The sequence below is a fragment of the Bufo bufo genome, chromosome 1 (genome assembly GCF_905171765.1).
Source record: "Bufo bufo chromosome 1, aBufBuf1.1, whole genome shotgun sequence".
NCBI classification, from domain to species: Eukaryota; Metazoa; Chordata; class Amphibia; order Anura; family Bufonidae; genus Bufo; species Bufo bufo.
The window spans coordinates 545,999,603-546,071,691 of record NC_053389.1 but is presented as its reverse complement, the minus strand read 5'-3'; the positions used below and the strand labels follow the sequence as shown (position 1 = coordinate 546,071,691).

Here is a 72,089-nt window from a genome sequence, read left to right as displayed (position 1 = left end):
TCGTTGCTGTAGTACTGGCTCAGCATCATGGAAAATGAAAGGTATGTTTAGGTTTGCTGACAACACAACAGAGCATGGAACATTTCATGAAATGTATTGGCACGGTGCTTGACACTATTTTGGTAGCCTGCAGTAACGTGCTTCAGCAGGTATGTTTTATACACATCCTTTTTTGAACATACTAACAAATTGTCTCTTTCGTTATATAAACAATTCGTATTAGTCAGGAAAATGTAATGCTTAAAAAGTGACACCCTATGTGTGAATGCATAGCATTGGCTCCCTCTCCTGAACTTTACTGCAGTGTGTAATGTTGTATTCAGTGATTTCACTAGTAAACTAGGAGAACTAATACTACATTTATCTTATAAGAAAAGTGATGGGGTGACAAGTGATTGATTTCTATATAATTCATTTCATTGCTTCAGCTGAGTGATGCGATTAGCAGGTCCAGCGGTCCTTGTGTCTCACATCTCAGCAGTACACTATGGTTTCTTTATTCACTTCACTTCCATCAACCGTGGGATTCCAAAAGAGCATTGATTATTGCATAGCTTTGTATGTGCAATAATACACCTGTAAGTGCTGGGGTCATTTCATTATAATACATTATATGCACCAGTGTCATGTGAATAATGATTCAAGGTTATACCCAACATTTTATTGTTCAGTAGGTAGAATTTTCACTGTTAGAAATCAAAATATCTCTTGCCTTCATGGCAGTGTAATTTTCTTTATACACCCAAGAAGAAGTTTTTGGACTTAAAACTTTATGTATGTGAATGTAAAAATGGTATGTTCCTCAAGATTGAAGGAAAAGGCATGGTATTATGGAAACCACAGGATCAATAGACATGTTAATGATATGCAAATGAAACAAAGGGAAACAAAATATTCAAAATGTCAATTTATTCGTCCAGTTTAAATTGCAGTACAGAATGGATCACTATGTGACATTCTTCTAATACTTGCTGTCATTCCAGTTTGTTCTCCCGACCACCGGGACATTCAATTTTGAACAGTGTGGACATCTCGGCCTAGTCATGTGGCATTCTGCCAAAGTGATAAACCAAGGTCTCTCAAAGTGATAAACCAAGTTCAAGCATTCTGTCCCTCTGTGACAAGTGGTGATAAGTAGTACATCAATGAACAGGAGGCATTGTACAATCATCCTACATGACTTGATTTTTGAGGTTTCATATAACTAAAAAAAACTTTGCTTTCAATCTGGCTTTTATACCCCTCCTATATTCCACAAACTGGAGTTAGGTGCTTGAAATTTGATAAACAGATCTTAGCGACTCCTGCTACTTCCATATTTTGCATAACCTTATGGCTTGTTCTGCTTGGTGTTGCATTTTCAATGTTGAGGACTGTTTTAAATAAAATATTTGAGAATAAATAAGCTTACAAATATATTTACTAAATGTGATAAAAGATATAAAACAAACAAATCACATACAGAGTAGTAAAGGTAAATGACAATCACTGACCAGCAACACAATGGGTGGAACTCCTGTCGCCATATTGTAGCAAATGGCTGATGCCCATTGTGATAGAAGAGAGAGATAGTGACCTACAACATCCTGCCTGGATGAAGTTCTCAGCGGAGCGCCGATCTTTTTCTCTGTGCACACAGGTTTATACCTTTCAGCCCCTTCACCTAAAGATGGCCAGTGTGCAGTACACATGTCTCTGAGATCACTTGGGAATGCAGCCTTCTCAGCACAATGGTGGTGGTGGTGGTTTGTACATGTTATCTAACTATGCCTAAGGACGGTGTGTGATATATAGGAAGGTGATATAATAATTAAAGGGGAATTAACAAATCGGTACATAATTATGTAAAATACCCTTACGACACAAGAACTGTATGTAAGTGATTACAATATTAGAATGAAAAGATACATTTCTTGGGGAAAACTGTAAAACTGAAAGGAGGCTCTAGTACCCTGTTGGGCCGCCTCTAGCTTGGATGTAAGATGAGATACAATTGGACATGGAGACATACAGGTTCCGTATGATATCCTGTGGCACATTTTCCTACAGATGTTGCAGCCGGGCCTACAGATCCTCATAGGTTACCAAAGCTGGTGTCCCAGCTGGTGCCATAAATGGTCGTTTAGCAATAAATCTAGTGACAAGTCAGGCCAAGAAAGTGTTACAATCCGACAGAGACATTCCTGGGAAACTTTTTCTGTGTGTGGGCAAGCCTTATCCTGTTGAAAAGTGCCAGTTGGAAGCCCTACCATGACAGGCAACATATATGGCTGCAGAATGTCCTGCACACATAACTGAGCTGTTAAAGAGGACCTTTCATCAGAAAAAAATGTGTGGAATTCTTATACTACCTTATCGGGCTGCTGCCACTGATGTCCGGACACTTTATTTTTTTTCAAAATGACCCCCCGTACTCCCGCTGTGCTCCCCGTTTGTTTCGTTGCCTCATATGCAAATGAGGCGAGTTGGTTATAATAGGCGTTGACATTTTAGTTCTGCTGGGCGCGGTTATCTTCTCCCTGGCAGCGAGCGCATCCAATCGCAGCGCCCCTCTCTTAGCCAGGGAGAAGGAGCTCAAGTTCTCGCGAGAATCGCAAGAACTTGAGCTTGTAGCCATCCGGACCGAGCGCGAGAACTTGAGCTCCTTCTCCCTGGCCAAGAGCGGGGCGCTGCGATTGGATGCGCTCGCTGCCAGGGAGAAGATAACCGCGCCCGATAAGGTAGTATAAGAATTGCACACACTTTTTTCTGATGAAAGGTCCTCTTTAAGTGTCCTTTGTATCACTACTAGGAGTGACCAACTGTTGTATGCAATGGCTCCCCAGATCATCACACTTGCAGTTGTGTCACTCCACAACGAAGGCGGGATTGAAGTGCTCACCACAAGGCCTCTATACTTGAACCCAACCGTTGTTGGATACCAAACAGAACCTGGATTCATTACTAAAGACGATACGGTTACAGTCATTAGCAGTCCAGGTTTCTCATTCACAACAACACTGCAAATAAAGGCAATAGTCGGCTACCTGTTAATGGCAGGACATATGATGGGCTTTATGACACCAAATTCCCTTCTGCTAAGCACCTGGAAATGGTCCAGGGTGGAGACATATGTCTGGATAGAGGACAAAGAAACAGTGCTTTCTTGTGCTTTCTGGCAGAACAAACGATCCTCTCTACTAGTGGTCTGTGTGGACCTAACCACTGCTCCCAACACCTCAGAACAGCTTCTGTCAGTCCACTGATGCTCCCCCTCTAAAAGTCTGTCAACTAGGCAAAACGCCTTTCAATGTGTTGTAGTGACTTGTCTGACAGTCACCGATCTTTCACCAAGAGACACACTACCTAAAAATAGCCTTTGGAAGACTTTTTATAAGGCATCTGGGGAAGCATTTTTATGCCTTTTTGTGGCAAGACCCACTGTTTTGTCAGACCACACCTGCAATCATTTGCATATCTGTCTAATACATAACTGCATGCTGAGTTTTGCAGCAATCTGACATTTCTATCTGGGTGCATTATTTTTTTCAGAGTATATTTATAGTTGGGTTGAGTGAACCGACCTTCTGATCCGAGGTTGATTCGTTAAAAAACTTTTTAATGCTGTTTCCGCACAGCATGAAAATTAGGGTTGAGCGAATAGAGTTTCGGATTCTGAAGTTGATTTTTTCGTTTGGAATGCGGTATCCATGTACAGCATTAAAATGTATGTGTTCTGTGTCGGAAAACTTCATCTCGGTCGAAATTGCGCGAGACTTCGGTAAATGACCTCGGTATTCCTATCTGCGTATTTAAAAACAATTTAAAATAGGAATCCAAAGTCGGCTCCGGTACCAAGGTACCAGCCAGTACCAAAGCTGACTTGGAATTCCTATTTTAAAATGTTTTTAAATGCACAGTTAGGAATACCAAAGTCAGTTACCGAAGTCTCGTGCAACTTTTCCCACATGGAACACATACATTTTAATGCTGTAGATGGAAACCGCATTACAAACAAAGTTTTTTATCTATGATCCGAAGCTTGATTTGCTCAACCCTAATTTATAGGCTAGGTCAAAAATACATTAAAAAAAAAATATGTTTTTACTGCAAATTATGGTTTAGTTATGCAGTTTTTACAGGTAAAATTTATTTTATTCTACATGTTCCACCTGTAAAAGCCACATGGCCGCAAACTGCATTGCAATACAGTGGCAATTTGGGTGACAACTGCGTGGTCAAAAAAGTCTCATGCAAACACACCTCAATTGTGGATGTTAGATTGTTGTATCATGAACTGTGCTAGCTGGGCTTAATAAGAAAATACGGTACTTTTCTAAAGATGATGTCCCATGTGAAAAAAGGTTATGCTCTGCTCACCTCGTTTGTGGTAGCAATGTAGTTTTTTCTCAACTGTGGCAACTTTTGCCCCAGTTTCAGAAATCCATGGCAAGAAAGTGCACCAGAACTTACAGACCCAGCATTCATTGAGCAAAAACATCCGAATAAGATGACAAACAAAAACCTAGGTGGTCAAAGTATTTATTATAAACTGGTCAGTGCAGCAAACCATATTTCAGCAAATATTGTCAAAATTAACAGCCATCCAAAACAGATGAAGTAGTAATTGAAAAATTAGGTAAAATTTTTGAAAGTGAAGCTTCTCCGCTAAAAACACTGGCTCTATACAATAGTCAGCAAATGAAAATGTAGAATTGTAATACAGTACATTTGTATTATCTATGCTTTTGTCACAGTTCATTTTTTCAATGCAGTGTAAGAAAAGTGTGTTTTCTATTTTATTGTTATTCGACTAAGGCCCCATTCATTTGACTGTATTTTTCCTCTGCTTCCGATCCGCATTTTTTGTGGATCAGGCTACTTTCACACTTGCGTTGTTAATTACGGTATTGAGATCCGGCAGAGGATCTAAATACCGGAATTAAACGGATCCATTTTGATTTTACAATTCAGGATGTATCTGTTCCATTAGGAAAGGCCATCAATATCTTAATGGCAGGGTCCGACACCCACAACCCCCCAATGATCAGCTGTTCTGCAGTAGCATTGATGCTGGAAGTTGGTGCCAAAACTACACAGCTCTGTCCATTGTGTAGTAAACAGAGATGGTAACTGCAGCACTGCTCTTATTCACTTCAATAGGAGCAGCACTGCAGTTACCAGCTCTGCCTACTGCACAATGCACAGAGCTACTCGTAAACAGCTGAATGGCTGGCGTGCTGGACACCCGCTGATTAGATTTTGATGGCATATTCTGAGGATACGTCATTACAATTAAAATCCTGGAAAACCCCCTTAAAGAGGACCTGTCACCACTCCTGACATGCCTGTTTTAATAGCCTAATGCATTCCCCATGTAATAACTGTCACGAACCAGCGGGGGTGAACCCACTGTGCCATGTGTCCTACCTCCTCTAAGGGCGTTGTCTAAGTGAACCCCTCGATCTTCACAGTACCCCTTATGGTGGGTATAGACTTTCCCGAGGGGAACACCAGGTCGCTATCTCTTGAGGAGGATAGGCACATGAGGCAGCTGGTCCAGGCGGACCAGGAGGTACCTGAGAAAGGTACCAGAAGTACAGGCATTGTCAGCAGGCTGTGTCGTAACCAGGAGCAACAGTGCAGGACCGAAGGATGAGGCAGAGGCGAAGTCAAACAGGTAATAGGTCAGGGCAAGTGGCACAGGTACAGGTCAGGCAATCCGGTTCTGCAACAGGAGAGTCAAGGCAAGCAGGCAGGGATCAAACAGGTAGCAGAGTCAGGAACACAGGAACACAGGAACACAAGCGGATATCAGGAACCTTAGCAGGACACAAGGACCTTGACACTGATGCATTTGGGAAGGGGGCTGAGCCACTTATATATGTGCAGGAGGGCTAGGATTGGTTGGCGATGTCATGATCCAACCCATAAAACACAGGAAGTGGGCGGGCTTGGGCAGATAAGTGGCAGATGAGGTTTAACACTGACAAATGTAAGGTTATGCACATGGGAAGGAATAATGCAAGTCACCCGTACATACTAAATGGTAGACTGACATGGAAAAGGACCTAGGAGTTTTGGTGAACAGCAAGCTAAGCTGTAGAAACCAGTGTCAGACAGCTGCTGTCAAGGCCAATAAGATAATGGGTTGCATCAAAAGGGGCATAGATGCCCGTGATGAGAACATAGTCCTACCACTTTACAAATCACTAGTCAGACCACACATGGAGTACTGTGTACAGTTCTGGGCTCCGGTGAACAAGGCAGACATAGCAGAGCTGGAGAGGGTTCAGAGGAGGGCAACTAAAGTAATAACTGGAATGGATGGACTACAGTACCCTGAAAGATTATCAAAATTAGGGTTATTCACTTTAGAAAAAAGACGACTGAGGGGAGATCTAATTACTATGTATAAATATATCAGGGGTCAGTACAAAGATCTCTCCCATCATCTATTTATCCCCAGGACTGTAACTGTGACGAGGGGACATCCTCTGCGTCTGGAGGAAAGAAGGTTTGTACACAAACATAGAAAAGGATTCTTTACGGTAAGAGCAGTGAGACTATGGAACTCTCTGCCTGAGGAGGTGGTGATGGTGAGTTGGATGTATTTCTGGAGTGTAATAATATTACAGGCTATAGCTACTAGAGAGGGATCGTTGATCCAGGGAGTTAGTCTGATTGCCTGATTGGAGTCGGGAAGGAAATTTTTTTCCCCTTAAGTGGGGAAAATTGGCTTCTACTTCACAGTTTTTTGTTTTTTTTTGCCTTCCTCTGGATCAACTTGCAGGATAACAGGCCGAACTGGATGGACAGATGTATTTTTTCGGCCTTATAAACGTTGTTACTATGTTACTAAGTGACGCGCGCTGGCCCTTAAGGAAATGCTGCAAGAAACAAGCAGCAAGCATGCTGTGGCCAGGGCTGAAAGGAAACACTGAAAGTAGATCACTGCTGAACACGGCGCCCGGGCCCGTGGCGGTAAGCAGGGGAACATCGGCACAGAGCAGCTGCTGTTACAATAAAAATTCTGGAGCCTCTATTCTTATGGCTCTATGTTGTGCCATTCTTTTATTATTTCTACTTGAAGTTATGGATGAGGTAACCAGTTGGGGGGGTGTAACTGCACAGTCTGAAAATGGCAGCACTGATTGGATAGAGTCAGACTGTGCAGGTACACCCCTCCAACTGGTTACCACCTCTCTGTACCCTTACTACAGACTGCTAGCAATTCATTCATAACTTCTAGTAGAAATAATAAAGGAACGGCACAACATACAGACATAAGAATAGATGTTGCAGTATTGTTATTACATGAAGAATGCATGTAGCTATTAAAACAGGCATGTCAGGAGTGGTGAAAGGTCCTCTTTAAAGCTTTTTTGACTATACATTATGGTTTAGGCTGGTGTTGCACTTAGACTTTTTGTAGCATCTTTGATTTTAACTGTTGAGTGAGTGCACAAGACTGCATCCTGGGCAAATTACTGCTTTGGTTCAGCTCTAGCGCAATACTAATAAATTAGTAGTGCTACAAAAAGTCTTTGGCAAATTTACCATGTGGGCAGTATTTGAAGTCAGTTTTGCTTGAGTCTGTGTTGGAGTCCTTTGCTCCAGATTTATGAAATTTGTCTCATCTTTAAACCTTACACTTTTGTTTAGAAATGCTGTTTATTTTACACTGCCCATCTACTGGAGTGCGTTTGTAACTTTCTTTGCAACTTAAAAAAAAAAAGTCTCAGTGATAAATCTGGAGTGCGGCTAATTTACATAGCTAAATGCACCCACTTTTTAACACTGGAGTGGAGCAAAAATTTAGATTTTTTTGCCCAAAAAACTTTAAAGCCCTATTTTGCTACGTCTTGAAGGCAGAATTCTGGTGGGCAGGGCATGAAAAATTCTCCACTTCATGTATCCCCATCTTTATAAGGAAATGTTCACACAAGGCAGATTAATAAAATCAGTTCCATTCATCTGAATTTGGTTGTTTCTGCAGCAAGTAGGTGGATTTCTGCAAGCTCCATTCAGATGGACAGTCACAGAAGGTTCTGAAACAAATCTTGTGTGAACAAACCCTTAAAGGAGTTATTTCGCCAGTAAAATTAAAATAAAGGTCAGAATGGCTTAAAAGATAAAAGAAGTCATCCTCTTCACTGATGCCCCCAACCCCCCCCTCTCATTCCAACAATTCCTCTGTTTTTGCTGGTCTCTACTACCTGGTCCCTCCTAAAATGGACATGTCTGCTGCAGTAGGTTACCAATGTGGCCAGCAACTGGCTGAACGGTCATATTTGATATGTAGAGGGGGATGAGGAAGTAGAGCCCAGCATTGACCCAGGAAGAGTGGGAGCAGCAGGCCATCAGTGATGTAAGTATGGCTATTTTTATTTTTTTAAGCCATCTTATTAAGAAAATAGCCATCAGACAACCCCTTTCATATGAATATGCTGCCCTATTATAAGTGCAGTGTATTCATTAGGGAGCATCTCACCTGCCTCAGTGACTGGTAATTGCCCTGTAGAACTGATCATTATACATAAGTACTATAACCTAGCAACTATAATTTACATTGAATCACTGGAACTGCAATTGTGGAAGTGATAATTGTCATATTTATATCCAGCTCAACTCATTTGCACATAAACCTCCTATCATGTGACTTCCAGTCTTAAGAACATCTTCTCATGAGTGCAGACTTAGACTTCATGCTCATGACTGTATTTGGGATCCATATGAAACAGATCCTGAGTATGGTGGTACAGTGCATTTCCATAGGACCGAACATAAAAAATCTGGAACCAAAAAAAAAAAAAAGACAGCATGCTCCATCAGATGTCCATTGGATTGAGCTTTCCCCTTAAAATGCTGCATTTAGTGCATTGACTTATTCCAGTTTTGTGATTTAAAAAAGAAGGTGCAAATTATGGCACATACTATATTTGTACTATAATTTGCAACTTTTCACTCCTTTGGGTGGGGATTATCAAGGGCATGACCAAAGATAGCCTGACATATTTATTACTTTTAAAGCCAGAAAATGGCACAAAAAGCGGCACAAATCTACACCTTCTCATAACCAGAATAGATTTCATTTTCTGGTTTTAAGACAGTCCAATACGCACAACCCTTAATAAATATGATGCATTTCAATACAACGATTTTCAAATACAGAAGTACTAGTATAATATGCCTTCTTCCTGTTAACAATAAGAAAACGCTGTTGTTGTTGAATATCATATAAAGTAATTATGGGCAGCCATAAATAAACCAATATCTCATCTACACCCAGCCTTTTATTGCCACCAATGAGCTGATGCCAAAATCCCAGACACCTTACTGGTGGTACACGAGCAGTGATTTCCTTTTTTATCAGCATGTTGGCTACATGGGACAATGGCTTGGAATTACTGGAACTGGGGAGTGGACAGTCGGTATAAGAGAAATTGCAAATATTGATGAAAGAGCAATAAAACACCTTCACACAAGTGTAATATGGGCACACATGTGCCTATGATGGTGTCAGTGCACCCCTGGTCAGGTCGGAACTTGCGGCCAAAGTATAAGCAAATAAATGGCACATGTGAACCTGGCCTAAGTGTGAAAAACAATTACTGTAACTAACTTTTCATGAATGAGCATGGAATGAAAATGTCACACAAGCACAAGAAATAAGTACTCGCTATTTTGCTATGTGCTCATTGCTAATCATATGTTCAGGTATTTCTGATAAAAGTGTTCTACAGATATTCCTTACCACACAAGTCATTGTACAAAAGCAGTTCAGAACAAATCCCCGCTGATAATCAAAGGGAACATTGTAAACATTCATTCATCTGTATCCAGCAAAATTGTCTCCGTGTAATAAATATCTTTCAAATAAAACTTTGAAGTTAACATGATTTCTTCTTCTCCCCAAAAAAGTCAAGCAGTCTGATGATTTCAGAAACGCTCCTTGTAGGATGAAGGTGTTCAGTGTCATGCCCGGGACTTCTACACATACACATCCTTTCTTGCCCAAGCTCCCAATAGTGCAATTATAATTATCATGATAATTAATAGATATGTGGCTAGTTCATCGATGCACCATTGATCTGTGCAGCTGCAGGACTGATTCTGCCAGGTGTCCACATATGGAATCCTTTGTCTGTGAGCCCGGAGGGAGTGTATTCTAAGGAAAGGAACAAACAACCTTTTTTTATTGCTGATTAAAAGATTCTGTTTCATTACCAAATATCTATGATTGTATGAACGCTTTTAGGCTGCCTGTGCACTTTCAGGTTTTTGGTCATGTTTTCTGATGTCGTTTTTTAAGCCAGTATATTGGGCAGACTAGATGGGCCAAATGGTTCTTATCTGCCGACACATTCTATGTTTCTATGTTTCAAAACCAGGTGTGGTTCATAAAAGAATAGTATGTATACGAGGCAGATTCTACTTCTTCTCTTCTGTGAATCCTCACCTAGTTTTAGTTTCAAAAATGCACCTGAAAACCAGATCAAAACCTGACCATGTACAAGCAGCCTAAGGGTACTGCTACATGGTGGTGCTGCATTTTGGTGGCAGCAGTTCAGAACGCATTAATCCAAGAAACTGGTAACATCACTCCATAATGACAGATTGGACCTTACAGTATTATATTTCTTCTGTGTGCCTCAAATGTTCTTGATAAAACACTAATGTCTTCCCTACAGTTCTGCTCCTTTTTAAGGGGTTTTCCAACCTGGAGATATTGATGACCCATCCTCAGCCAAAAACAGCTGATCGGTTGGGGTACCAGATGCTGATCTGATAAAGATGACTTATCCTGAGAACAGATCATCAATATTCCCAGGTTGGAAAACTCTTTCATTTCCATTGTATTACATGTACATTTTGACTACATAAATTTTACATTTGACATGATGGCGTAGAATAATTGTAAGGATGTAGATGTTCATTCAGTTTTCTTGCAGATTATGCAGTCGTGCACTTATGCTCATGCAATTTTTCTAATTAGTATCTGATAAACTGCGGTGTGGGAATGAAGTCTTAAGCTATCATCTCACACGTCTCCTGGATTTCTCCCACGTAACTCCCACTCTCTGGAATTCTATCTATCTATGTCTGTCTATCATCAGTCATCTATCTCTCTAATATCTATCTATCTATCTCATATCTATCTATCTAATCTCTCTATATATCTATCAACAGTAATGTTCAAAAAATAGCAGTCCAAGATCATTAACCTAATAAATCACTGTTTTTGGCAGAAGTGATATTTCTACATAGAAAATAATTTACTTGTAAATGTAGTAGAGTAATAGAAAAAAACAGACCCAACAAATTGGACATGCTGTTCATTATGAATGATTAATTGCTCAAAATAATAGCAGTGAGAAGGTAAATTAAAGTCATTTATTCTGCAGAATAACAGGCGTTATTTTGGCCTTAATTTAAGGTAGGTGGTAAATATTGCACATGTTGGTTATAGTGCATTTCCTTCTGAAATACTGGGGAAAATGGGATGTTGTAGACATTGTTCTGATGAATAATGCACTTTGATTACAAAGTTGATTAGCGATGGAAAACATACAGAGAAGTGCAGCAAATTATAAGCTCCTCAGCTAAAATGATCTCAAATGCCTCGAAGTTGCAGCCAAAATCTGAAAGATGTGGAAGGAATCTGGGAACTACTGTTTGAATGCCAACTAGCCAAAATGGCAAAGGCTCAGCCAATCATCACCTCCAGAAAGATCAAAGATCTTAAGTTACCAGTGAGTACTGCTACAGAGGATGATTAAGTGAATGAAGTTCCCAACAAGAAGTTCCGTTGCTGAAAAAAGATATGTCCTGAATAGTTTAAAAACATTTTGTGGACAGAAGAAAGCAAAATTGTTATTTTTTTGTTCTAGTGGCTGCAAATAGTATAGTATGTCAGATGACCCCCACCCCCCACGAGGACTGAATTCAAGCCGCAGTATACCAAAAATCATGATATGGGGATGTTTCTCCTACCATGGTGTTGGGCTTATTTATCATCAGTTTAAATCAGTTTCAACAGTTTCAAGATGACAATGACATAAAACACACCAGTAAGGGAACTTCTTGGTTACAGAAAACAGGATTGAGGTAATGGAGTGATCAGCCCTATCCCCAGACCTCAATCCCATAGCAAACTTGTGGGGTGACATAAAAAATACAGTTTATGAGGCAAAACCCAAAAATGCAGAAGAATTGAATGTAGCACAATCGTCCTTCCTGGACTGTTCAGAGGTGCCAGAAGTTGGTCATCTCCATGCAAAACAGTTCTCAGAAACAATGGTTATGGCACTAAACATTAGTTCAGTAATTGAAAGTAAGGTGCAATCTCATGCTATTTCAGTTGATAGTGATTAGCACTGGTGCCTTGCAGCTCTGGAGTCCTGGGTTTGACTCCGACCATGGACAACATCTTTGTATGTTCTCCCTGTGTGAATTTCCTCTGGGTTTCCTCTCATACTCCAAAGACATACTGAATTACTGATTGGGATCTTAGATTGTGAGCCCCATTGTGGACAGCGTGATGCTAATTTCTGTAAATCACTGCGGAATATGTGTGAGCGCAATAAATAAATACATGAAATTTGTTACTTTGTAAAGAAAAATGATGGTCAAAATGCTGCTATTTTTTGACCAGCCTAATATTCCTTTTTCTTTACCTTCAGTAAAGGATTAACACAAACTGGATAAAGGTCTATTATTTTGATTTGGAATTGTATGTGCATTTGAATTTATGGAAATATAAGTTATTATAATGATTTTGCGCTTTATTTGCTTTTTTAAAACTATTACTACTACTCTATCTATCTATCTTCTAATATATTTTTCTTTCTGGATAAAAGTTGATTCTATTATTAATAAATAAACATTATTTGTACCCACACATTTTAATAAAAGAAAGGAATGGACAAAAACAGAGGATGTCCAGAGCCTAGAAACAAAATTTTGCTAGTTGTAATAAATAATCCAGTAATCCAGGTAGGTATACCCCAGTACTTTGAACAGGGTATCCCCTAAAATTACTTGAGCAGATACTTTCCTACATGGCTAATATGGATGTCATACTTTCTTTCAACTGGGATAAATAATTAAAATACTGTAATGTGTTGAAAGATCAGGAACCATTCCCTGCTATGAATATACAATAATGAGGAACATCTACGTTGGGATATTATACTAGCTGCAACCACATCTCTCTAAATCTACAAAGTATGAAGGTCCCATCGGATTAAAATGTCACTGTGTAGCCATCTCCCATATGTAGCGTATAATATGTAACCGTATCTAAATGCGTATTGCCCATTTTATATATACAGTGACAGCAGGTATATAACCATAATCAAGGATCCATAAACAGTATATATAATGCTACACTAACACTGTATATGATCTAACTTGCAGTAAGGATATGTCTTCTTACCGTCTTGAGGAATTCATCTCGACTCTGTCCAGGATGCGATAGTTTATTTTACTTCTCAAAGTTTTACGTGAAGAGACTCTTCCTGTGACGAGGATATGCCTTTGAGTTCACATATACATGATTTAGCATCTCTCTGTGTCCTTGCTGGTGTTGTGCTAAGCCATGGTTTATTTCCAGAGTAGTCTTTTGTCTTTTCCCTTGCTCCACCAGCTTTCACTTCGTCTGGTCCTGAGTTCTCACTAAACACAGCGTCCAGTTACTTAGGACACTCCCTGCGACAACTGCTGGCTGGATGTGGTGCCCATTAGGACGTGACTGATGTTGTCAACTGTTGTAATCGCAGCTGTTAGGAAAAGATGTTTCCTGAATAAGCGAAGAATGATCTCACCTCAGTTCCCAGTCGCCTTTTATTGCTACAAACAGGGCAATCAACATTTTTCTACCATATTAAGAACCGTTGTCAATACTGAAACTATACAACACCAGTGGTATTGCGATTTGATGACAGTAAATGCCACTAAATTAAATAATGGCACTAATAATATGGTCATTTGTACATGGATTGAACCATGGATTCTCCTCTCTGCACTTTCCACAGTTGTTTCATTGGCTGGAAAAGAATGCAAAAGAGCTAGAGTGCACTAAAGGGTGCACCCCTAGCCTCGGTGCACTGAATCGCTAATTTAGATAGAGAATAAAGAGCATTTTCTCACAGATGGAGAAACAGATAGATAAGTTAAAAGTATGATTATAACGCCTGGAAGGAGCTCTAGAAGGCATTACGTTTAAATTAAAAGAGTGATTTTTCAGACAACAGAGTCCCTTAAAGGGGTTGTCCGAGTTATTTAAAACTTCTCCTACACCATTCTCAGATACATGTCTCCCATCCTCCTTTTTTGCATACAAGGCTGCAGAGGTGGCCACCAGGTGTATAGCATGTGACCAGTGGAGTGGAGTGGGTTGCCAGCTCCTGGGGCAAGCCAAGTATTGTGTCCCCCCGAACCTGTGCACACGCCCAAAGACCTTACAGGGAAAATTCCAGATGGGCCGTTGCCCAGGGGCCTGTCGAAGCCCTCCTCTCTGCCGCTGGCTGGGTATATAATGAGTGGTAATTGACGCTATGAGAATCAGGTACTCATGTACCCGGCCAGCGACTGCACATGCCCTCCTGAATTCAACTGCTGTGGCCTGAATCTCGCCTCCTAAGCCCCATAAGCTCCATATCTTAATCAGAGACAACGAGAGAAGGAGGACCGAAAATGGCATTTTTTTAATGGCCACAACAGACGGGCAGCTTTTTGCTGCTCTGTGGTATACGGTTCTAAGGGGCAGTATTTTGTGCCATGGTATTACTGACCCCGCCTGCTTGTGTTGCCATGCCTTCTGTCAATTTGGACCGCCCTACAACATGGGGCCACTTTTAGTTTTTTTTTCCAGGGCCACTTTAAGTTCCCAGTCCGCCCCTGGTAGTACATGTCACCTGCAATCCAATGTAACACCACACATAACAGAGTGATAACTGTCTGAGTACAGATAATGTAGTAGATTTAACCTGCAGTCCTATGCAGCACCACAGATAACACAGTGATAACTCTCTGAGAACAGATAATATAGTAGATGTCACCTGCAGTCCTATGCAACACCACGCATAAGGCCTCCGTGGCTGTATTGCGGCCAGCAAACAGTGGGTTCGCAATATGAGTGCATCGGGCCGTGTGCTCCCCGGACTGTGGTGCAGAACAGAGGCAGGGAACCTCACGGAAGCACTATGGAGTGCTTCCGTGGTGTTTCTGTCAGTGCCTCTGCACCTCAAAAAAATAGAACATGTTCTATTTTTTGTGGTGCGGACAGATCACGGACCCATTCAAGTTGAATGGGTCTTGATCTGTCCTGGTCACCGCACGGATGTTGCCCGTGCATTGGGGACCGCAAATTGCGGTCTCAATCCACAGAACGGCCGCACAACGGCGGTGTGCAAGAGGCCTAACACAGTGATAACTCGCTGAGCACAAATAATGTAGTAGATATCACCTGCAGTCCTATGTAACACCACAGATAACACAGTAATAACTCTCTGAGTACAGATAATGTAGTAGATGGGTGGGAGGCCCCAGAATTCAGAACACGCACAGTGTGACCTGATGTCTGGGGACGGGCTGCAGCAGTGTGGTACAAATTCTATATACCCCCTGTTGTGGAAATTTTATTATGCGGACATTTTACTTTAGGATGTGGGTGTGTTTTTATAGATTGTCATCTGTCTCCCTGTGTCTGATTGAGCCAAAGAGCGCTCTAGCAGAGGGTACTTTGGCTGAATCGGGACCAGTGGTAAAACAGTCAGTATGAAAACCTTCTTGTGGGCTTGGAGACATATCTGCTTTTAAGACATGCATATCTGCCTTGTCGGTATACTAGTACCGTATACTGACAATAGCCGTAGCAATGTCTCGCAGATAATTTCAAGCCTATGGGAACCAGTAGAATGATCTTTATTAGATACTGATCACCTTTGAGCAGTATTGAATGAGGTCCATGCTGACAGTGATGGGGGGTGGGCGGCCACCTGGCTGATCAGACAATGGACATGACTCATCATTCCTTATACAGGGATGGGGCGTGTGCATTGTCTGCCCAGCCACATTGATTGCCCTGCCCTGTCCTTTGACATCACTTCCTGCATGTTATCACTTCCTGAATCCTTGTCTTGGGCCAGCCCCTTTTACATCTTTTGTTAGTAAATAAAGGTGAGCAGACTGAGCAGGGCGGAAGGAGTTGCTCAGAATTATCAATCAAAATGGTCCCACCTGGGTTTGTCTCTGACTGGGGCTGAGAGAAGGGATTCACCTTTAACCTTACACAAACTTTGTTGCGAGCGGATTACAACTATTAATATTTACCTCAACACCCCTCCCCAACCTTACCGTGAAAGAGATATTTGGATGGACGTTACATACATCCCTACGTAATATACAGGAGAATACAGTACCACTTACCTCTTACATCCAGTGACGTCTCCTCTGATACACTCTTTCCTCAATGTCTCCATTCGAAAATAAGACCGCCATGATACCTTCTTCCAGCTGCGTCTTCTCTCTGCAGAGTTTATAAAACAAATATTTTAGATTTCTCACTTTACTATCATCCTCTCTCTCCTGGTGCCTCAACACTGTCATCCTGCTGCTATCCCCACAACTGTGCTAGTGTCATACCGATAGTCCTCCCCCATAATAATATGCTCCCAAACTGTCCTCAATGGTAATAGTGTTCCCTGCAGTACCCCCAAATAGCAACCCCATTATTAGTAATGTCCTCCATATGGAATTCAATAATAAGGCCTCCTATAGTGCCCCCGGCAGTTACTAGGGCCCTCTATAGGGTCCCCTTATAAGAGCCTGCAGTAGTAATAAAGTCCTGTATAGTGTCTGCAGTAGTTATAATGCCTCCTATTGTGGTCCAAATATTTATAAAGAACCCCTATAGTGGTCCCAGCATTTATAAAGACCCGCTGCAGTGCCCCGTGTAGTTATAGTCCCCACATGTATGTTATAGTCCCCACATGTAGTTATAGTCTCTATTGCATGGTATATATAATGTACCTTTGTATTATAACTATATATACAGTCAGGTCCATAAATATTGGGACATCGACACAATTGTAACATTTTTGGCTCTATACACCACCACAATGGATTTGAAATGAAACGAACAAGATGTGCTTTAACTGCAGACTGTCAGCTTTCATTTGAGGGTATTTTAATCTAAATCAGGTGAACGATGTAGGAATTACAACAGTTTGCATATGTGCCTCCCACTTGTTAAGGAACCAAAAGTAATGGGACAGAATAGTAATCATAAATCAAACTTTCACTTTTTAATACTTGGTTGCAAATCTTTTGCAGTCAATTACAGCCTGAAGTCTGGAACGCATAGACATCACCAGACGCTGAGTTTCATCCCTGGTGATGCTCTGCCAGGCCTCTACTGCAACTGTCTTTAGTTCCTGCTTGTTCTTGGGGCATTTTACATTCAGTTTTGTCTTCAGCAAGTGAAATGCATGCTCAATCGGATTCAGGTCAGGTGATTGACTTGGCCATTGCATAACGTTCCACTTCTTTCCCTTAAAAAACTCTTTGGTTGCTTTTGCAGTATGCTTTGGGTCATTGTCCATCTGAACTGTGAAGCGCCGTCCAATGAGCTCTGAAGCATTTGGCTGAATATGAGCAGATAATATTGCCCGAAGCACTTCAGAATTTATCCTGCTGCTTTTGTCAGCAGTCACATCATCAATAAATACAAGAGAACCAGTTCCAATGGCAGCCATACATGCCCAAGCCATGACACTACCACCACCATGCTTCACTGATGAGGTGGTATGCTTAGGATCATGAGCAGTTAATTTCCTTCTCCATACTCTTCACTTCCCATCACTCTGGTACAAGTTGATCTTAGTCTCATCTGTCCATAGGATGTTGTTCCAGAACTGTGAAGGCTTTTTTAGATGTCGTTTGGCAAACTCTAATCTGGCCTTCCTGTTTTTGAGGCTCACCAATGGTTTACATCTTGTGGTGAACCGTCTGTATTCACTCTGGTGAAGTCTTCTCTTGATTGTTGACTTTGACACACATACACCTACCTCCTGAAGAGTGTTCTTGATCTGGACAACTGTTGTGAAGGGTGTTTTCTTCACCAGGGAAAGAATTCTTCAGTCATCCACCACAGTTGTTTCCGTGGTCTTCCGGGTCTTTTGGTGTTGCTGAGCTCCCCAGTGCGTTGTTTTGGCCACTCCTAATGTTCTTTCTATCTCTCTGATGGGTTTGTTTTGTTTTTTCAGCCTAATGATGGCTTGCTTCACTGATAGTGACAGCTCTTTGGATCTCATCTTGAGAGTTGACAGCAACTGATTCCAAATGCAAATAGCACACTTGAAATGAACTCTGGACCATTTATCTGCTCATTGTAATTGGGATAATGAGGGAATAACACACACCTGGCCATGAAACAGCTGAGAAGCCAATTGTCCCATTACTTTTGGTCCATTAACAAGTGGGAGGCACATATGCAAACTGTTGTAATTCCTACACCGTTCACCTGATTTGGATGTAAATACCCTCAAATTAAAGCTGACAGTCTGCAGTTAAAGCACATCTTGTTCTTTTCATTTCAAATCCATTGTGGTGGTGTATAGAGACAAAAATGTTACAATTGTTTTGATGTCCCAATATTTATGGACCTGACTGTATATATATATATATATATATATATATATAATGGCCTCCTCTGTATTATTGGTATATTTAATAGTCCCCTCTGTAATATTAGTATATATAATGCCTCCCTCTGTATTATTAGAACACATAATGCCCCCCTGTATTATAAGTATATATTAGGGGTAGGCAACCTCCGGCACCCGAGCTGCTATGAAACTAGAATTCCCAGCATGCATAGTTTCTCTGGTGTTCTCAGAACTCCTATAGAAATGAATGGAGTATGCTGGGAATTGTAGTTTCAAAACATCTGGAGTGCCAAAGGTTGCTGATCCCTGGTATATATATATTGGCCCCCTCTGTATTATTAGACTATATAATGTCTCTCTCTGTATTATTAGACTATATAATGGCTCTTTCTGTATTATTAGACTATATAATGGCCCCCTCTGTATTATTAGTATATGTAATGGCCCTCCCCTCTCTCTCTCTAAGGCATTTCTTGCAAAAAATGCAGACAGCATTTGCTGCCAGCATCCATAAGTCCATTCTTCAGCCCTGCAAAAAAGATAGATGATGGCAGTATGACGGAAACTGTAATAGAAACCTGACAGACACAATCATTAGATATGACAGGTAGATCAGCCGGCACTCCGTAGTATTAGCGAGCGGTGCACGTGTCCAGGGTCGGCATCCCACACGTATCCATATGAAAAGACCAGCACTCGCTGATGTCAATGCGATTTTCTTTATTGTATCACACGGAGTAATAATAACAGGTGACGCGTTTCGACTCTATACGAGTCTTTGTCAAACCAGTTGTTTGACAAAGACTCCTAGCCAGTCTCCAGACCTAAATCCAATAGAACATCTTTGGAGGGAGCTGAAACTCCGTGTTGCTCAGCGACAGCCCCGAAACCTGACAGATCTAGAGGAGATCTGTGTGGAGGAGTGGGCCAAAATCCCTGTTGCAGCATGTGCAAACCTGGTCAAGAACTACAGGAAACGTTTGACCTCTGTAATTGCAAACAAAGGCTTCTGTACCAAATATTAACACAGATTTTCTCAGGTGGAGCGCACTGCAGCAAACAGACTTCCTGTAGGGGGGAGTGGCTCGGGCACTTCAAGTTTACGATGCGCTCCAACCTGGACCGCATCGCAACATGGAGGGGAATGGAGGAATCCACCATTCCTGGGTGCGTACCGCAGCGATGAGACCTCCTGTAGGGAGGGGGGGGGGCCTAGCTATAACACTTCAAGTTAACGATGCGCTCCAACCTGGACCGCACCGTAGCATGGAAGGGAATGGAGGAGACCTTGTGCACTAAGCTAAAATCATGCAATCCACAATGGAACGCACCAAATAAGGGGTGGACAGATCAATAAATCAATCAAAATGGCTTAAAATGATATACCTTATCATATATAAGACATTAAAATATTACAGATAAAATACATAAAATAAAATAGGAATAACAATAATAATAATAAAATCTTAAGTAGCCTTGGGGCATATTGGGTAACAGACCCCAGGAGTCTATAATCGACAAAATAAATATTAACAATTATAGTTATAAAAGTATAAATATTCCCATAAATAATCGACAGTAAATATTAGCTATTATAGTCATAAAAATATAAAATATAAATATTCCCATAGATATACAATAGTTAATAGTTCATGATTCGTTCATAATTAGTAAATAGTTAATAATTGATAATTAGGATAAGCACAGTGGAAAATAGATACAAATTTTTTTTTTTTAAAACACGGTAGGTTCAATAGCTACAATATTCAAGGGCCTCATTAAGCCCAAAGGGGGCTAGAATGTTAAAACGAAAGATCCAAAACATTTCTTTCTTACATAGTTGGGCATACGATTAAGGACTTACTTGAATCATTATTATGTTTAATAAAGAAATGTTTGGATACACTGTGTTTTAAATAACCTCGAACGTTAATAATGTTCGAACGATGCTGGTTTAGTCTCTCTCTGAGTGTTTGGGTGGTACGGCCAATGTATTGGAGGCCACAAGGGCACTCCAACATATATACCACATACTTCGAGCCGCAATTCATTGAATGTTTGAGTCTGACTATTTCACCACTATTATTAATCTTTATTTCACTTACACCGTCTCCAATCGTGTCACAGCATTTACACCGCTTAGAGCCGCAGCTGTCTTTTTACGGTAACGAATAACCACGACCTGTACGTCAATTTCCAGTTCTCCTTTGGCGCTCTACCTTTCTCTTCCTCATTTTCCCTTCCCTGTTTATACCTTGTCCACTCATCCACTCCAATTTTTCTCTCATTTTATACTTATACCATGGACCGGTTGCCTGGCCAAGTCAACCCGGTTGGAGCCCCAGAAGCTGACTCAGGAGAACTTTATTTATCTATGGACCTACCCGGCATGATAATACGTATATTCCAAGAACTAACTAGATTGAATGTCTCGAAGTATAAGTATATGAGATTCCAACTCATACCGATGCTGTGGAGGCAGCCATACCTCAAAGAAAGAATAATCTGACTGATGAAATTAAGGACCCGATCCACCATTCAATTGACTGGTATTTTTTTAAACTTTATATATCACTTCATTTAATTCCCAGAGGCTTACGCTTAACACATAAGCCAACTTTCTCCAATGACCTTGAATTTGTCACAAACTGGTTTGAAGCATTGGACAAATGTTCAGAACAACTGATGGTTAGTCTTGTACAATCTCTATGTAGTCTACTCATGTCCTCTATTAAACAACAAATGAGTAGACTTTCTTCTGATCCTAAAATTAGACCCCATATATCTTCAAGGGGCACATTTAGGCAATTTGAGTACAACACAGTATACAACAAATGTAAAAAACTGCTTCGGGACATGGCAGACTACAAAACTAACAACATCAGACCATGGGAATACAAATGCCATAGGGGTCCCAACTCCAATATATAACCCCAAAAAATCTTCCAATTTTCACACTCTCAGGCTGTTCCCTCCCAGAATTACAAACAGTCACATCCACTCAAGAGCTATTCAGAAGCAGTAAAATCCACTTATTCTCTGGAAAAATCTAGCCCTATTAGGACTAGAACCTTCTTTAGAAGTAAAACTACACTTCAAAGTATCAGGTATTCCTCCAAATCCAATCAGTCATCTGATAAAATCAGTCCTCAAGATGGAGAGGAATGCCATTCTACCATCGTTAGGTGTCCTCTTCCATATACGACCCAGCCTACCTCTGTCAATTCTGACCATCAGGCTACTTCCGTTAGCATGCCTGTCACTACATCTTGTCATATAGTAACATCACCACTCTCCGCAACTTCAGTCTTGACTGATTCTTCACCACTGCCCATCAATCAGATACTTAGGACATCCCCCACTCAGTCTATCACTAACATCTCTGTCTATAGTAATAATTCATCTAGTCCAGATCATCTTTTAGCATTTCCCCCCAACTTGACGGACAATCCTCAGTCGAATCTTCTTCTCTAACAGTTTTATCAAGTCTACAATTACTGTCACCATTTCTAACACAGCAACCAATGCAACCAATCTGCCTATCACCACAGATAATACTGTTCAATCGGTTGTCCCAGAATTCAGGTTCCCAGCGAACGTTAAAAATCACAAATTGATACAGCCCCATCCCATCCAGGAAAAACAAACGGCAAGAATCAGACGAAGAGGATGTAGAGGAACTGGACACAGAAAGGCCAAACAATACCAAGAAACTAAAACCAGACATGATTCAAATATAATTAAGACATCTATAATAGATTTAAGAAATAAGGGCATTTTTAACTTATCTGATTACACATTGACACAATGTGACATTGAGGTCCTGTCTAAAGGACTCTCTTTCTGTCCAACAAATGAACCAGATCTATTTGAATTATTTGTGGATTTAAATCAGTATATAAGGAAACTCACTTTACAACGACACTTTACACTAAAAAAATTGGAGCATTCAGGTTTGCAGGCAAGCAATGGGCCACCTCCTACTGATAATGAATTAGATGATATTGAAGAACTGATCAACGAATTGGAATATGCCCCTATTCCCTCCAACTTCCGCCCTAAATCCACATTCTATCCACTAGAAAATAGAGGCCCACACCTTGAAGCCTTCTACAACATGGTGATTACAGACCTACGAGAATTGATGGAAGTTAGAACTAAATCAATACCTCAGTATAGAATACAGAATTTAAATCAATCACAACAAAAGGCCATCAAATCTCTTAGTGCAAACAGAGAAATCGTCATTAAAAATGCTGATAAAGGGGGGGATTGTTATACTCAATACAGAAGCGTATAATCAAGAGTCAATGAGGATCCTCTCAGACGAAAACTATTATAGTAGATTAAAAGGGGATCCCACATAAGAATATAAAAAAGCATTATTTGCCCTCATAAATACAGGTCTTAAAGAAAAAATTCTTAGTAAAAATTAAGCCAGATTCTTTCAAACACCTCATCCATCAATACCCTATTTCTACTATCTTCCGAAGATTCATAAAACACTGATTAATCCCTCGGGTCGTCCCATCATATCAGGGATCGACTCGCTCACCTCCAATTTATCTGCCTACATTGATACCATTCTACAAAAATACGTAGTCCACCTCCCATCTTACCTTAGAGATTCCAGTCATATAATCGCCCTTCTACATGTCGTTATTTGGAAACCAGATATGCTTTGGGTAACTATGCTTTATATAGCAACATTATTCATACATTAGGTATCAAAGCGGTAGAGACCTTCCTTCTGGAAGATTTTTTCCTTCCATCCACCCAGAGGACCTTTATCCTTGATTCAATAGATTTTATACTAAACCACAATTATTTTAAATATAGAGAGGAATATTTCCTCCAGAAATGTGGTACAGCAATGGGGACGAAATTTGCCCCGGCATATGCAAATGTATTTAGGGGGGCCTTCGAGAAGAATATAGGCCTACTTGACAATAGCAATATTATATTTTACAGACGATTTATAGATGATATTATTTTAATATGGCAAGGTGACCGTGAACCTTTAGAGGCCTATATTCTAGGATTAAACTCTAATCTGTGGAACCTTACATTCACGGCCGATATAGATACAGAATCGGCCATCTTTCTGGATTTGGAATTATGCAGTAGAGCTAACCACATAACGACGAAAACACACTTTAAAAGTGTAGATTCGAATAGTTTCCTGGACTTTAAGAGTAGTCATTATAAGCGGTGGAAACGGAATGTCCCCTATGGCCAGAAGAAAAGGGTCAGAAGGAACTGCTCGGACGAATCGGTCCTTTAAGACCAGCTCCTAGTTCTACAGAACAGATTTCAAGAGAAAGGATACCCATCTGGCCTCATTCAGGACTCCCTCAATAGAGTCCTAAAGGAAAATCAGAAGGAAAGTTTACAACCGAAAAAGAATAGAGAGGGCTCGAGACCACTGTGACCGAATTTTTTTACGAGATACAATTCAGGTTTTAAAGGATAACTGTCACATTTAGACCCTGATTTCAATTTTCATATATGTAGTTACTAATAACATGATATTCCAGAATCAGTTACTATTAGACTGACTTACCTCATATTTAATAAGATTCAGCCCTTAGCAACCAGTCTGCATAAAACTGCAATTTCACTATTCAGTTAAGATGGCCGCCACTGCCCTCACTCTGAGGCTAATCCCGCCTGCCCTCACTAGCCAGTAACAATAGCCCCCCAAAAGTGTCAGTAACCAGAGCCCTCCCCCTAAAGGGTTAATCTCCTGCAGCAAAAAGGGGTCATCTTACCACATGTTGCTTTCATTTATACACTGAGCAGATGGCAGATCTCCCTTCCCTGGTCTGCGCTGCTCCAACTCTGCATTCTCCAGCTCTGCTGAGTGAGGGAGCGTCTGCCAAGCGCAGGGACAGGGAGAAGTGCACACAGCCCAGGCACTGTTATCAGCTGCTGGGGAGGACCTGGCTTTAATCATTTACTTACAGTCCCTGGCTGTCAGTAATGTGACCCTGCACGCTGCGTGCTCCGTCCTTCAACAGATAGACGGACCATGCCTAGCAACCCGCAGGAGAAATGCTAGCACAGGCTTCCAGTATCCGTAGTTTCAGGTGCTGCACATCTCGTATCATCTGAAGGCAATCGTCTATGCTGTGAAGATACGAGATGTGCAGCACCTGAAACTACAGATACTGGAAGCCTGTGCTAGCATTTCTCCTGCGGTGTTGCTATCAGTGTGTGAAGAGTGGGAGAAGAGGGTTGCATTGACAATCCAACACAATGGGCAGCACATTGAACACATTTTATAAGTGGTCAGAAACTTGTAAATAACTCATGAAAGAATAAAGTTACGTTAAAACCAAGCACACCATTGTTTTTCTTGTGAAATTCCCAATAAGTTTGATGTGTCACATGACCCTCTTCCTATTGAAAAAACAAAAGTTGGATTAAAAATGGCCGACTTCAAAATGGCCACCATGGTCACCACCCATCTTGAAAAGTTTCCCCCCTCACATATACTAATGTGCCACAAACAGGAAGTTAATATCACCAACCATTCCCATTTTATTAAGGTGTATCCATATAAATGGCCCACCCTGTATTTTAAGCACAGGTAAAAGTAGGCAGTACAAGGAACAAAAATGTGGAATTAAGGGGTAATTGGATACACAGTGAAAAGTTGAAATAGGGCCACCAAGGTGATATTAATCACCACAATCCAATACTACAAAAAAATACACTGCTCAAAAAAATAAAGGGAACACAAAAATAACACATCCTAGATCTGAATTAATTAAATATTCTTCTGAAATACTTTGTTCTTTACATAGTTGAATGTGCTGACAACAAAATCACACAAAAATAAAAAAAATGGAAATTAAATTTTTCAACCCATGGAGGTCTGGATTTGGAGTCACACTCAAAATTAAAGTGGAAAAACACACTACAGGCTGATCCAACTTTGATGTAATGTCCTTAAAACAAGTCAAAATGAGGCTCAGTAGTGTGTGTGTGGCCTCCACGTGCCTGTATGACCTCCCTACAACGCCTGTGCATGCTCCTGATGAGGTGGCGGACGGTCTCCTGAGGGATCTCCTCCCAGACCTGGACTAAAGCATCTGCCAACTCCTGGACAGTCTGTGGTGCAACGTGACGTTGGTGGATAGAGCGAGACATGATGTCCCAGATGTGCTCAATTGGAATCAGGTCTGGGGAACGGGGGGGCCAGTCCATAGCATCAATGCCCTCGTCTTGCAGGAACTGCTGACACACTCCAGCCACATGAGGTCTAGCATTGTCTTGCATTAGGAGGAACCCAGGGCCAACAGCACCAGCATATGGTCTCACAAGGAGTCTGAGGATCTCATCTCGGTACCTAATGGCAGTCAGGCTACCTCTGGCGAGCACATGAAGGGCTGTGCGGCCCTCCAAAGAAATGCCACCCCACACCATTACTGACCCAATGCCAAACCGGTCATGCTGGAGGATGTTGCAGGCAGCAGAACGTTGTCCACGGCGTCTCAAGACTCTGTCACGTGTGTCACATGTGCTCAGTGTGAACCTGCTTTCATCTGTGAAGAGCACAGGGCGCCAGTAGCGAATTTGCCAATCTTGGTGTTCTCTGGCAAATGCCAAACGTCCTGCACGGTGTTGGGCTGTAAGCTCAACCCCCACCTGTGGACGTCGGGCCCTCATATCACCCTCATGGAGTCTGTTTCTGACCGTTTGAGCAGACACATGCACATTTGTGGCCTGCTGGAGGTCATTTTGCAGGGCTCTGGCAGTGCTCCTCCTGTTCCTCCTTGCACAAAGGCGGAGGTAGCGGTCCTGCTGCTGGGTTGTTGCCCTCCTACGGCCTCCTCCACGTCTCCCGATGTACTGGCCTGTCTCCTGGTAGCGCCTCCATGCTCTGGACACTACGCTGACAGACACAGCAAACCTTCTTGCCACAGCTCGCATTGATGTGCCATCCTGGATAAGCTGCACTACCTGAGCCACTTGTGTGGGTTGTAGACTCCGTCTCATGCTACCACTAGAGTGAAAGCACCACCAGCATTCAAAAGTGACCAAAACATCAGCCAGGAAGCATAGGAACTGAGAAGTGGTCTGTGATCACCACCTGCAGAACCACTCCTTTATTGGGGGTGTCTTGCTAATTGCCTATAATTTCCACCTGTTGTCTATCCCATTTGCACAACAGCATGTGAAATTGATTGTCACTCAGTGTTGCTTCCTAAGTGGACAGTTTGATTTCACAGAAGTGTGATTGACTTGGAGTTACATTGTGTTGTTTAAGTGTTCCCTTTATTTTTTGGAGCAGTGTATATAAAATACGACAGTTATCCTTTAATAATATCAAAATGATTTTAAAGAAGCACTGGCCGATTATATGTAAAGACCCCATTATAGTTAAAGATTTACCCAGTCATCCAACTATTACATACCGCCGAGCACACACTCTTAAGAGTCTCTTGGCACCATCTTGCTCGAAAGTTTCCAACTCTAGTCATACAACTATCATCAATACGTCCAAAAGTCAGGACAAAATTGGATCACATAAGTGTGGCTCTAAGCGGTGTAAATGCTGTGACACAATTGGAGACGGTGTAAGTGAAATAAAGATTAATAATAGTGGTGAAATAGTCAGACTCAAACATTCAATGAATTGTGGCTCAAGAAATGTGATTTATATGTTGGAGTGCCCTTGTGGCCTCCAATACATTGGCCGTACCACCCAAACACTCAGAGAGAGACTTAATCAGAATCCTTCGAAGATTAATCGAGGTTATTTAAAACACAGTGTATCCAAACATTTCTTTATTAAACATAATAATGATTCAAGTAAGTTACTACTGATACCAATAGATTGGATTCCTTATTCGTATGCCCAGCTGCGTAAGAAAGAAATGTTTTGGATCTTTTGCTTTAACATTCTAGCCCCCTTTGGGCTTAATGAGGCCCTTGAATATTGTAGCTATTGAACCTACCATGTTTTTTTGTATCTATTTTTCACTGTGCTTATCCTAATTATCAATTATTAACTATTTACTAGTTATGAACGAATCATGAACTATTAACTATTGTATATCTATGGGAATATTTATATTTTATGTTTTTATGACTATAATAGCTAATATTTACTGTCGATTATTTATGGGAATATTTATACTTATAACTATAATTGTTAATATTTATTGTCGATTACAGACTCCTGGGGTCTGTTACCCAATATGCCCCAAGGCTACTTAAGATTTTATTATTATTATTGTTATTCCTATTTTATTTTATGTATTTTATTTGAAATATTTTAATGTCTTATATATGATAAGGTATATCATTTTAAGCCATTTTGATTGATTTATTGATCTGGCCACCCCTTATTTGGTGCGTTCCATTGTGGATTGCATGATTTTAGCTTAGTGCACAAGGTCTCCTCCATTCCCTTCCATGCTACGGTGCGGTCCAGGTTGGAGCGCATCGTTAACTTGAAGTGTTATAGCTACCCCCCCCCCCCCCCTAAAGGAGGTCTAATCGCTGCGGTGCGTTCCAGGTTGGAACGCACCCAGGAATGGTGGATTCCTCCATTCCCCTCCATGTTGCGATGCGGTCCAGGTTGGAGCGCATCGTAAACTTGAAGTGCCCGAGCCACTCCCCCCTACAGGAAGTCTGTTTGCTGCTGTGCGCTCCAGGCTAGAGCGCACCAAGGAACAGTAGATTACCCAGCCGGCATAGTGGCGATGCGTTCCAGAGTGGAACGCACCGCGAACCTCACCACATATAGATGTAGCCAGGGGATGTAGACTGCCGGTTTAGCTACTGATATGGCTAAATTAGATTAGGAACAAGATTGAATTGATGAAATTCCCAAATATTAGAGTATTTTCATTTATTTGCCTTTGAACGTACTTCCTGTTTCTGGCCCCAGAGGACATGTGATCAGGAAGTCACTGCCCACAACTAAAAGCCACATGGAATCAACCAAACAAATGATATGCATCTCCTCTATATAACTGTGAGTTTTTTCTGTATTATGTTATGCTTATGCTCTTGATAAAAAAGGACTTAATTGTAATCCCCGAAACGCGTTGAGCTTTACTTTTTCTGAAAAGAATTAAACAAGCATCCTTGGTTTGAAGTTCTTAAGTTCATTTCCATCGTGAGGACGGGGTGTGTATCTATCTTACAGGCGACCTCGGCGGGGGAGGTAAGGAAGACAGGTGTCTTGAGTTTATCCCGTCTATCCTTCTCCCCGGTGAAGTAAGTCCCTTGACTTAACTTGAATCACTACTGTGTATACACTGTATGGTACGTCCTACTATACCTTCCATACTTGATCACTGGCGCGTGGGCCATTTCGTGCTGTTTTACGTGCTTCTTATATATACACTTACTCTCTCTGTAATAGTTATGTGTAATTGGCGCCTCACTACACCATTATTTGTCTTATTTGCATGTGGTACACTTAACAGTGTCCCCATGTTCTGTCCTTTTTAAGTGGGCAGCTGCCTTTTTACGTTAACGAATAACCACGACCTGGTGCCTCTACGTCAATTTCCAGTTCTCCTTTGGCGCTCTACCTATCTCTTCCCTCATTTTCCCTTCCCTGTTTATACCTTGTCCACTCATCCACTCCAATTTTTCTCTCATTTTTTACTCTTACCGTAAAGAATCCTCTTCTATGTTTGTGTACAAACCTTCTTTCCTCCAGACGCAGAGGATGTCCCCTCGTCACAGTCACAGTCCTGGGGATAAATATATGATGGGAGAGATCTCTGTACTGACCCCTGATATATTTATACATAGTAATTAGATCTCCACTCTGTCGTCTTTTTTCTAAAGTGAATAACCCTAATGTTGATCATCTTTCAGGATACTGTGTGAACCTAGCCTTACAGTTTCATTTATGGAGGATCTGCGCTCCATAAAATGACTTGCAGTTCAGGGAATGTGTAAAAAAACAACAATGGGGGTCATTTATCAATAATAACAACACACTAATGTTACAAATCAAACATGGTGATTTGTTTCACCTCATATATCAAAAGGTGCACGCTGCTTGTAAACATCAACTTGATTATCCGCTTATTTCTCTTGATTTGCGACATTTTAACACCAATGGGCGTGCTAAAATTGGATTTTTTAAAACTGAAATGCGCCATTTCCGCCACCCCTGTCCAGACCACACTTGCGACTTTTGAAGCATATTTGCGATTTTTGAAGTATATTTGAGACATTTCCAGGGGTAAATTGGGACTTTTGTCTCAGATTCCGGAGGTCTTTGTTGTTTTATTTTTGCTGAATGTGAATTTACTGACAGAATCCTGCTGTTTAGCTCATTTATATTAGATACAAATAAATGCATCCTGATTTATTACTTACCTATCACTTGTTCCCACAACAGGTTGGCTTTTTTTTTTTTCATTAAATGTGACTTTTTGATAAAAAGTCGCATCTTTATACCATAAATGCAACTTTTTACACAAAACACCATCACATAAGCTGTCTTAATTGTCCGCAACAATTTGAGCCATTTCTGCCCATAAGTGGATGATAAGGATCCATTCACGCGTCCACAAAATGGATCCGGACCCATTCAATTTCAATGGAGCCGGAAAAGATGCGTACAGCACACAGTGTGCTGTCCGCACATCCGTTCCGCAAAAAATAGAACATGTCCTATTCTTGTCCCCAGACACGTACAAGAAAAGGCATTTCTACTAAAATGTGCAAAATACGGAACGCACATAGCCAGTGTCCGTATTTTGCGGATCCGCAGGTTGTGGTCTGCAAAACACTTGCGGACGTGTGTATGGACCCTTACTGAGGTGCAACATGCGCCAATTTGACATTTATAACTAATTTCTGGCATGATGCATTCTTTATGGTGAAAATTGTGGAGAAAACAGTTGATATATTTGGTGCAAATTAAAACGCCATATGACAAAGACCAGGTGCGTTGTATCTTGTGTTGGGACATTTTGAGGAATAAGGCGCAGGTAGTGACACAACACTAATGCTTCACCCCTACAAGGCACAGTGTATCTACACATCCCGATATAAAGCCCTTTACACAGAGTCCACGTCTAGGGAAGAGGGTGCGAATGTACTGTATCAGTCAGAATCAGAAGTTCTATCCTTAGTAGGAAACTACACTTCCCAGCATGCATTGCAGTACGTGCCGCCCGCATACCCCGTGATCTTGCGTGAGTCTTTAAACCAACCAATCACGAGCCGCTGTTTTTCGTCACGTGAATTCTTCCGAGGTCAGAGGGAAGTTTGAATTGTGCAGCCGTTTCCCCGGTGTGAGTGCCCTCTCCACCGGCTCCTGTGGCAGGCAGGCTTCGCTCAGCCCCAGCTGTGTCCGCTGAGCCTTCCTTCCGATGCTCCTGCTCTCGGACTGAGCCCTCACGCTTCCAGGTGCGGTGCATAGTGTATGGTGATCCTCCATAGTGGGTGGCTGGTGCTGTGTTCTGATTACTGGAAGTGGCCCTGGTAATGGTGGCTTGGCAGTGAAACACTTAAGGTAGGTACTTAGTAGCATGCACCTTGCCGTGGGTGGTGTGCTGCATGCTAAGTGTAAAATATAGGGATGGCCAGGGTGCTGTGTGCCCAGTATTCAGTCTATGAGGGCATGGACACACATGGTGGGGCACTAAGTGGGTTAGTAAGTGATAATGTGAGTGTAACTTTGCAGTAAAACTTGTGGCCGGCCATACACTTTAGAAGGCTGTCAGCCGATCGCTCATTTGGCCGGCCGCTATTTTCCTCGGACCCTAAGTACACCTGCACACTTGGCTGAGCCTGCATGTGTTCTGAACAGGGAGAGGGGGATAAGCTGGGCACCTATGGCGCAGGTGGCTTATTTCTCACAAGAAGGATTGAGCATGTTGAAATTCAGCTGCCTAATCCTAGATCTGAAGTCGATTTGTTCAAAACTTAGTTTGGATACTGTACAGAGCTCTGTCTCAATATAGCAGTCAAAGGTATGGGCTCCAGTGAGGTGAAGTGAGTCTCTCGGGACTTTGGGAATAACTCCAGCCATCGAATTTTCAATAGAGATGGCCTTGCTGTTCGCCCAGCGGTCGTTTCGTGGCGAACTTTGCTCGTTCGCGGTTCTCAGAACGGGCGAACATATGGCGATGTCTGCCGGCGCCATATTTTTTTGCATTGTGCAGAACTCTGACCCATGACACATCCATCAGGTAGGACAGGACAGCCAATTGAGATGTTTCAGCACATGGACATACCCCCACCCTATCACAGAACCCAATCTGGCCGCCATTTTACATTCAGTGTTTTGTCAGTGTAAGGGAGAGGTTGCTGTGTGGAGCAGGGACAGGAGGTTAGGGACCCAAATCGCTAGCTAATAGGGCCACAAAAGTCCCTTTTAAGGACTGGTATAGGTGTGCTATCGATAGGTGTGATATACTTATAATATACTTTCTAACACAGAAAGTATATTATAGTGCATTTGTATTGTGCAGCAGTTGTGTGCGGTTCTGCTGCGATACTGCAGCTACACAGAGTGAATAACACTATTGGAATAACTAATTGAAACTGGTGCAACAGTTGCCCCGAAATTAAGCCCTAGCCCTATTTTGCAGGGTTTTGGGAGTAGGGCTTAAATATAATCCCTACTCCAAAGATAAACCCTAGATAAATGTTATATTTCTGGAAGTGTGGGTGATTCAGCAGCTCAGGAGCGCTCACTAATGGCTCTTGAGCTGCCAGGGCGGGCAGGCAGGACCTCAGTGCCGGAAGTCTCCGCTCTCCCAGCTGATCGCAGGCATTAACCTTCAGTGAAGCCACTAGCCCGCGCATACACGGCGGCTTCGCTAAATGCAAAGTTATGGCGGCAGCCACTCTTCCATCTTCCGTACGGGTACATCGCTGGGTGGTCTGGACAGCTTCTCTACCCTGTACTGCTGCCAGCCCGCACGTTCTAACAATGAGGCAGCCTGGTGCTGGAGGTGCTGATTGGTGAGCGCGTCCTGCTCCCTCCCCCACCACCAATCAGCACCCTGTCATCTCTCGTGCCGGATATCCCTGGTTTTTTGTTCAAGCATAAATGTGATTGTTGTTCATGGAGCCAAAATAAGCCCTAACCCTTTTTTCGGAGAAAAAAAATTATAAAACCCAGTCTTATTTTTGGAGAAACATGGTATATACCTGCTTCCACAAATACTGCTCTTCTCTAGGGACTTTGGCACAGGGTCATTTAGAAAACGACAGGCAGATGAAGAGGCAGGCAATTCCCAGGGGGTGGTAGGGGTCAGGCACGTGCACCAGGCTGGAGCCGAAGTGGGAAGTTGAAGAAGGTGCGTGCGTTTACGTCAAAGGATGCACCAGAGTTGGTTGAGTGGCTCACTTAGCCTTCCTCTTCTGCACCCTCCTCACTCTCTGTTAGGTGCACCCCCAAAGACACCACCACCACCACCATAGCCCCTCCACTCGAGTCAGAGGAATTATTTTCCCATCCATTCCCAGACCATACCGATGCGCAGCCATTCTTGGTGAGGTCTGGGAATGGTCCTTCAGGCTGTGGACCCCCCCTAATTTTTCACTCTGGGATATCTCCTGGTGCTGTCATAGGACGAAGGGATAAATGAGCATTACGTACCGGTAATGTTGTTTTCCGGAGTCCATGACAGCACCACTTTAATTCCCCCCCCCCCCCCCTTTTCTTTTCCACCTTACTCTTCCATTCGGTTCTTTTTGGTGTTGGATCCTGCATCACTGGGTGTGCAGTAAAAAAAATAAAAGCTATAGTACTAAACTCGGATAATGACCGAAACCATGGGATGGAGCTGGTCCGGATGTACTGAAGATGTCTCTTGTCTCGTCTATGAAAACCACTCAGGAGGAGGGGTGTCTGTGAAGATTTATACTTGTGGGTTTCCTGTCCTGGGAGGTGGATCCCTCTTTCCTGGACTCCGGAAAACATTACCGGTACGTAATGATGATGATTTTTCTCACCCTTTCTGGATTAATAGCATTGTCTAATATGCTATTCTATACTTTACGCAAAATTGGCTAGCTGACACATACAGGCCAGATGTACGCACAAAGGAACATCCCCTTGGCCTTCGCGATGAAATGAGGACTATTGATACATTGAGTAAATCTGCTACACGCAGGGATGCCCAACCTGCGGCCCTCCAGCTGTTGCAAAACTACAATTCCCAGCATGCCCAGACAGCCTACAACTATCAGCCTACAGCAGGGCATGGTGGGAGTTGTAGTTTTACAATAGCTGGAGGGCCGCAGGTTGGGCATCCCTGTGCTAGAGGCTTTCCCAGCGCATATACTTATTAACGGAGCTCTCTGTCATAATTGACTAAGGGTACCCATCCATCACCACCCATTTGCTGACAGTGGTGGGAGATCCCTCTGTAGGTGCATGGATGGTGAGGAAGGTATGGGTGATATGAAATGCTTCTATTACCTTAATTCACCTTTCCTCCCATCCTTTGGTTGCCCCGATTCTCAAAGCTGCACTGAAATACAGTCCGTTGTGCGGTGCTAACATAATGGAGAGAACTCCTGTGTAGTTTTCTCCCAAATCCAATACTTTGTACTCTGATAGGGCTCTGTAAATTTAATGCACGTTCATAAAGCTGGCGTTTTATGTTTTGGGGCTCAGAAATTATTTCTGATTACTCAAATGATTTAGCAATAAAGAAATAGATTTTCCCAGTTTCCTCTTCTTTAATAAAGATAACATTTAGACTTCAGTGTTCAGCTACATTAAAGCGTACGGTTATTCAAATATGCTGTATAATAGCTTAAATTAAAAAGTATAGTAAACTTAAAGGGGTTTTCTGGGATTTTAATATTGATGACCTCTTCTCAGGATAGGTGATCAATATCAGAATGGCGGGGGTCCAACACCCAGAGCTCCCGCCGATCAGCTGGTTGAAGAGAAGGCGCGCGCCATGCCAGGACTGCCTTCTCTTTATTGTTTACCTGCTCGCCATCGATATCAGTGGTGAGTAGGTGTAACTACAAGAAGCCATCCCATTCACTTTTATGGGATGGCTCTGTAGTATTCAAGTGTATAGGAACGTGCTGTCACATAGACGTGAATAGGACAACTTCTTGTAATAACACCTACTCACCACTGCGATGGCGAGCAGGTAAACAATTAATTGTTCTGAGAAATAAGTGAATATTGTGTTCAGTGTGAGATTGTGAACCACATGCAAACAAGAGAGAATTTGATTGGCTGTCCATCTTTGGTTCTTTGGACATTGTGACATCAGACACATTATATAAGGAGCTGCAGAGCTAACATTCTCTTGAGGGTTGTAGTTGACAGTGGAGTATTTTCAGTGTTGGTGAGCAGTTTGTACACATTGAATATGGACAGTGAGGACTACCCAGATGAGAAATGGAGGAAGAAAGTTGAGGAGGCAGAGCCAGCATTCTGGCCTTCTCAATTTGGAGAGGTCTTTTGGCCCAGTCTAGAGACCATTCCTGACGAGGAAGAGAATGAGGAAGGAGAGTGGATACAGGATGACGAGGAAGAAAATGGAGATATGGACAAGCAAGACAACATCATTGGACTGAGAAGATTCCAAAATTGCTTTGACCTTGATAAAATCGGTGAGGAAGAGGAGGAAAGTGAAAAGATCCATAAGAGAAGAAAGTGGTGGATTCCAAAATGTCTCAGAAAGAACAGCAGAGGAGCAAAGGCCCAGAAATCAGGATTTCTTAGTGCAGTCTTCTGCTGTTGCAACATCAGGACATTGAAATAAAGGACTTAACATCAAAAACAGTTCCACCATGATAACAGCAGACGTTCATAATAACATCAGTATTTAATGATAATCTTGGACTTACCATCAGTGACCAGGCACCTGACAGAAGACCTGCAGGGCTGGAGTTACCGTGAACATATCATCTGAGAGTTTTTAAGCATTCACGGATTTAATCGTTTATTGTTATTATTTTTATTTTATTAACTCTTAAAAAATAAAATAGTTTTCTCTCGGCTCATGTGCTTTCTGGCTTTCTGTCTGGTATATTATGGTCAAATCTTGTTAGTTGTGGAATGTGGGGAGGGTAGACAATCTGGGTTACATCCATTGTGGGAGCTGTATTCATGGCTATATTAGCTAGTGAAAGTATTGACCGTTAGAGAATGTGTCACCAGTTTTATGGGGTCCTAAGGGAAACATATACTAGTGACAGATCCTTACTTTCTTTAGTTGACCCTGACACTTTACTAAAACCTTGTATTGCATGCCGATGAGTCCCATATTCATAAGCTCCTGGCTTTTTCTGCCCACCTGCTGCTGATTCAGTTGGAAAAAACTGATTAGTCAGTGGCAGGGGGCACAGAAAGCCAGGAGCTCATGAATATCCGGACTTGTTAGCATATACTGGAGCTGTAAGGGCCCGTTCACACGGCGGTTTTTATCGCATAATGTTGATGTGAACAGCTGCGCCGAAATGTTGCCGAAAACCCATTGGCAGCCGCTTCCTTTCTTCCTCCTATTCACTTGAGAGCCACAGATGGGATCAGAACATAGAGCCGCTAACTAGATGTGGCACTAGTGGATTTGATGCAGGGTAAGGGAATATGCTCAATTTTACCTACACGGGCAGTATTGTAAAAAGAAATGTGGATGATACAGGAAGGGGTTAAATGTTAGTTTTCTGTTCAGGTCAGTATGTGTTTTGTGTCTTTATTTAAAGGGATTTTCCAGGATTTTAATATCAGATCAGCGTTGGTCCAACATGAGGCACCCCCGCTGATCAGCTGGTTGAAGAGAAGGCCGCACTTCCTTCATTGTTAACCTGCTCGCTGTCAACAGCTCAGCGGTGACCAGGTGTAACAGCAAGTCATCCCATCCACTTCAATAGGACTGCTCGTTCTTATACACTTGAATATGAGCAAGCCGTCCAATCAAAAATAACGGGGCACCTGCTTACCGATGCGATGTCGGCGACAAGCAGGCATCCCTGGCACAGCGCGTATCCTTCTCTTCAACCAGCTGATGGGCAGGGTTCAACCGATCTGATATTAAAATCCCAGAAAACCCCTTTACTTTTGTTTTGTAGGAAGGTATTTATAATGTGCATTACATACGGTATATTTACATTTTATTGCAATAATTGATAGCTCTACTAGGAAAAAAAGTGTTTCAGATGGGAATCCCTTAGGCTAGATTCACACTAGCGCTTGTATTTTCAGCAGGATTCTAGACATATTTGCTGGGCTGTGGCCAGATTTCTTCTGGTCCCCATTATAGTTAATGGGGAAGTTTGGCAACGGTGTAGCTTCTGGCAATGCAGAGAGATCTGGCAGGTTATCCCCTGCTGGGAGTACAAGCGCTAGTGTGAAGCTAGCCATACTGTTTTAGATCAGGTAAATATGGTGTTAGTTACACTCTGGCTGATACTTTGTTGCAACAATGTATTTCCGTTATTTAAGACCTGAAAGCCGGGTCTTTTTGTACTTGCCCAATTTGAACAGTGATACCCCAGATTGCTATGCCATGGAGCCCATTCGGATAACGAAAGACTATGTGAAAATAAAGACTTTGGCTCCATGGCGATTCTACTGTATTCGTGTAGTCTGAGTGCCATTTACCTAATATGCACTCGGACCGGAGCTATCTGAGGATGTGTTACATGTCTGTTTACTGTAATGGTTGTGACATTGTATGTTTGAGTAGTGATTTCTGTCCTGTTGTCCCCACATGTATAGTGGCGATTTCCCTTTGTCCTGAGAGATAATGGAATTACTCCTCGGTTGTCTCCAGGGTACGTGTCTGTTTACTGCAAGGGTTGTGACATTATATGTTTGAATGGTGATTTCGTTCCTGTTGTCCCCACGTGTATAGTGGCGATTTCCCTTTGTCCTGAGAGATAATTGAATTACTCCTCGGTTGTCTCCGGGGCAGAGGTCTGATGAGGAAGAGGAGGTAGTAACGGCAGCCACCCAGCGGTCTGACGACAGTACCCAGATCAACCCAAGGAGGGTGGTCCCCGCTGTTGCTGCCTGCTCCGAGATCTCTAATGTCAGTGGTGGTGAAGATGACGAATCTGATGCTGACATGTCAATGGAGGTCACGTGGGTGCCCACAAGAGAGGAAGAGAAGGGGAGTTCAGAGGGAGATACGGAGCAGCAGATAGGAAGGAGAAGGAGAAGCAGGCAGAACTTACAGTGCACAGGAGGCAAAAAGCAGACTGCTAATGTATCTGGAACAAGGCATCCACCATGCACAGTCACATCTGGCGCTCCCAGGACGCTGGCACATGCCTCCGCAGTGTCGGGTTGTTTTAACGTGTCCGCTGCTGACAATGGTGTTGCCATCTGCATCCTCTGCTGTCAACGCATAAGTCGCGGTAAGCCCCACACTCACCTAGGGACAACCGCCTTAAGAAGGCACCCGGTTTCCCATCACTGAGCCTAGTGGGAACAACAGTCAGAACCCACAAAGCCACACTCCCGGCGCTACCCGTCCTGCCTCTTCTCCTTCTCCTCTCTCCTCCCATTTGTCCTCCACTCCACCTTCCACCGTGCAGTCGTCGCATTCATCTGGCACAAGGCAGGCTTCCCTGGCCCAAATGTTCAAGCAGGCAAAAGGATTATCCAGAGTCATCATTTTTCTACAACGGCTGACTACTGGCTTGTCTGAACTGCTAGCCTGCCAACTACTGCCATATAAACTGGTGGACTTGGAGGCCTTTAGAAAATCTGTGGCCATTGGCACACCGCAATGGAAGGTCCCCGGAAGGAAATATTTCTCTTAGAAGGGCATCCCTAAACTATATGGTCACGTTCAGCGGCAAGTGAATGAATCTATGACAGTGTCAGTGCCAAGATACATCTGACCACAAACACGTGGTCTAGCAAACATGGGCAGGGAAGGTACATAACTTTTACTGCCCACTGGGTAAACCTTCTGATGGCTGTCAAGCATGCAACCCGTGACACCCGTGTGGATTTGGTATTACCGCCTTGGATTGCATGCAGTCCTCCTCCTCCTCCACCTCCAAAGTGGCACACGTCCTGAACTTGGTCATGCAGCCATTTGTTGCCAAATTCCCCGGGGTCCAGCAGGGCTGTGGAGTCGGTAGATAAATGGTCTGACTCCTCAGTTTTTGGTACTTCTGACTCCTCTGTATTTAATATGCAAATGTATTTTATACATTCCTTGAAGGAAAGAAAGGCAACATACATGTCATTACCACAGAACTACTGGCTAGGAAGCTGCTGCCTTCTCCTTTGTGTGCTGATCTTCTGCTGAAGATGGGGCAGTGGGAGGATCCAGGACGGGGCATTTATTGTAAAACATGATTTCCCTAGTAGAATCCCATAGTCATGTTTAAAGTTTAAGCTAGCAATCTGAGTTTACAAGGTTTTATAGCCTTAGCTGAATGACAGCAGTTTTTCAAATGGTTTACAGCTTCAGTCTTGAACTATTGACTATCCATTCCCTTCACTTATACAAGTGTCTCTAGTCCTGCAAGAGGCTAGGTTAACCATGGGCGTTGCGTTCCCTGTAAAAGCGGTACACAAGACAATGGAAAGTAGAAGTATTGCCGCTCCTTGGCCTTTATTCTTACAGTAAAGAAGTACCATATTTTTTGCAAAAGTGGGGGAAAAATAAAAGTGCATCTTATGGGGGCGAATGCTGCGACCGTCCGGTGAATAGGCTGAGAGGGAGGAGGGGCTGGTGGCCGGCATCTGTTTCTGTAATGGCAGCGGGGCCTGGTGCAGTCACTGTATTCTACTACACCGGGCCCCGCTCACTGTAGTATACGGTAATCATATCTAACTTGTGGGTATTAAAGTATTCCAATCATCTTAAATCTAGCGCTGTACTACTTACTACTAACTTCTTGGCAGTCAGGAGGCCGGGTGGGTGCTCGTAGCGTAGCTCACTACGTCACGCGCTTGCCCTGCCCCCACTTTATGAATGAAGCAGGCACCGGGCCCCGCTGCCATTACAGAAACAGATGCCGGCCCCCATTCACTACACAGGGACACTGTTATGGGGGGGGGGGATCTGTGGATGACACATAAGATAAGATGCTATATATATGTCACCCACAGATGCCACCCATAACAGTGCCACCCACAGACCACCATTAGTTCAAAACCCACCAAAAGCACACCTTTTGGTTCAAAATATTTTTTTTCTTATTTTCCTCCTGGGGTCCAGGACGTCTTGCGGCAGGCCAGGAAAATCTCTGGCCATTTTAGAAGATCTTACACGGTAATGGCTCACCTTGCTGCCGTTCAGCGGCGACACCACTTGCCCGTCAGACGTCTGATTTGTGACAGCCCGACTCGCTGGAACTCCACCTTGTATATGCTTGATGGGCTGCTCCAGCAGAAACGTGCCGTTAAGGACTACCTGTACGAACTCTGCGGCAGGACAGGTTCTGGGGAGCTTGTTTTTTTTCACTTGCATGATCCCCTGAAGACACTGGGTATCCAGCGAAACATGTCGGGATGCAGGGTGCATATGTGTATGTGATTTTTAGGCTCGGTGGCAGTGAAGGAGCTCCAGGTATAGGAGCAAATTATAGCTAATATAGAAATGGGAACAAGGTAACTACAAGCTGCAATAAAATGTAACTGCTGTGAAGCAATATTAACAGTAGCACTAATTTATATCGTGTTTTTTTTTAAGAGAGATTTTATTAAAAATTCAACCTCACATGAAACAAGACGTAGTTAGGTTCTAATGGACTATTTCTTAGTTCACTAATATAGTTAACGTCGACATGTGCTGAGAGGTCGCATCAAATTGTAGTTGTTTTTTTTTCACCGCGCCAGTGGCTGCTCATTGCTCATGCGCGACGCATGCAGACTTCTGCGGCCATTTGATAGGAATTCCACACCCCTGTGGTGATCTCATCGCTCGACGCCCGGGACATGCAGTTCCGGGCGCCGGGCAAGTAGTTTGAACAGTTGTTTAGCCCTGTGCGGGCAAGTAGCAGGGACATGTCGGTTGGGCAGTAATAGGAGCGGTCATATGCTAGCCGCTAGCTGACCGCTCCTACATCTATGTCAGCCTGCCCCTGCATCGTGCATATGAGTACCGTACATATCACTTCCTGCAGGCGGCCCCCGCTCCTCCTGACTCCTGTATCAAAGTCTCCGCCCACCTGCCAGCACAGGAGCGCACAGTAAGTCAGCACACCGTCTCCAGAGACTGAGTAATTGCAGGCCAAGATGGGAGAAGAGGAGTGAGAGACCCCACGGCCCCCTGCAGATGAGCGTTCCTCCCGGAGCCTGTCCACATCGCAGCTCCCAGCCTGAGCTGCAAGCGCTGACTGGGGTCACATAGCATTATACTGATTTATGATGCTATGTAACCCTTACAGTTCTGGAATGTGTTGGATAACACTGACAGCATTATGTCAGTGTTATCCAATACATTCCAGAACTGTAAGGGTTACATAGCATCATAAATCAGTATAATGCTATGTGACCCCCAGCAGCGCTTGCAGCTCAGGCCGGGAGCTGCGATGTGGACAGCCTCCGGGAGGAACGCTCATCTGCAGGTGTGTCAGAAATAAAGGTTGTGCTGTCTGTCTTCTGAGGCTCTGGCCCTGCCTGCAATCTGCACTGCACGTGGTACTTGATAAACTATAATGTCTCCTTGTGGCCCCCGCCCCATACAGTATAACATCTCCTTGTGGCCCCCGCCCCCATACAGTATAACATCGCCTTGTGGCCCCCGCCCCCATACAGTATAACGTTAGTATAAGTTCAGGACAAGTAGATGGTCATGAGGGACAAGTAGATTGAGCCCCCACTTTAGTCCTTCGAAAAGTAGTTTTTTTATTTTTATTTCCACACCCCTGCACCAAACTGGTCAGTCGCAGCCAGGGCGCCATCAGTGACATCGTACCTTACACCTTCTTTCTGGAGCGTGCATTGCGTCATGTCATTGATCAAGCCGTCAAGGAGCAGGAAGATGAGTAAGGTGCAATGCTGGATGAATTCACAGGGGGGGGGGGGGGGGGGGCTACTCCATCTGAGACAAGTCTGCAGGAGTCAGAGGAGGATGGTGCCTGGGGGGAGGAGGAGGAGTAAGAAGGCTTTAAACTTTTCTGGGATCCCTGGTGTTGTCCTTGGATGGAGGGAGGAGACAGAGGACCACATTCTCCTGGGTGATGAGCAGGAGCCAGGGAGCTCCACTGTTTCCAATTTAGTGCAAATGGGGGCCTTCATGCTCCAGTGTTTTGAAGAGGGACCCAGTATAAAAAGCATAAAGGGCAAGGACCAGTACTGGGTGGCAACGTACTTAGACCCCAGGTACAAACACAAAATGGCGGACATGTTACCAGCATCACAGAGGTCTGTCAGAATGCAGCATTTCCAGGCTTTGCTGTGAGAGATTCTGCATTCTGCTGTTGCGGGCGCTGGCAGAGGAATTTCCACCCACAGTGAAACAGGTGTGGGTACCAATCCTACCGCGCCTGCAAGAAGAGGGCGGTTTGAAGATGTGTTGGTCACTTGGGATATGAGATCATTCTTGCAGCCAACCCATTGACAGCCGCCCTCTGGATCCAGCCTCGGAACACCTAGACCGACAGGTGTCCGACTACATCGGGTTAACGGCTGATGTGGACGCGCTGAGAAGCGAGGAACCCCTTGACTACTGGGTGTGCAGGGTTGACCTGTGGCCAGAGCTGGCACAATTTGCCATGGAACTCTTGGCTTGCCCCTTGTCGAGTGTCCTGTCCAAAAGGACGTTCAGCGCAGAAGGGGGGATCGTAACCGATAAGCGCACTCGCCTAGCTCACGACAGTGTGGACTACCTCACATTTCTAAAAATTAATGAAGCATGGGTCTCGGAGGAATTAAACACCTGTGATGACCACGTTTAATTGCATTTCCTCATGCCAGCCCACACATCCGCTACCACCCAGAAAAAAGAATAGTCCCTGTCTTATGTAAATACAGTGGCATAAAAGTCCTTTTCTGTCCGTTCAATGCCTAATGTTTGGGGCCACGGAGGAAGTCAACACCTATGACGACCACATGTTATCGAATTTCAACTACTATCATTTGGGTTTTTTTCAAGAGGGGGGCTTTCGTTAGCCATGTTTTTAATCCAATTTTATATTTTTTGTTCTTTTAAACATATGTATTTGACATCTATTTGTACTGGCCTGCAGTAAAATTTATATCCAATGACGTCTAATATACCTCCAGCCACATAATTGGGGTCCGTTCACATGTCCGTATGTGTTTTGCGGATCTGCAAAACATTGACACCGGCAATGTGCGTTCCGCGTTTTGCTGACCACACATCGCCCCTGAGGAAGCAAGAGGCGAAACCCAGGTCGGGCGTTTTATCTGTAATTGATATTCTGGATACAAGCCTGCGTTTGTGAGTACAATAAGTGTTTTTTTCCGATACACTTGGGGTATTGCACAATATGTTTTATCTTTTATATAAGGATGCCTTGGTGACTGGAGATTACCGATTGGAATCTGTGACTAGGTTGCTGAGAAAACGCTGACTTTGGATGTTATATTTCTACGTTCATGAGTCTACGGTGTGGTGAATAGCGCGGACCTGAACTTTATTTATTTTTATTGGAACTTGAAGGAAAATAGGACCTACGCCCTTAATTCAGGACTGCAGCTAGGAAGAGAAAAAAAAAACATGACTACAAACTTTAATTTCTCGCCCATATTCCTTGGGGGACACAGGAAACCATGGTATAGCTCTGCTCCCTAGGAGGCGTGACACTAAGTGAAAGCTGTAAGCCCCTCCTCCATCAGCTATACCCTTCAGCCTGGAGAGAGAGACTGCCAGTTTTTTGCTTAGTGTCCAAGGAGGCAAGACACTCCCTGCTTAGGCAGGGTTGCTTTCCTATAATTTTTTATTTTTTGCGTTCTTTGTTGTTTTTAATTCGGTTTTTTTCTACTTGCAGGGACAACAGAGGCGCACTAGACCCCTCTGTTTCTCCCGGGGTTGAGTTGCGCCAGTGCCGGTAATGCCGCACTGCCGCCTCCCCCACAGAAGACAAGGTGGACCAGGGCAGCCTCGCTCCCCTGCGTCCCGCCAGCTCAAGGGTCGCCCGCACGCCAAGTCCCTCCCCCGGCTTCCTGCCACTGCGGTGCCAGTAGCTGAAGGGGCGACCCTGCTGGACGGATTGAGGGTGAAGACAGCGGATGGTGAGAGTGGCTGTTCCCCCCCCCCCCCCCCCCCCCTTTTCCTCTCCCTCCCACCGCTGCTACGTCTACGCTTGAAGACTCAAGCGTTTTTTTCCATACATCATCAACCCCCCCCATAGGCATAACTGGGCCGACAACTTTTACCGGGCATCATTTGGGGGGACTTCGGTCTTCTCCAGCGGCAGGGCATCAGGGGGACGGCTGTGGGCAGGAGGCCGTCTGCCACATCCAGGCGCGGCCGGGGCCGCTTACTTGGCGCGAACGGCGCCATTTTAGCTTGGCCGGCACTTCATCCTTCTCGGGGGTTAAATCATATTGCCGCGCGCGCGCGGCTCTACCTTCTCCTTCAGCGCGGCAGGGGGGGGGCGGAGCTTCCTACATGCGCTCCGCTGCTTCCTGTTTCGTCAGGCTCCACATCTCTAGTGCTGCGTGGAATCCTCTCTGCCGTCCGATCCTGAAGCTCTTCATCTCCGTGCCTGCTGCCACTCCTCCACAGCCTCCTTCAGTCTGCTGCCCTTACTGCTGCCGCTTGCGCTGTCCGCGGGTCTGGTAGGACTGTTAACTCCCTCCGTGCCACCAGTGCTGCTGCCTGGGTGTAATCACTGGGGCCCCCCCCTTTTAAGCGCAACATTTTTTCCACCATGTCAGACCCTTCTGCAGCCGCCAAGCCTTGGTACCATGCCTGTACCGCTTGTAGGGAACCCTTTCCCCGGGGGCAGTCTGATCCGCACTGTCCTGCATGCCGGGCTCCACCGCAGCCTCAGTCGCCCGCTGTGTCGCTCCCTGCTTCCTCTGACCCGCCTGACTGGGCTAGATCCCTGTCCCAGGCCGTGGAAAGCCTCACCCATGTCGTGGGCCGCCTAATAGTCAGGCCGCCTACCCCGCAGGATGCCACTCTTACTGTCGCACACTCCGGGTCCACCGCTTCTGCCGCTGCGGCGGGTTCACCCTCTCTTAGTGACCCTTCCCGAGCTAGGCACTCTCAGAAGCGTTTTAGAGTAGAGCGAGCCTCCTCCTCAGATGCCTCTCTCTCTCCGCCACGCGTGCGCACTCAGACGGGCCTCTCCTCTCCAAAGGATTCGCCCTCTGAAGGTGAATTGGCGGCTTCGGATTTGGAAATGGACTCGGCCCTGCGTCCAAGCTAGCCTCAGCGATGGGTCAACTCATCTCTGATATTCGTGACACCTTTAAGGTGCAAGATGACCCCCCTAGCTCTGACGCAGCTAGCGTCTCCTTTATCAGACCCAAGCAGGCCTCCAAAGTCTTTCCAATCCACTCTGATTTCTCCTCCGTGGTGTCTAAGGCTTGGGCTCGCCCGGACGCCCGTTTTGTCAATCCCAAGAAGCTGGATATTTGCTATCCTTTTCCAGCCGATGTTGTGGCCACCTGGTCGTCCCCACCCAAGGTGGACCCCCCTGTGGCCCGTCTGTCAAAGAACACGGCCATCCCTGTTCCCGACGGGTCCTCTCTTCAGTCAGCGGAGGACCGTCGCATGGAGACCCTTTCCAAGGGCATTTTTGCTGCCTCCGGTTCTGCCCTCAGACCGGTTTTTGCTTCTGCCTGGGCAGGTAAAGCAATCTCTGCTTGGGGTGTGCAGCTGGAGCAGGAGTTGGACTCGGACGTCCCCATCCAGGACCTACGTTCCTTGGCCCAGCTTATTGTTCGGGCTGGGAATTTTGTTTGCGAGGCCTCCCTTGATGCGGGAGCCCTTATAGCACGCTCCTCCGCCCGTTTCCGTCAGGAGGGAACTCTGGCTAAAGGTTTGGAAAGCGGACGCTGCCTCCAAACGTTCCTTGGCGGGGCTACCTTTTGCGGGTTCCCGCCTTTTCGGGGTCCGCCTAGACTAGCTTATTTCGGAGGCCACGGGTGGTAAAAGCACCCATCTTCCTCAACCCCAAGCCAGGGGCGCCCCCCGCGGACGCCCTGGTGCGTCTCGTTTTCGGTCCTCCCGCAGGACCTCTGGGGCTCCCCCTGCAGCTGCCGCTTCGGCCCCTCCCCAGGATAAGCGTAGGAAGCCGTTTTTTCGGGCGCAGCCCTCCTGGCGCAGGCCGCAGGCTGCCCGCACACCCACAGCAAAGCAGTCCTCTGCCTGAAGGTGCGCCCCCACCCACCCGGGTGGGGGGCCGGCTCCTCATTTTCAGGGACGTCTGGATGGCTCACGTCTCCGACGCCTGGGCTCTCGAAATTGTGTCTTCTGGATACAAAATCGAATTCGCGTCCTTCCCTCCAGATCGGTTCTTTCGCTCCCGCCCGCCGCGGGACCCGAAAAGCGCGGCCGCGTTCTCCGCGGCTGTTCAAGCCTTACTGGACAGGGGGGTGATTACCCCCGTTCCTCTAGAGGAAAGGTTCCAAGGGTTCTATTCGAACCTCTTTGTAGTTCCCAAGAAGGGAGGTTCGGTGCGGCCCATTTTGGACCTCAAAAGGCTCAACCGTTTTCTCCTCCTTCGACGGTTTCGGATGGAGTCCCTCCGTTCTGCGGTGGCTTCCCTGGAGCGGGGAGATTTCATGTCTTCCATCGATATACAGGATTCCTACCTCCATGTTCCGGTAGCCCGGTGTCACCATCGCTTCCTCCGATTCGCCGTGGGGGACCTTCACTTCCAATTTGTCGCCCTTCCCTTTGGGCTGGCAACAGCCCCCCGGGTGTTCACCAAGGTCCTGGCCCCGGTTTTGGCCTTACTCCGCTCCAGGGGTGTTTTTCTGCTACCGTACTTGGACGATATCCTCATCAAGGCTCCGTCCCTTTCTCAAGCGGTTGCCAGCGTGGATCTCACTCTAGAGACCCTGGCGAGGTTCGGTTGGGTCATCAACTTCCCCAAGTCCTCCCTTCCCCCCTCCAGACAACTGGTCTTCCTGGGAATGCTTTTAGACACGGGAGCGGCGGAGGTACGTCTTCCCTCGGAAAAACGACTGACCCTCCGGGCGATTCGGGGTCTCCTTCTCCACCGTCGACCGTCCTTCCGCTTCTGCATGCGGGTCTTGGGGCAGATGGTTGCCTGCTTCGAGGCGATCCCATTTGCGCAGTTTCACTCCCGCCCTCTCCAACGGGCGATCCTCTCCTCCTGGGACAAATCGCCGGAGTCTCTGGACCATCCCTTCCGTCTATCGCCTCCGGTGCGGTCATCTCTCCGCTGGTGGTTACAGGCCCCTCTTCTGGGCAAGTCCTTTCTGCCGCTCAACTGGTTGGTGGTTACAACCAATGCCAGTCTCTTGGGCTGGGGAGGCGTGTTTCCTCCCCGATCCGTCCAGGGCATTTGGTCTCCATCGGAGTCCAAACTCTCGATCAATGTCCTGGAGCTGAGAGCGGCCCTTCTGTCTCTGCGACACTGGACTCATCTGCTGAGGGGTCATCCAGTTCGTGTGCAATCGGACAACGCCACGGCCGTGGCGTACATAAACCACCAGGGGGGCACTCGCAGCGATGCGGGAGGTCACCAGCATTCTCCGTTGGGCGGAAGCCCACGTCCCGGCTCTATCTGCAATTTTTATTCCAGGGGTGGACAATTGGGCGGCGGAGGTGTTCGAGGCCATTTGCCTTCGTTGGGGCATGCCGGACGTGGACCTCATGGCCTCCAAGTTCAATCACAAGGTCCCCGCCTATCTGTCCAGGGATCCGGGAGCTTGCGGAGCCGACTCCCTCGTTCTTCCTTGGCGAGGCTTCGCGCGTCCATACATATTCCCTCCCATCCCACTCCTGCCCAAGGTCCTTCGGAAGATCGCGGCGGAAGGCGTCTCGGTGATTCTGGTCGCTCCGGACTGGCCCCGCCGGTCTTGGTACGCCGACCTCATGCTGCTCCTGGCAGACGCGCCCTGGCCGCTGCCCGCCAGGGAAGATCTTCTCTCTCAGGGACCGATCTTCCACCCGCGTTTAAGGTCCCTACGTTTGACGGCGTGGTTGTTGAGACCACCGTCCTGACACGTAGGGGTTTTTCTGCGGACGTCGTCCGCACCATGATCCGCGCCCGTAAGCCGTCCTCTTCTAGGATCTATTATAGGACCTGGAGGACCTATTTGGGGTTCTGTGCCGATCTGGGGATTCCTCCGCTCCGCTCCGCTTTTCTCTCCCTACCGTTTTGTCCTTCCTTCAGAGTGGCCTTGCCCAAGGTCTGGGTCTTAGTTCTTTGAAGGGTCAGGTGTCTGCGCTGTCCATTTTGTTTCAGCGCCCACTGGCCCCCCTTGGTCCTGTCAAGACTTTCCTTCAGGGCGTGGCTCACGCGGTTCCTCCGTACCGCCCTCCGGTACTGCCCTGGGACCTGAACCTGGTTCTCTCAGCGCTCCAGGCTTCTCCTTTCGAGCCTCTGCGGACTGTTTCCTTGCGGCTTCTGTCCTGCAAGGTTATTTTCCTTGTAGCCGTCACCTCTCTTCGGAGGGTGTCCGAATTGGCTGCACTCTCCTGTCTGGAACCTTTCCTAGTGTTCCACCAGGACAAGGTGGTTCTTCGTCCGGTCCCTTCCTTCCTTCCTAAGGTGGTCTCCGCCTTTCATCTGAACGAGGACATCGTTCTCCCCTCCTTGTGTCCTTCCCCTTCCCACCCCCGGGAGAGGAAGCTTCATCGCCTGGACGTTGTCAGGGCGCTCAAGGTTTACCTGGAGGTAACCAGCTCTTTCAGGCGTACTGACTCGCTCTTTGTGGTTCCGGAGGGGTCGCGCAGAGGGATGGCGGCGTCCAAAGTTGCTATCGCCCGTTTTGTCAAGATGGCTGTTACTGAGGCTTATCTCGCCGAGGGCAAGGTTCCGCCCCTTGGTGTTACCGCTCACTCCACTAGAGCGGTCGGGGCTTCCTGGGCTCAGAGGAATCGGGCTTCTACGGAGCAGATTTGCAAGGCGGCCACTTGGTCCTCCTTGCACACCTTCACCAAGTTCTACAGGGTGCATACTCATGCGTCGGCTGACGCTGCTTTAGGCCGTCTGGTGTTGCAGGCGGCAGTTGATTGATGCCTCTGGGTGTTGGTCTAGTTTGTTCTGGTCCCTCCCTTCTGGGACTGCTCTGGAACGTCCCATGGTTTCCTGTGTCCCCCAAGGAATATGGGCGAGAAAAGGAGACTTTTGTATAACTTACCAGTAAAGTCTCTTTCTCGCTCTTCCTTGGGGGACACAGCACCCGCCCTTCATTTGGGTTTACAGTTGTGGTTCCGGCTTGGTTGCCCCCGTTGGGGCTTGACAGTTCTTTTTTCCGGTTGGTGGTTATCTTTCACTACTTGGACACGCAACTGGCAGTCTCTCTCTCCAGGCTGAAGGGTATAGCTGATGGAGGAGGGGCTTACAGCTTTCACTTAGTGTCACGCCTCCTAGGGAGCAGAGCTATACCATGGTTTCCTGTGTCCCCCAAGGAAGAGCGAGAAAGAGACTTTACTGGTAAGTTATACAAAAGTCTCCTTTTTATATTGGTTTTAGCACTAAATAGGTGGCTGGGACAGCACTGTAAACATACTTTGGATGATTGTCATGCATACAGGCTACAAAATCGAGAAATCCAAGTTTTTTAAAAGGGATGTGTAGTGTAAAGATATTGATGACCTATCCTCCGAAATCAATATCAGATCTGACACTCCCAGCACCCCTACCGATCTGCTGTTTGAAGGAGTAGCGGCGCTGGTAGGAGAGTGAACTGGGTTCTAGAGGAAGGGGAATAAGTTTACTAACCTGAATATGAAGATTTTGTTTCTTAGGTGATGTTTGTATTTGTGCATTCATGATCTTTCTTTCTGTCTAGGTGGTAAAATCAAGAAGTTATCCATAATGGATGCAGGTGGTGGTAAGAATGATTTTTATATGCAAAATTTTGTAAATGGATGTTTCAAAGAGTTTGTTCTGTGCCAGCTGTATAATACATCAGACCCACACCATCATTTAATCTCTCGGATACTGTTGTCAATAGTGAGTGTGGCACCTGTGGGGTTTAGACAGAGGGATAAGGCTCGCTATGTCCTCCGATCAGTGCCCAGATGGCGAAATCACAGGGATCTGATCGGTTGCTATGACAGCCAGAGACCTTGTGAAGGTTCCCAGTGCTGTTATAGCAAACTGCCTGCTAAGCGGTGTCTGAGGCATAGCTCGGCAGGCAGCCTGTTTGAATTCTATTGCAGTGTATCGGATAAGTGATCAGAAGATCGCAGGATTCGAGCCCCATCAAAGGACTGAAAATTTCTGTAAAAAAAGTTAAAAACAAAACCTAAATACTAACCCCTTCAGGACCTTCATGGTACATGTGAGGTGGAAGTCCGGGGTTTAAATATCACACCCGTGCAGGAGCTGAGCAGGTGCCATAGCTGCTGGGTGCCTGCTGTTTTACAGACATTGTCTGTGATTGGCGATAATGCCAATCATGACCGTTTAATCCCTCAGATGGCATGAGAAGTGATTTTATTTTCTCACAAAGTCTCCCTTTCCGCTAACTTGGGACAAAAATTTAAATCTTTTATGGACTCAATATGCCCCTCACGGAATACATTGGGGTGTCTTCTTTCCTAAATGGGTTCACGTGGGGTATTTATACTGCCCTGGCATTCTAGGGGCCATAAAGCGTAAGAAGAAGTCTGGAATATATGGATCCGTAAAAAACATACGGACATCTGAATGCAGCCTTACAGGGGGGTGATCAATGACAGGGGGGTGATCAGGGAGTCTATATGGGGTGATCAGGGGTTCATAAGGGGTTAAATAAGTGACCCGGGGGGGGGGGGGGGCGGTGTAGTGTAGTGGTGTTTGGTGCTACTTTACTGAGCTACCTGTGTCCTCTGGTGGTCGATCCAAACAAAAGGGACCACCAGAGGACCAGGTAGCAGGTTTATTAGACGCTGTTATCAAAACGGCGTCTAATATACCTGTTAGGGGTTAAAAAAATCACATCTCCAGCCTGCCAGCGAACGATCGCCGCTGGCAGGCTGGAGATCCACTCGCTTACCTTCCGATCCTGTGAATGTGTGCGCGCGTTCACAGGAAATCTCGCGTTTCGCGAGATGAGCGTATATGCGTGACTCTGCGCTGAGCTGCCGTCTCCGGAACGCGATCCTGCGTTAGTCGGTCCGGAGGTGGTTAAAGGGAATGTTGAGACTATTAAATGTGGACTACCCCAGTGATCAGCAGTTTGAAGGGAATATGCCTTCTTTATTGTTTACATGAGTCTGGATGCTGACCCACTATGCTGTGGATATGCCATAAAAGGAATTGAATTCCCTAAGTTTTATGTTTTTTATGATCCTAATTTAAAAGGCTTTATAATCTTTGTTTTAGATTTTACCCTTTTGGCTGATGAAAAATTTGATTTTGATACATCACTGTCTCCTACCAGGTAATTAGTTCTGTGGTCTTATTTATTTAGAGATGCGGACTGTGGGAGAGACTTATCAAACTGGTGTAAAGAAAAAAGTGGCTTGGTTGCTATGGGCAACTAAGCCACTTTTTTCTTTACACCAGTTTGATAAATCTACCCCTATGTACTAGATTCATATTTGCATTTTGTTTTTTCCATTAGTGCTACAGAAGGCAATGAGGACTGTGACGATGAAGTGTTTATTGGGCCAGTTGGACATAAAGAGAAATGTGTTAGTGCATCATTAAAGAGTCAGAAGTCTGAGGAAAGCTCTGCTCCTCTGAATGCTGACCAGGTGGTTTGGAGTCCCTTGAGTGGTGATAAATTTGTTGAAATTTTTAAGGAGGCCCATTTACTTGCCCTACAACTGGAATGTTTTGCCGGTGATGACCAAAAGAAAGCAGAACCTGAACAGACAGAGCCAAATCCAGCTGTGGAGAAATTTGTGCAGGAGTCAAAGACAAAACTGAATCTTCTTGATGCATTTAATGCGGTTAATAAAACTCCCGTCGCCATAAAAAGAGAGACTTATTGTATACAGGATAGCCCATTCCACCAGCTTCCCCCCTCAGTTCAGCAAAGACTTACCGGACAAAACAGAAAACCTGAAAATTCAGTCAGAGCAGAATCGCAGAATCTCACTAGCCCCTTGAAGGCACCAAAACTGGTGAAAGGCCACTCATCGTCCCCACTTGCACAGAAGACTAAAGCTCCTCAAATAAAAAGTGGTGGTGGTCCATTGCCAAATGGTGGTAAACCTGTGAGCAAACTTCAACCGATGAAGGCGCCTGCTGTACATGCCAAAAACAACCGTTTAGCTGTTGAGAAGGTATCCATCAGAATGACTGCCATCTTCATTAATATGTGTGATTTCTTAGTAGTGCCTCATAATTTGGCTTTGCTGCAGTAAAGCGTCAACAGAGCTCAAAGGGGTATTCCCACCTTACACCTCTTACATATCAGAGTGTGTGTCATACATGTCTGCCAGGTGTGGGCCCTGCCTCTGGGACCTGTGCCTATCTCCAGAACTGCTATTTCCATGACTCCTATGGAAATCATCAACTTTCCGTTCATTCTCTGTGTGAATGTGGTGGCCAGCAGCCATCTCGCCTGCAAGAAATAGATGCCGCACCACTGTTCCACAGATAGGTACAGATCCCACCTCAGAGACCCACACCTATCAGATATTATGGCAAGAGAAATGAACTTTCCAACCTGTAGGATTCCCTCTTGGTTTAGAACTTTCTTTTTTGGCTCTTTGGGGCAATTTTTGAGATGATTGCATTTTACTCACTTTGGGCAAAAAAATCTTTTCTTCAATTGATCATTATTAAAAACACTAATTATAGCTAAACTCTTACCACCCTTTTAACCCGTACATCTCAAAAATAGGTGAAAATGTTTAATGACCAATTGAAAAATTTATTTTTAGCGTACGGCTACTTTCACACTAGCATTTTTACTGTATCTGTCAGGGTTCAGCAAAAACGCTTCTGTTACTGATAATACAACCATCTGCATCCGTTATGAACGGATCTGGTTGTATTATCTTTAACATTGCCAAGACGGATCCGTTAATGGGGGACTGATCCGTTTTCTATTGTCTTGCCCCACATCCCAGGACGAAAAGCAAATTGCGATAACAGAACAGAATGCATTTTGGAGCACTCCGTTCTGTTCAGTTAGCTTTCTCCTAACAGCCCCCCCCCCGGTATTGAGACCGGATCTCAATACCGGAGAATATTAACGCTAGTGTGAAAGTAGCCTAAAATGAGTAAAATGCAATCCCAAAACAATTGCTCCAGAGGTGTCCTTATCCTTTAACTTTCTAAGGCCGAATGCACATGGCCGTGATATCCCGGCCTGGCATCCTGCTGACCGCAGGAGCGCACGGCGTCATTGGTTGCTATGACGCCGTGCGCTTCATGCCGCCGCTGCACTACAGTAATACACTCGTATGATCTCTAAAAGTGTATTACTGTAGTGCAGCGACGGCATGAAGCGCACCGCGTCATAGCAACCAATGACTCCGTGCGCTCCTGCTGTCAGCAGGAATCCAGGCCAGGATACCACTGACCGCTCACGTCCATGTGCATTCGGCCTAAAGCCACACTATTTGAACCTGATCTCATACTGATTTGATTCTGACTTTCGTGTGTGTGTGTGTGTGGTTGTTTTTTTTGTTTTTTTTTTCTCTCCTCAGCCCAAAGCCATCAAGAAAACCAGCCCAACTAGAAGGAAAAATCTGAGCCGTATAGGTTCCACTGAGGACTTGCTTTCTGATAAATCTAGCATTGCATCTGATGTCAGTGATTCTTCCTTCAATATCGGCATTGTAGGAACAAGCAAAAGGACCTTACCTGTGCCAAACAAGGTACTGGCTGGGGCAAGAATTTGGCTTATTAGGATGTCTAGTAAAATGTGCTGTACAGATAATTTAACTGCTTCGTCCCCAAGCCTTTATGTACAGTCGTGGCCAAAAGTTTTGAGAGACACAAATATTAGTTTTCACAAAGTTTGCTTCTAAACTGCTTTTAGATCTTTGTTTCAGTTGTTTCTGTGATGTAGTGAAATATAATTACACGCACTTCATACGTTTCAAAGGCTTTTATCGACAATTACATGACATTTATGCAAAGAGTCAGTATTTGCAGTGTTGGCCCTTCTTTTTCAGGACCACTGGGCATGCTGTCAATCAACTTCTGGGCCAATTCCTGACTGATAGCAACCCATTCTTTCATAATCACTTCTTGGAGTTTGTCAGAATTAGTGGGTTTTTGTTTGTCCACCCGCCTCTTGAGGATTGACCACTAGTTCTCAATGGGATTAAGATCTGGGGAGTTTCCAGCCCATGGACCCAAAATGTCAACGTTTTGGTCCCGGAGCCACTTAGTTATCACTTTTGCCTTATGGCACGGTGCTCCATCGTTGGAGGGTGTTTTGGTACCATTCTTTATTCATGGCTGTGTTTTGGGGCAAAATTGTGAGTGAGCCCACTCCCTTGGATGAGAAGCAACCCCACACATGAATGGTCTCGGGATGCTTTACTGTTGGCATGACACAGGACTGATGGTAGCGCTCACCTTTTCTTCTCCAGACAAGCCTTTTTCCAGATGCCCCAAACAATCGGAAAGAGGCTTAATTGGAGAATATGACTTTGCCCCAGTCCTCAGCAGTCCATTCACCATACTTTCTGCAGAAGATCAATCTGTCCCTGATGTGTTTTTTGGAGAGAAGTGGCTTCTTTGCTGCCCTTCTTGACACCAGACCATCTTCCAAAAGTCTTCGCCTCACTGTGCGTGCAGATGCATTCACACCTGCCTGCTGCCATTCCTGAGCAAGCTCTGCACTGGTGGCACTCCGATCCTGCAGCTGAATCCTCTTTAGGAGACTATCCTGGCGCTTGCTGGACTTTCTTGGACGCCCTGACGCCTTCTTAACAAGAATTGAACCTCTTTCCTTGAAGTTCTTGATGATCCTATAAATTGTTGATTGAGGTACAATCTTAGTAGCCACGATATCCTTGCCTGTGAAGGCATTTTTATGCAACGCAATGATGGCTGCACGCGTTTCTTTGCAGGTCACCATGGTTAACAATGGAAGAACAATGATTTCAAGCATCACCCTCCTTTTAACATGTCAAGTCTGCCATTTTAACCCAATCAGCCTGACATAATGATCTCCAGCCTTGTGCTCGTCAACATTCTCACCTGAGTTAACAAGACGATTACTGAAATGATCTCAGCAGGTCCTTTAATGACAGCAATGAAATGCAGTGGAGAGGTTTTTTGGGATTAAGTTAATTTTCATGGCAAAGAAGGACTATGCAATTCATCTGATCACTCTTCATAACATTCTGGAGTATATGCAAATTGCTATTATAAAAATGTAAGCAGCAACTTTTCCAATTTCCAATATTTATGTAATTCTCAAAACTTTTGGCCATGACTGTTCTTCTGTTTTACAGCTCCTGATCTAATATGAATCATTTCAGAACTGAGGGAGATTTATCAAACTGGTGTAAAGTAGAACTGGCTTAGTTTCCCATAGCAACCTTTCATTTTTCACAGCTTCTTTGGAAATTGAATTGGTTGCTATGGGCATCTAAGCCAGTTCTACCTTACACCAGTTTGGTGAATCTCCCCCCTATATGCTTTCAGTATTATCTTTCACTCTGAAAAATCCTTAGCTGTGGCAAAGCTTATTAAAGAGGACCTGAAATGTCTGTTCTAGTAACTACTTACATTCCCCAGGTAATAACAATTCTGGAGCATTTAGTCTTATGACTGTTAGACCACCTCTTTGTTATTTCTGAATGAATTGCTTGCAGTAAAGGTACTGATGGGTGATACCAGTTGGGGGAGTGTCCCTGCACAGTCTGACACCAGCAGCACTGATTGGACAGTCGGACACACTTGCTACTGGTAACGCCCAGCAGTACCTTTACTACAGACTGCTGGCAATTGATTTGTAAACTTCTAGCAGGAACAATACAGGAATGGCACAACATAGAACCATAAGGGTACTTTCACACTAGCGGCAGGATAGATCCGACAGGCTGTTCACCCTGTTGGATCCATCCTGCTGCTATTTCGCCGGACCGCCGCTCCGTCCCCATTGACTATAATCTGGGGGGAGCTCCGGCGCAGCACGGCAGTGCGCAGTGAGAGGCCGCCGGACTAAAAAGTTGGACATGCAGTACTTTTAGTCTGACGGCCCTTCGCCGTGCACTGCCCCGTCCCCATTATAGTCAATAGGGACGGAGCGGCGGTCCGGCAGCATGGCGAAATAGCGGCAGGATGGATCCGACAGGGTGAACAGCCTGCTCAAAATTACTCCAGTGACACAAGTAAGTCTTCTTGAATAGTGATATTTTTATTATTATTTTCATGCGCCTAAGTTGTGACATTTCAGCCAACACGGCCTTGGGAAAACTTGACATACGATGGCTGAGTCTAGTCCTGTGTGCTGCTGCACTGCCGGAAGGTGCCATGGCAGCACACAGGACTTAGACTCAGCCATCATATGTCAAGTTTTCAAAGTTCCTTAAATAGCGGCACCAGTTTGAAAAAGGCTGTGTTGGCCAAAATGTCACAACTTAGGCGCATGAAAATAATAATAAAAATCACTATTCAAGAAGACTTGCTTGTGTCACTGGAGTAATTTTGAGCAATACTATACTGGGTAGGAACCCTACTTCCAGGGACGAGACGCAGCGTCTGCTGTCTGCATCCGAGCTACCGCTTACACAGGGTGAACAGCCTGTCTGATCCGTCCTGCCGCTAGTGTGCAAGTAGCCTAAGAATTGTTATTACATGGCGAATGCAAGTAGTTACTAAAACAGACACATCTGGGGAGGTGACAGGTCCTCTTTAAACAAAACAAAATGGTTTCATTTGTATTCCTTGTAAGAGATGTGGCACCACATTACTTGGTAATGCCACTTGCACTTATTTAGTTTTTTTTTGGTCATTTTATTCATTCAGCTTGGGTTAAACAAAGCACAGTTCAAAACCCCATCAGCTACATCCGGTTTTCTGAGGAGGACCACCACCACCTCCTCCTCCTCCTCATCATCTCACTCCAGCATGAATGCTAGTCTGAACTCCAGCTTGTCCTCTTCACCTGCAGCTAATGGTAAGGAGCACTCCGCTTCATGATGTTACCTTTGCTGCTTGTTTGTTGGGTTTGCTTCCAATTTACAAACTGCTCTGTACTTTTCAGCCAAAATAACTTCATCTCTTAACACCAACCTGAACACATCAGTCACCAGTTCAAGACTAAAGCCATGCACAAACCGGCTTGCACTTGTTCGCCCTCTTGGTGGTGTAGGTTCATCTTTTAAGAACACCACTGATCTATCTAATGGTCAGCCCAAACCCAGTACAGCAGCAAAACCAGCTGGTAATAAATCTGCTTCCATGTCTGTTTCCCAACCCCGAACACCAACTGGCAAAATTCTGAGGCAAACGTCTGCACCTAATTTACAAAGATTGCCTCCTCCAACTAAAGTGGAAAGTGCTGTAAAAGGAACAAGTGCAAAACCCCAGGCGAGGGTGATGCCTACTCCAACAAATAGGCTGAAACTTCCACAAAAGCAGGATGGTAAGAGCTTAACTGTTATCTCGGATCTGAGCTTTGTATTCCCCCTCTTTGATTCTTGGTCAGTAATACATTTGGCTTTTCTTTTCTATAATTTTATGCAGGTCTGTCACCTGATCGGGCTGTTGGAAAGTCCATTAAGCCAACGCGGTTAATGTCTTGTGGAGAAATTGGAAGGTAGTATGAGCAATTGTGGTGTTACTTGAATGGTCATTTATCCATCAATTCAAAAAAACAATATAGCATGCATGCCTGCCACAATCACTTACAGAACTATTCCCGTGTAGATGTTCCAGCTTCCTTTTTTCTCATTGTCATCGGCCATGCAGACCTATCCCTGCATCAAGCTACATCTCAGTTAGACCAGCTAGTCAATCTGCCCTCTTGACAGAATTAACACATCACAGCCCCTCTGCTCACTCGGTTAGGGCAATTCAAGCTCTATAAAAAAATATATATATATATATATATATATAATATATGTATAAATTAATATATATTTATAATTAAATTAATATATATAATTAATCTAAAATGAAAAAATACAAAATTTATTCAACACATGTTGATACAGGCAACGTTTCAGCTCTCACAGAGCCATTATCAAGCCAAGTGAAACACACAATAAAGTGACTGTGCATATATAGAGACATTGCAGGAAGTAATCAGTGCTAATTTCCTGTTTAATTCCATACTGGTGCATATAAAAACTCCATACAAAGCAATTCATTCGCTTGTGACAATTCATAGTGCAGCAGCCATCCAATACCCTCGGGTATAGTGCATCACATTTCCGTGACAGTCTTCAATTTCATAGTGCTTCATGTAATATATACTCATGTTTCCCCAAATTGTGATAGTGGTTAAAAACATCCATGGCTTGCGCAAACACAATTCACACCTGTAAGAAAACCGCAACACAGGAATCCATAAAATTCAGTTACCTTATGCTCTCACGGCACTATATCACAGGTGGAGCGTTCCCCCATCTCGGCGTGTCTCTCTGTACACTGCGCCTGCACTGCCCTCATACCGCCGTGCGTCATCACCCGGTGCTAGAGGCAGGCCAATCTCGGAGCATGCCCTCACAGCGCTACATTAAAGATGGAGCATTTCCCCATCTCGGCATGTCTCTCTGTACACTGCGCCTGCACTGGCCTCATCCCATTGTGCGTCATCACCCAGTGCTAGAGGCAGGCCAATCTCGCAGCATGCCCTCACAGCGCTACATTAAAGATGGAGCATTCCCCCAACTCGGCGTGTCTCCCTGTTCACTACGCCTGCGCCACCTTCGCATCGCGCCCACTTGTGCAAATATCTTTGTTCGTTCTCTTGAGGAGCGCCTTGTCTATGTATCTCCCCACTATAGACCTGTGCTTATGTGGTGGAGGTACATAGACGATGTGTTCCTCATCTGGACTGGCACCCAAGATGCTTTATCTGAGTTTCATGTGTTCCTTAATAATATGGATGAACATATCAAGTTCACATTAGTGGCATCCAGTGAAAGAGTACAATTTCTGGATACACAGGTGTATATAAAGAATTGGCAGTTGCACACAGATTTGCATGTTAAGGAAACTGATAAAAATACTGTTACAATATACAAGTTGTCACTATGAATTGTCACGAGAATGAATTGCTTTGTATGGAGTTTTTATATGCACCAGTATGGAATTAAACAGGAAATTAGCACTGATTACTTCCTGCAATGTCTCTATATATGCACAGTCACTTTATTGTGTGTTTCACTTGGCTTGATAATGGCTCTGTGAGAGCTGAAACGTTGCCTGTATCAACAGGTGTTGAATAAATATAGTATTTTTTCACTTTTTATCTAAGGAGTGCTGTTACATTTATTTGGATTGTGTTTGGACCCCAGGACCCAGGGGAAAAACGCTGGCACCTGAATCATTTGCATCACTTGAAGTGAGGAGTGCTGCCCTGCCATCTCTTGGATATAATTTAATAAAATATATATATATATATATAATTTTTTTTTTTTTTTTTTTAGCATAATTGCTCAAAGCACACCACTGGGAACCACAAAAGGAATGACAGCCAATTCTAATACAGCATTAAGGAGTATATCTGCTACTCCCAACTCAAAGCATGTGTCTGCTCTGCCAACCCCTATCAGCCGCAGAACATCTGGAATTGTCACACCAAGAACTATCCCAAGAACCGTTTCTTCTCTCCGACCCACACCAGCTGTCCAAGCATCCACAAAGCCTGCTAAAATGTCACCTGTTTGGTAAGTGGATCAAAAAATTGTTTCTTTAATGCCATTGGAATGGCTGGAGTACTTTATTGAAAGATAGCGATTCTTCATAGCTCTATGGCCATATGCAGACAGAGGATTTGTTCCACTTCAGAGGGCCAGAGACCTAAATCAAAATCTTTTTCATATGTAGATTCTGCCACATACTCATCCGTAGTCGTGTGACAGCTCCAGAGAAATCCTTAAAGGGGCTTTCCGGTTTGCGTCAACACCCTCAAATTATTTATTAAGCTGTAATTTTGTAATACCTTTTTTATTGCTCCTATCTCCTGCACTGTTGTCCTATGCTAATGTCTATGTGCAGTGAACCCCTAGCTAGCTCGAGAATAGGAGTGGTAGTGTCACGGTGTACTCAATCAGGCAGTCACTCACTGGTGTCGGTGCACACTCCCTGTAGCTAGGGCCCTGGGGGCAGTCACTCAGATATCCAAGCATGAGCTGAGCAAGCAGTTTGTAGCAGTAGCCCTCTAATTACTCTTCTCTGGCTAAAGTGTCTGTGCCTTGCTGACTCTCATGCTGTGGCCATGTAGACCCTCAAAACTTCCTCTTTCATTTCCTGGAGCTCTTGGTGATGTAGAAAGCTCCAGGTCTTGAAGCTGGAGTCGGGAGAGAAGCACATCATGTCTGCTCCCCTACCTCCACCCCTCTCCAAAATTCTCAAACTGGAATCTTCTGGAACCAGGGGGAGGGACCAGCCCCCACCCTAAGCTCCAGAGAGCACTATGCCAGGATAGTTAACTCTGGCCTACCTAGCACATGCTGGAACATCCAGATTACAAGGTGCATTACATTAACATTGCAAACAGTACAAACCAATTTTGGATACCCCCTGTTGTACTGGGGGATTGCATATGTACCTCGTTCATAGTAACACTCATTAGCTATCATCTTACAGTTTGAATATACTGCCCATTACCAGATGACCGAATAAAACTCTCGTTCATTGGGTAATTGGATCATTAGTGCAGCAGAAAAATCCTCGTTTCCCAGTAGCAGTGCTGTGTAAACACTATCTGCTGCTGGAAAATGTGTGTATGGGGAAGAGCAATGGCATTAGTGATTGCTCCTCCCCATACTCTGGAGGAGATTGGTGCATGTAAATGCATCAGTCTCCTCGACTAGCAATCTGCAGATTGTCTGGAAGGACCTTAAGAGGTCATGACCACTTATTTAAGCCACATTCTTCTTACTAATAAGGATTGAGCTTTGAGGTTTTTATATGGTCCGAGCAGAGATGAGGAGCCCATCAGCTCCTTTCCTGATGGAGCAGAGAGCAAATTCAGATCCTGCTAGTAGAGCATCTCGGCGCTCTACAGAGAAAAGAACTCCAAATTTTTAATAAACTCCAATTGAAAGAAATAATTTTTACCCCCTAATGAGTACAATGCACTAATAAAAAAAAAATTGCCTCCAAAGGTGTACATAGCCTTTACAGGTACACTAAAAGGATTGTCTCGCTTCAGCAAATGGCATTTATCATGGATCATGTCTATAATGTGATTGAAAAATTAATCAAACCAGCAATATTGGAAATCGCAATAAATTAGTTAGGGATGTCCCGATACCGATACCGGGCATTTGCACGAGTACATGTACTCGTGCAAATGTCCCCGATACCACTGCCGATACCTGTGCGCCGCTTCTATGTGTCCGTCCGCGGCCTGCCCCTGCACCTCGCACAGCTAACAGCTTCACAGGCAGCAGCAGGCAGTGTAATTGGAGCCTAGAGTGGAAGCTAGGCCCGCCCCTCCCCGCCCTCCAACCAATCAGAGGCAACCAGCACTGACTCACAGCACAGGGAGCGTAGTGCAGGGACTCAGAGAATCGTCTGACAGTTTATTAGTTAAAAGAATCCAATGAGTCACAGACCGAGTCACCGAGTCCCTGCCAGGCTTCCTGCTCTGCGGCTCCCTGTAAGTCCGTCCAGGGGAAGGGGGGGCATTATTAGCATAGCATGTAGTGGAGCTGTGTGTGTACAGGGTGCATGTAGCAGAGCAGGAAGTCTGGGGTGACACAGTCTCTGACTCATTCGATTCGTTTTAACTAATAAACTCTCAGACGATTCTCTGAGTCCCTGCAATAACTATAATTACATCAGTCTGCTCCAATGCATTCACTGCAGCAGAGCTGTGTTTGCCAGGAGCGAGTCCCTCTAAAGGTGATAGTGTCTGTCTTCTATGGCCCTGGTCCTTCCCTTCCTGCCTGCAAGCTGCACATTGATCTCTAAAAGCAGGCATTAGGGCAAGAAGAATCATACATCACTGTATGATGGCCACAAGACTATTATACTGAGGAGGGGGGGCTTCAAAAATTGTTGTCCTGACTCCTTACAGTAGCGTTTCCTTGTGGCTGCCCCCATACAGTGTAACGTCTCCTTGTGGCTGCCCAATACAGTATAACGTCTCCTTGTGGCCCCCATACAGTATAATGTCTCCTTGTGGCTGCCCCCATACAGTGTAACATCTCCTTCTGGCTGCCCCCATACAGTATAACATCTCCTTGAGGCTGCCCCATACAGTATAACGTCTCCTTGTGGCTGCCCCCATACAGTGTAACGTCTCCTTGTGGCTGCCCCCATACAGTATAACGTCTCCTTGTGGCTGCCCCCATACAGTATAACGTCTCCTTGTGGCTGCCCCCATACAGTATAACGTCTCCTTGTGGCTGCCCCCCCATACAGTGTAACGTCTCCTTGTGGCTGCCCCCCCATACAGTGTAACGTCTCCTTGTGGCTGCCCCCCCATACAGTGTAACGTCTCCTTGTGGCTGCCCCCCCATACAGTGTAACGTCTCCTTGTGGCTGCCCCCCCATTCAGTGTAACGTCTCCTTGTGGCTGCCCCCCCATACAGTGTAACGTCTCCTTGTGGCTGCCCCCCCATACAGTGTAACGTCTCCTTGTGGCTGCCCCCCCATACAGTGTAACGTCTCCTTGTGGCTGCCCCCCCATACAGTGTAACGTCTCCTTGTGGCTGCCCCCCCATACAGTGTAACGTCTCCTTGGAATGTTATAGTTCTGTTTTTGGGCCTTTTGGTTGGTCAGTGGTCAGAAAATACATGTGTGTATTTTATTGTTAAAATTAATATCGGTAATTGGTATCGGTGAGTACTTAAATAAAAGTATCGGTACTCGTACTCAGTCTTAAAAAAATGGTATCGGGACATCCCTAAAATTAGTAAGTGCCTTGTATTAGGGGGGCATGTGTCAGTAGATTTGTACCAATGAAACTGGCTGACCTGTTGCATGTGCGCTTGGCACCTGAAGGCATCTATGTTGGTCCAATGTTTATATGTGAACGCATTGCTGAGAAAAATGTTTTAATGTATGCAAATGCGCCTCTAGGAGCAACAGGGTTGTGGACAATCTGTTACCAAATAATTTTTCTGCAATGGTAAGACCTAGGTTTTCATTTGACGCCTATATAAAGTACTGTATAAAATCTGCTTGTAGGTCTGCAGAACAAGAACAGATTAGGACTACAGCTGCCAAGAGTCTATGTTCACCTATTGTGGAAGACCATGCTGCTTCTACGACAGTCTGCTGCTCTTTGAACTTCTCTCCAGAAAACAAACCTGTCTCCATGGCACGAAGTGAGGAGAAACAGTTAGCGATGGAGAAACCATCAGAGGTAACGTTTAACATGTTTTCATGTCCTTCATCACATTATGTATATATTGACGTTAACCTTTAAATCTCCATTAACTAGGTTTTGTTGATTGACATTGATGTGAATAAAACTGATACAAAAGTAAGGAAGCAATCATCCATTGATACGGAAAATCAACCTCTTATTGACCTATCAAACACCCCTGAATTTAACAGAAGGCTTGTTCCAGTCAAGTCGGCTCATGTTGGCCAGGTAAGATGCTCTAGTTTATTACCTCTGCTTCAGATTAGTCTGTGATGCATTTATTGGGCTATTTACCCAACCATTGAGTTTCAGTTGCAGAGTGCCAGAGATGCACCTAGTTTATTAAGGGGCATCTGGTTCCTAATAAATTAGCCGCATCTCGCTCTAGTGCAGGGGGATTAAGACTGGCATATGTTAAACACCAACCTTAATAAATGTACCCCGCAATGTTCGGGAGGAGTTAAAAGTAGTATTTGCTGTGTTCCCCCCCCCCCCCCCCCCCTACCCACATTGAACTCAGCAAGAAAAGGATTTTACAAGTAAGACAAAAATCCTACTTTCTCGCTCGTATCATTGGGGGACACAGAAGACCATGGGACGTTAAAGAGCAGTACCATGGGGAGGGAACAAGACCAGAACGAATCTAAGGTCAGAAGGCCCCGCACAGAATTGAGGGGGGAGGACACGCCGGACCCCTGAAAAAGGACAGGAAAAGCCATTCCCAGGAAGGCCAGCAAGAGCGTCTGAATACCCAGATGCCCCGGCCGGGCAGAGGACTAACAGCCCCGGGGACAGAGACTTCGGAAGAAGTGGAGAGCACACCGAATATCCACAAGATGGACAAGAATGAAAACAAGTCAGGCGCCAGAGTGAACGGAGCGACTAACGGGTATACAGAGAGAAAACGTAGCCTGGGCCCAGAAGGCTTCTAAGGAAGGTGATTCCCAAGGACCAGCACCCCAGGAAAACCCCCCCCCCCCCCCAAAGAGTGATCAAGAGTCACGACATGGCATGAGAAGAAAACAAACTGAAAATGGTGTCTGGATACCAAGGTCCAGAGAACTGCGGACGTGACAAATCTAAAACAGTATCTAGGGAAGTGCAACTACTCGACATGTGGAAGGGGAGAAGTAGAAGAGGCTGATGCGGTTCAGTAGAGAACTAGTGGTGATAACAAGGGGACAGTTGGATAAGTGCATACCCAAGCTTCCACAAGGAGGGAACGCTGATGCTGTCACTGTAGCAGATGGTAAAGGCAATGCATGACATTTGAAGGTAACAAGGCGCTAAACCAGCGCCACAGAAATCGGTAGGTTATACCAGGTACAGAAAACCACACTAGTGCCTACCAGAAGTGAGTAAAACGGTCACCTGTAGCATGGCTTGGTATGGGCATTTGACCAGTGCCATAAGGAATAAGTGAACCAGCCACTGCCTCAGGAACACCATACATATCATGCCTGGTAAGTGTTGCAGAAAACGGCACTAAATGCCAGGGCCGATACCCCACATGGAGAAAGGTGATGTGGCAAAAACCTCTGGGGCCGCGCCCACGGAAAAATGTGTCCTGTAAGCCAGAACCAGCGACTGTCGGCATTTTGAAGGAAGAACGCAAAAACTCCCCCTGGGAAGGAGGTCACACAGTAGTAGCCATGGAACAGGAGTAGCTCAAAAATCTACGATCAGCGCAAAGACTGCCTCATAGGGGGAGGCCATACCAGCACCCATGGCCTCTCCAGAGGGGAGACTCCACCTGAAAATGAGGTCAAACAGCAGTAGCTAACATGAACTGTTGGTAGCACAATAGTCCAGCGGGGAAGGAAGAAAACTGGCAACACATGCAGACGTTTCATCTACTGAAGGAGTGTGGATGCTGAGCGGGCCAAGGAAAAGCGACAAAATTAGAATGCTCTGCATGGGCACGAGAGGCATGTCGTGGGTCAACACCCTGGAAAGACGTAGGCGCCCGACCCCAATCCGTACAACAACTACCAGGGGAAAAGGATAGTGTGAAAGTAGTCACAGTATCCCGTGGTACTGCCAAAATTAAAGCCTATGATGGGGGGGGCATAGAGACCACCCTTGGAACGGGATGAAATGCGTCAAGGGGATAATGCGATAGGGCAGAATATTCAAGAGATAGTGGATGTACAGTATCCACTGGTAGAACAAGTACCACTGGTTGTGGAACTACCCCGCCGATAGAAGAAGGGTAATGCTACAGGATACCCATCTCCACCTAAGAAAGGCGGATAATGTAACAGGATAAACAGTTTCCAGTGGTAGTGGCGTTATTCAGCTGACGGAAAGAGGGAAACCCGACAGATGTACAGAGTCCACTGGTAGTGCAGGCACAACTGGTTGTGCAACTACTCAGTCAATAGGAGGGTAATGAAACAGGATCTACAGTATGCCATTGTGGTGCAACTAGTCCACCTATAGCAGGTGGAAATCCAACCGGACAGAAGATAACCAGGATTGGTGCACTTACTCTGCCTGCAGGAGGGGTAATGTGACAGAACATATGGTCTCTACTAGTGGAAGTGCAATTACTCTGCCTAAGGAAGAGAGGAATGCTACAGTCTGTATAGGATCCAGTGGTAGCACAATTACTCCATGGAATGAGGATAGTGTCACAGAATATACAATACCCAATGGAAGTGTAAATACACCCAATACGGGAGGAGGGCAATGCTACCGGGAATATATGATCCAGAGGTATAAAAGGAGAGTAATGTGACAGGCTGTACAGTATCCAGTGGTGAAGTAAATACTCCGCCTATGGAAAGAGCCCTTGCTACCGGATGTATAGGGTCCCATGTGCAAATACCCGGTCTATGAAAAAAGAGCAATGATACAGAATGAATGATACAGAGGGTAATGCTACAGGCTGTACAGTATCCAGTGATGGGGCAGGTACTCCACCTATGGAAGGGGGTAATGCTCCAGGCCTGTGGCAGGGGCCAGAAGGGAAAGGTAGGTAATATTTACCTAGACTGTTTCTGCCCACCCTGATTCCAGCAATGTTGCCTTCATCAGTGTGCTGCCCCTTTTGGGGAGGGCGGCTACACTGGTAACAGGCGGAAGTAGCAGATAAGGTGACACCGTAGCTGGCGGGTAACAGTGGATTTGAGATCCACTGTTCCTCCTTGTCTTCCAGAGGTGGGGAACGAGCAGCAAGCTTGAGGACCCACTGGATTCCCCCCTAGTGTGGGAAAACAGGTGGTTGGAGGCCGCCTGTAGTCCGATCGGAAAAATAAAGAAAAGAAAAAATCTTTGGCAGACCTGCAGGAAAACATTTCTGCCTCCTACGGACACTAAGCTAAAACTGATTAGCTCAGTGTCTGCAGAAAGGGTATAGCTGAGAGGAGGAGCTAACACATTTTTTTTTCTTAGTGTTGCCCCCTATGGTCTTCTGTGTGCCGCAATGATATGAGCGAGAAGTTTTTTGAGTTTTCGCTAAATAAGGGCTCATGCACACGAACGTATTTTCCTTCAGTGTCTTCCTTTTTTTTTTTTTTGCGGACCCATTGAAATAAATGGATCCAATATGGTCTGCAGAAGAAGAAAAGAAAAAAAAAAAAGTGTGCATTCCGTTTCTGTATGTTCGTATTTCCGTTCAGCAAAATAGAACATGTCCTATTGTCTGCATTATGGACAAGGATAGTACTGTTCTATTAGGGGCCAGCTGTTCTGTTTCGCAAAATACGGAATGCATAAGGACATCTGTATTTTTTGCAGACCACAAAACACATGCAGTAGTGTGCAAATATATTATAGTATATGTGGGGACTCGCTCTGGCAAACAGGATTAGCAGACGCAGTATAGAGGCAACAACAAGTTATTTGGATCAAACGGTTCAGTGTTTCACACTTGTGACAAAACAAGCAGTTATCTTCAAACAAAGTCACCTTGTGGTGTTGGTGATAATTCACAACATGCGGCAATTCTGCCTCAGAGTCCTTGCTAATAGCAGCACCAACCTGTTTTCACACCAAACAGGTAGCAAGCCTTCCTCCAGACACAAGGCTCCCGGATCCCAACACAGAGACCTGGCTTCTGAGCCCAGCTGCCTATTTAAGGACAGCCAGGAGCTGCCAAAACCTGGACCGGCATTTAAAGTCCAGTATTTGACCTCACCTGGCTGTAAATACCTGTTTTACCAGACTAAACCTCTCACTGTGTCCACAATAAAAACAAAAATTAGGGCAGGACCATCAAAAATACTCAAGTAAGAATAACAAACCACAGCTCATCCAATGGGTGAAAAATGTGTCCCCTTTATTCACCCAGACAGCGACGTTTCAGTCCTCTTACTGGGACTATTCTCAAGCAAGTGAATGTTGGTCAGGAACAAATATTTTAAAGGTAGTATATCATTTGCATATGAAATGGACAAATAAATATACAAAAAACACCATGTATAATATAAGAAATTCGGTCAGTGTACCCCATAATATCATTAATATAAAGTGATCAGTGCATACATGTGCAATATTAAATAACATAAAAAAAAAAATCGACATCATCTAAATAGATAATCAGTGATTAGTATCCATGATGTAAGGGGAGGTGACTTATGGGTTACGTGAATCGCTAACCTGTATACCTTTACATAAGATCCAAATGTGGCGACTTGGCGTGTGGAAACACACTGCGCATGTCAGTTGTGTCATAGAAAAAAGTTGATTTATAAAAGTATACAAAAGAAGTAAAAATAAAATACAGTATCGAATACACAGGGCCAAGAAGTATCGTAGTCCATGAAAGGGTCTCTGGAAATGGCCAGTAACCTCTTGCATGGGGACACGGGAAGGGGTATAAAGGACACACATTTTTCACCGATTGGATGTGCTGCGGTTTATTTATATTATAGATCTCATTGTGTCTTTTGTATATTAAACCCTTGTATTCTATACATAACTGACTCTTGGAGGTAACCAAATGTATTTTTTTTTTTTTTTTCTCCCTTTTTCCAGTTGATTGATCTGAGTTCTCCTCTTATTAAGCTGAGCCCTGAAGGGAACAAAGAAAACTTTGATTATGATTCTCCACTCCTGAAGTTTTAATACTAGAGTCTGGACTGAACATAAAGAATACATTTAATTTGTCCCAAAATGCACAAAGTGGAACTTTGCTCAGAAAGCTCTGGCTGCCTTATGGCGTTCTTAAGTTCTCCTGATGGATGCTGGCAATGCAGGAAACAAAGCTCTCTGGCCGTTTACTGGGAACTAGATGTCCTCTTATAGATGTAATCTTTACTACAAGTTGGGGTGTTTTTGTAATATATGGTCGGGTAGTGAAATGAATGATTCTTACCCATATCTTGGCAGCTGCTGCCCACCATCCTGTATGACTTGAGCTCAGCCCATACATGCCTGCCTTGGGTAGATTTGGGGAACACTGTGTGGAGCTGGCCAAACATGGTATACAGGTGGAAGCATGTACTTACAGAGCCGCGACCAAAGAAGGGAGAAGCAGAGGCTGAAAGGCATGGCATTTTAAATGTATCAGTAATCTTTCCTTACAGCAGCAGTTACATTGGAAAAAAATACAAAAAGAAATTACATAGAATAACCCAGGACAACATTAACAAAATGATGGCATAAGTTTTAGTTACTATTAAGTGTACTACTGTGTCTCCTAGATGCATTGGTCGCTTGCTGATAAATCCCTTTAAACAAGACTGGCCAGTAGGCTAATGTTTACATTTCACCTGAAGTAACTAGGGTGGAGAATATCTTACCTCTGCATTGTGCCATTCCTCTGTTATTCCTGCTGTAAATGAATGTAGAATTGTCAGTGGGATGTGTGCCTGCACCATCAGCAGTGATTGGACAGTATCCGAGTCAAGGCGAAGAGCAGCACCCAGTTTTCAGTTTATTCATAGATTTCCAGGGATATCAGATAAACAGCACATTGCAAAGTGCTAAAAAAAAAAGCAGCTCCAGAATTGTCATATCACGGGCAATACAGGTATTTACTAATGTGGAGCTGAACGGTCCAGTGGAAGGCCTAATTCACATATCGGTGATTGTGAGACGATACTAAATGTGGGTGAAAAAGTGCAGATCTTTCCATTATGCCTTCTCTGTGTAGCCTCCACTCCTCCTGGTTTGGGCTCTCAGTCACTGACTAAAAGACGAATGTGTGAATTAAGCCTGAGGGTGTGCCATTTCTCTTGTACTCCGTGCAGGGATATTTGTGTAGTTCAAATGGAAACACTGTATTGTTTTAATGTCTTGTCTCTATGAACATAAGGTACCTTTTACGTGTTTTAGACTAAATGTTAAAAGAATTGATTTGTAAAGAAGCAATTGTCAATATTTGATTTTGTTTGCAAAAGTAATGTGTGTAATTAAATTAAAGATTTAATACATCTTGTGGTTCATCATCTGTTCTATAATGTTTTTTTTAAATTTGCTGTTCTGTGTAGCTACATCACTGGAAGTGGACAGCTCTCCTCACTGCACCGACAACATTGCAGTGGACAGCGCTCCTCACTGCACCGACAACATTGCAGTGGACAGCGCTCCTCACTGCACCGACAACATTGCAGTGGACAGCTCTCCTCACTGCACCGACAACATTGCAGTGGACAGCGCTCCTCACTGCACCGACAACATTGCAGTGGACAGCGCTCCTCACTGCACCGACAACATTGCAGTGGACAGCGCTCCTCACTGCACCGACAACATTGCAGTGGACAGCGCTCCTCACTGCACCGACAACATTGCAGTGGACAGCGCTCCTCACTGCACCGACAACATTGCAGTGGACAGCGCTCCTCACTGCACCGACAACATTGCAGTGGACAGCGCTCCTCACTGCACCGACAACATTGCAGTGGACAGCGCTCCTCAAAGTCCATGCCCTGTAGCGACTGAGCTACACAGAACAGCTGATGGTGGAGTTGCAGGGTGTTGGATCCTGGCCTATCCTGAGGACAGGCCATCACTTAAAGGGGTTGTCTCATTACAGAAAGTTGAGGCATATTCCTACGATATGCCACCATTGTCTTATAGGTGTGGGTCTCACCGCTGGGACCCGCACCTATATCGAAAACAGAGCCCCGCAAAGTGGTGGCTGGAGGACTCCAGTCCAGCCACCACCAAGCGCGGTCCCCACAAAGGTGAATAGGCGCCCACTGCTCATGGCTGGCCACCGATCCCTTTCACTTTTATGAGCTTGACTGAAATAGCCGAGCCAGTGCTCGACTATTTTCGGCGGCCCCATAGAAAATGGAAGGAAGCTGCGCAGTGCGCCCTCTGCCACATTCAGGGATCCGTTCTCAATATAGGTCGATATGCCCCCATTGTCTGTCTGTGATGAGACGAGCTCTTTCAAGAGGCTGGACAACGCCTTTTAACCAAATCAACAGCTAGCAGAGAAACTTGGCTCTAATTTCCTGTAATCCATAACTATGTAATAACGTAGGAAAAATGTTTTCTTATAAATGGTCTGACAACTCTGTGTATCATATGGCAAAACTGGATTGGTTCTTTAGAGGGAAGTAGAGGGTCCTATTAGAAAGGCTTTTCTTGAATGCATTAGGCTTCATTCATATCGCCATATAATGGGCACATGACAGGAAAAAAAAAATCGAATCAAAGAGCTTGTGCCCCTGTCCCTGCTGATGGAGTGAGAGGTTCTATCCCCCCCCCCCCCCCCCCCCTTGCATTGCCACTTAAATGCTGCCATTGATATTGACCACAGTATTTCAGGAACAGTCAATGTGCTAATTTGAATATAGCGGATACTGTTGGAGGTGAGTTACTCTGTGGGTAGATACAATTACTGTAAATAAAGTATACTTTTTATTTATTGCTTTATTACTTAGACCAAAACTGTCAATCAGAAGCGAGGCTACAGAAATGATTGGAGTGTGGGTGCACCAAGAGCAACAGTGACACCTTTGTTGCACCAAAGGCCTAATCTGCATATTAGCAAATAGTGTAATGGAATGGAGCCTCGGATCAACAAAAGAAACACTGTGCTTTAATGAAGAAAACCATAGCTATGGTTCTAAGAACAGTTTGATAGGGAGGTTGCTGGTAAGGCTAGTTTCACACTACCGCATCGCAGTTGGGCCCAATTCACAATAAGGGCTTGTTCACATGACCGTATGCCTTTTTTAGTGTTTTGCGGGCCATTTTTAACGGAGCTTTTTTTAAGATTTTTGTTTCAGTAGTGTTTCCGGTTCCATTCCGTTTTTCCGTATGGTGTATACAATAATTCCATAGAAAAAAATTGGGCAGGGCATAACATTTTCAATAGATGGTTCTGCAAAAACAGAACGGAAGACATACGGAGTACATTCCGTATGTTTTTTTTTTTTTTTGTGGAACAATTGAATGGTTCCGTATATGGAACTCAAACTGCCCCTATACGGAACGCAAAAAAACGTTCATGTGAACGAGCCCTAATAGTGATATGTAGCAGCACAGATCACTGCTTGGTGTAAAACATACAAAGACCTCCGAGGAAGGTTATAAACGCCAAGGAAAGTATGATACATTATTATGAGTATGAACAAAGACCTATCTGCCTTTCAAATCGATAGCAAGGTCTTTTACCTCCCAGCGTGGTAAGTTTTTAAGCGCTAACAGGGAGACACCCCTAGAGGAAGGGGAATGGTAAGTGTGTGCTGCCCATTGGACCCAAGGCTATTTAGCATCTGTCCAGGCGACTCCTGGAGACGTACTATGTGTGGCGCAGAGTTCCTAATGAAGGGAAAACATACATCTCTTTTGTGCTACCCTAACCTTCCACGACACAATCTTTAGGTCAGCCATGATGTAGAAAGTAATAATACATCCCTGCAACAGCATTACCATTAGGACGGTAATGAAAAATAACAGAACAATAACAGAAAAGTCCATACTATAACAAAAGTACTGTGAGAGAGGTCTGAAGGTAAAGATGGACAGACCAGTCAGTCAGCCAGAAATACCGGAAGCCCTCTACTAG

General features: G+C 44.8%; 1 protein-coding gene across 1 annotated transcript; it reads left to right on the top strand.

The window, feature by feature from the left end:
- The first annotated feature begins 30,921 nt into the window (after positions 1-30,921).
- On the top strand, positions 30,922-69,046 carry GTSE1 (G2 and S-phase expressed 1). The gene is made up of 12 exons (XM_040412312.1): positions 30,922-31,049; positions 49,507-49,548; positions 51,027-51,084; positions 51,268-51,934; positions 53,309-53,479; positions 56,592-56,742; positions 56,830-57,210; positions 57,312-57,384; positions 59,222-59,461; positions 62,938-63,115; positions 63,194-63,346; positions 68,099-69,046. Exons 2-12 carry the CDS (start codon positions 49,533-49,535, stop codon positions 68,186-68,188), a joined length of 2,178 nt encoding a protein of 725 aa, XP_040268246.1. The 5' UTR covers positions 30,922-31,049; positions 49,507-49,532; the 3' UTR covers positions 68,189-69,046.
- Positions 69,047-72,089: the final 3,043 nt, after the last annotated feature.

Coding starts and splice junctions, on each gene's coding strand:
- GTSE1 (XM_040412312.1), top strand. Junction 51,935..53,308: donor ACCGTTTAGCTGTTGAGAAG/GTATCCATCAGA, acceptor TTCTCTCCTCAG/CCCAAAGCCATCAAGAAAAC. Junction 57,385..59,221: donor TCTTGTGGAGAAATTGGAAG/GTAGTATGAGCA, acceptor TTTTTTTTTTAG/CATAATTGCTCAAAGCACAC.